Source organism: Vicia villosa, unplaced genomic scaffold (genome assembly GCF_029867415.1).
Source record: "Vicia villosa cultivar HV-30 ecotype Madison, WI unplaced genomic scaffold, Vvil1.0 ctg.000279F_1_1_3, whole genome shotgun sequence".
In the NCBI taxonomy this organism is placed as follows: Eukaryota; Viridiplantae; Streptophyta; class Magnoliopsida; order Fabales; family Fabaceae; genus Vicia; species Vicia villosa.
Window position 1 is genome coordinate 286,690 of NW_026705119.1, and position 72,089 is coordinate 358,778.

The 72,089-nt window shown below is 34.6% G+C and overlaps 3 protein-coding genes across 4 annotated transcripts; all 3 read right to left on the bottom strand.

Moving 5' to 3' along the window:
- Positions 1 to 13,485: 13,485 nt before the first annotated feature.
- Positions 13,486 to 14,782, bottom strand: LOC131626266 (uncharacterized). Its single transcript, XM_058897098.1, has 4 exons — positions 14,723 to 14,782; positions 14,357 to 14,629; positions 14,004 to 14,194; positions 13,486 to 13,870 (listed from the first exon to the last, which is right to left on the bottom strand). Exons 1-4 carry the CDS (start codon positions 14,780 to 14,782, stop codon positions 13,486 to 13,488), a joined length of 909 nt encoding a protein of 302 aa, XP_058753081.1.
- A 42-nt stretch (positions 14,783 to 14,824) lies between these two features.
- Positions 14,825 to 16,189, bottom strand: LOC131626267 (uncharacterized). Its single transcript, XM_058897099.1, has one exon. It carries the CDS (start codon positions 16,187 to 16,189, stop codon positions 14,825 to 14,827), a length of 1,365 nt encoding a protein of 454 aa, XP_058753082.1.
- Positions 16,190 to 20,144: 3,955 nt separating this feature from the next.
- On the bottom strand, positions 20,145 to 22,769 carry LOC131626273 (WEB family protein At2g38370-like). 2 transcript variants are annotated; one of them, XM_058897106.1, is made up of 2 exons: positions 22,521 to 22,769; positions 20,145 to 21,893 (listed from the first exon to the last, which is right to left on the bottom strand). In XM_058897106.1, the coding sequence occupies exons 1-2, from the start codon at positions 22,686 to 22,688 to the stop codon at positions 20,400 to 20,402; spliced, it is 1,662 nt and encodes a 553-aa protein (XP_058753089.1). In that variant the 5' UTR covers positions 22,689 to 22,769; the 3' UTR covers positions 20,145 to 20,399. The 2 variants fall into 2 exon arrangements, with proteins under 2 accessions (XP_058753089.1, XP_058753088.1); XM_058897105.1 differs by having other exon boundaries at positions 20,145 to 21,896.
- Between the last annotated feature and the right edge of the window lie 49,320 nt (positions 22,770 to 72,089).

Genomic DNA, 72,089 nt, shown 5'->3' on the forward strand with positions numbered 1-72,089 from the left:
ACTGCTTAGATACCCTCTAAGACTTTCTAGAGTATTCTGATCCACACGATCACTCTAGTTACAACCTGCTTAGATAACCTCTAAGACTTCCTAGAGTATTCTGATCCACACGATCACTCTAGTTCCTTACAACTTAATGTAATCAATTCTAAGAGTATTACAATTGCTTCTTAAAAGCTATAATCACAAACTGTGATATTTCTCTTAACGTTTAAGCTTAATCTCACTAATATATTACAACAGCAATGTAGTGAGCTTTGATGAAGATGAAGATTCTGAGCTTTGAATAGAATAGAGTTTCAGCAAGTTAATATGAGTTGTTTTGTTCAGAATCGTTAACCTTGCTTCTCATCAGAACTTCATATTTATAGGCGTTGGAGAAGATGACCGTTGAGTGCATTTAATGCTTTGCGTGTTCCGTACAACATCGCATTTAATGTTATACGCTTTTGTCAACTACCTCGAGCCTTGTTCACGCTGTGTCTACTGACGTTGCCTTTAATAGCTTTTAACGTTCCTTTTGTCAGTCAGCGTAGCTTGCCACTTGTACTTCCTTCTGATCTGATGTTTGTGAATACAACGTTTGAATATCATCAGAGTCAAACAGCTTGGTGCAAAGCATCTTCTGATCTTCTGACCTTGAAGTGCTTCTGTGCGTGATACCATCAGAACTTCAGTGCTTCTGATCTCATGTTCTTCTGATGCTTCCATAGACCCATGTTCTGATTCTGCTTCGACCATCTTCTGATGTCTTGCCAGACCATGTTCTGATGTTGCATGCTGAACCCTTTGAGACAAAGCTTCTGAGCGCTGAATTATGCATACTCTTTATATATTTCCTGAAAAGGAAATTGCATTGGATTAGAGTACCATATTATCTTAAGCAAAATTCATATTATTGTTATCATCAAAACTAAGATAATTGATCAGAACAAATCTTGTTCTAACAATCATGGATTCAGAATCCATGTATTCGGTATGCCCAGAAAAGGCTTGCGTATACTGTGTTTGGCAAGGGTGATAGCCACGGCGTTGCGACCATGAGGGAACTCTTTTTCCTCTATGCAATGTTGCATCACGATGTGCTTAATGCTCCCGCATTCGTGGCTGATTTTTTAGGCAAAGTGGGTCGTGCTTCGTCTGGTGGAATTTCTGTAGGTGGTCTTATCACCCAAATTGCGGTGCATTTTGGGTATAAAGAATTATTGGACACTGACACTCCTATTGCAGGTAAAACTAAGATTGATATGGAATCACTCATCCATCAATCCATGATTACTATTTCTAATGGTGGCTTTTAGTTGACAAGCAGAAGTCGATTCTTGTTTGAATTACCTGACCCGGCCAAAGCCAGCACTTCTAATCGTGCTAACTGGCTCTACACTAATGTCGCTCCGGAAGGAGACGACCAAGATGCTGATTTTGATGCAGGTAATCAAGGAGACGGCGAAGACCCGCCTCAGCATCAGTTCCCACAGGAGCCCTCTCATTTTAACACCTATGGTTCAGGATCCTCTTCTATGGCTCCGAATCAATGGGAATGGGTCCAATCTGAAATTGGGCATCTGCGAACTGAGCAAACCCGGCAAGGCGAAGAGCAGACCCGTCAAGGAATTATGATCACTGATATGCACGAGATGATGCAACGTTTGATGTTGCAGTTTCCACCCCCTCCTCGGTAGGTCCGGTATGTACCTCTCACGCTTGTACAAAAACATTGCGGACAATGTTTAGTTCAGGTGTGGGGGGGAGTTCTATTTATCGCTTTTAGTATTTTCTTTTTATTTCGTATTTCTTTTAATTTTGTCAGTACTTTATGATAGTTTGTGTGTTAGCTATGACATGTCAGTGCAGAGTGCTGAAATTGTTAGCAGGACAAGTGATGAGAATCTGAGATAGTGAACCTAATTTCACCTCGCAGTGATGAAAGGAACCCCCAAAAAGTTGGTACTGTTGAACTTAATGATCAGACACACTTTCAAACTTTGGACTAGACGATAGACTTGTAGACCTGACGAAGCGATAAAGTAGTACCATACGAGATGTGTTTTTGGACCCTGTGAGCTTGACCAGACATGGTGAGGATTATAAAAGGCCAAATACAAAATCATCATGAGAGTTTATCAGGTATGTCATCGTCACTTTTGGTTTGTGTAAGTATTTGTTGGAATTTCTAATGCACATGTTTACACACTGAGGCACTTGTTTGTTTTGCACCTGAGCCTTTCAAGCTAACCCTTTCACGTTATCCCTTGCTAACCCCGTTTGAGCCATACGACATTTTGTTTGTTTGATTACATGCATGAGTTCACCAATAAACCAAACACTTCCTTACCCTGCTTAGATAAGAGTTGTTACTTCTGATCTGTGAAACAATTTAAGTTTGGGGTCGATACACCGAAAACAAAGAGTAGGTAAGTGCAGGAAAAAAAAGAGAAAGACAAAAGAAGAAAAAAAAAGAGAAATGATAAGTACAGAAGCACTCACCTATAGGCGGATGTGATCGGAAAAAGAAAAAAAAAGAGATGCTAAAAAAAATACATGAGTAGTCATTCAAGAATCTTAAGAAATGGTGTCCGACGCTTGTGATTGTGAACAGTGAAATAACACAATGAGTGAGGTGTAACTCTGACTCTAAGCCAAAAGCCACTAGTTATCCCGTTTGTTTGTTCATCCCACCTTGTCCCTTAGCCCCGTTACAACTTTAAAAGACCTCAAAAAGTGTGTGTCGTGTGCGTATGAGATGAAGATAAATGTTATACAAACCTATGTGCTGACTTTGCATGCTTTGATCATTGAGTGCAAACACTTTAACCCGAGAGTTTTGGTGAGAGTGTGAATAAGCTTGCAGGTAAAGAGACACCTCAATGTGGAAGTATAGCTGAATCGCTAAAGTCGGGGAAAAAAGGAAATTATTGGAAGGCCAAGATGAAAGAAAGTTGCGAAAGATCTCAGCAGTACTGTGGTAAGATATCTGGGAATAATTTAGGGGATCCTTGTTTGTTTCACGAGCATCGCTTGAGGACAAGCAATGAAATAAGTTTGGGGTTGTGATCGGTCACGATTCTCACTATGTTTTTGTCACTTTCCAGATGATAATCCAGGTATTTTGCAATGCTTAATGTCATAGTATAGTCTTTTTAAGTTTGTTTAAGTATTTATGAGTGTGTTTGCAAGTTTTATCATTTTGCGAGTTTTCGAGTTTATTTTCCCATTTTATGCTTTGGTTTGGTTGTTTAATGATGCCTCAGATCTAGGAGATGGTTCACTCTACACAGTGCAAGAGGTGTCGGAAGGAAGGAGCAAGAAGAATGATGGAAATAAAGAATCAGTGATGCAACACGGGCGCCCGTGTTGAGCAACACGACCCGTGTTGCTAGGCAGGCAATCAAGAAAACAAAATGGAGAAACAGTGGTGCAACACGGGCACCCGTGTTACCCAACACGGCCCGTGTTGCTGCTACTGAGTGCTGCAGAATATTTAATGATCCAAAGGCCCAACACGGGTACCCGTGTTGCCTAACACGACCCGTGTTGGCTTGTTACGCTGATTTTCATGTTTTTATGATTTTTACTCAAAAAGTGATCCAGAAGGGCGTTTTGGTACTTTCCGACTTAACAAGAAGGGTTTGCAATATATAGTGAAGGATTGAGAAGAGAAGAGGCATCTTTTTGCACGAGGAAGAAATTGAATCTGACGAAGAGCAACACATGAGATTATTGGAGAACAGAGATCATTCATGAGCAAGAGCATTTGAAGATCACAAATTCCTCAATTATCTGTAATGTTTAACTTTGATACTTTTGAATTTCTTTGGAACAATATGAGTAGCTAAACCCCCCAATGCTAGGGGGTGTCCCTGATTTGGTTAGTAATGACTTTGATATTTTGATTTGATCGATTTCATGTTTATGTTATTCAATTCAGTTTTATACCGTTTTTAATGCCTTCTTTATCGGACAAATAAAGATTGTTGTATGATTAACAATTCGCCGGATCGCAATTGTTAAGGTTTGTATTAAATTGAACCATAGTAGATATCACCTAGGACTAGGGATACCCTATGGTTACTAAGAACTCTTGATAGAAAAAGCTTGGTTTTATCTAATTTCTCTAAGGACTTAGGATTTATAGATGAAAAACCAAAGGTTTGCCCAATAAGGATTTAGGGGCAAACACTCTAAAGATTTAGTAATTGAATATCATGAACTTGTTAAAGAGATCTCAAATAAGGATTCAGGGTTATTACAGAGCAAATCACACACCTTGCCTTGGCATTTACTCATATTAGTGAAAAAGGCTTAAATTTACCTTCTGCTATTTTTTATTTTACATTTAGGAACTATAACTCAATCAAAAACCCCAGTTGTCTTTTTATTTAATTGAATAATTATAAAACTTATATTCCAACGCAGTCCTCGAGATCGATACTTGGTTTTAACCTTTTATTACTACTTTGTAAAAATAGTACACTTGCTATTTTTCCGATCATAATGCCCTGAATTTAATTAACTATTTAATTAAACTGGTCAAGGATTTATTCGTTGGAATTAGTTGAAGTCGGGACTTATCGGTATTATTCTAAAGGCATAATTGGATTAATGTGTTGATTCGAGCAGTTAAGTTATGGTCGGATTAGTCGGAGAAATAAAATTGCGAGTTGGTATTATTTGAGTTATGGATCGATTGTAGTTGTGGAATATTATTGGAAATAATATTTGTTATGCTATGTGATTATTTATTTATGTGTGTTAGTTGGCTTAATTGAGTAATTAGAGGAATATTATGAATTGGGCCTAAGTGGAAGAAATATAACACAATGGATGGGTTATGGGTTAAGCCCATTAGTGAGATAGTAAAGGCTAGGGTTTTAGAGATTGAGTCTCATAACTTATTTTGGTGGAAAGAAGAGAAAGAAGAGAAAGAAGAAAAACAAGGGAAGGAAGAGGAAAGCTAGGGCATGAAGGAGAAGAACTCCATTGAAGAAGGTGGAGCTTTTGCTAAGGTAAGGATGGGGTTCTTACTCTCTAAGGGTTAGCATGATGATGGATATGATAGAGATTAGGCTTCATAATTGTATATCTATGAATGTGTGAAGAATTGAAGTCTTGATGTGTTTATGAATGTTATGGATGATGTATGATTTTTGGTGTAATTGATGAAATTGGTGTGTGTATTTGAATAGTTACATGATGCTGGTGTTAGACTTGAAAAATTATGACTTATAATGATTTTCTGGTGTGTAAAAGATGAAATTTTGGGGTTTGAAGGGAGAATCACGTAGCAGAAGAAAAATACAGATTTTTACACCTCTTCAGTGATGTAACCGGTTACATCGTTGAGGTAACCGGTTACATGTGTAAAGAAATGAGGAAAATGTAGTTTTTGAGCAATTTTGGATGATGTAACCAGTTACATGATTTAGGAACCGGTTACATCGAATAAAATTTGGGTATTTTCGCCACTGAAACCGATGTAACCGGTTACATGAATCATGTAACCCGTTACATCACTGTGTTGGCATATTTTTCCTAAACTTTGAAAATTCATAACTTTTGACTCGGGTATCTATTTGACGCGTCATTTGGACCGTTGGAAAGCTAAAATAAATTCTTATCTCATAAGAATGGATTGAGAACCATTAGAAGATTATTTAATAGGACTTATACTTTTTGTATGTGTTTGATATGTATGAATTGATAATGATGTTGTATGTTATATGCAATTATTCATACGTTTTGATATGTGTGAGCCGATAATGATGCCTTGTGATAAATTAACAATAAATATGACTTAATTAGGGATTTGAATATATCGTGCTATGATGTTACTCGATTCGTGTAATGTGATGTTATTGTTAATATGATGAGTTTGTTGTTGTTATTGCGGAATATGATGAATGTGTTGAGGTTGTCGTTAATAAGACAAATTATTGATGTTTGTTGTTAACATGATAAATTATTGGATGTTGTTATTAGTATGATAAAATTGTTGTCGTTGTTGCTAGTATGTGGAATCTGTTGTTGTTGTTGTTGTTGTAGACCCTATGGTCAATGTTGATAAGTTGTATCGTTTGGTATGGTGATTGTTGTTGTGAAGCGAAGTATTGTTGTATGATGATGCAACATAGCGACGTGATTGTGAAGTGATACATTCTTATTAATGATGATGATTTTGTTGTTGTTGAAGTTCGACATTATATTGATAATGTTCGATGGTGATTTAGACGATGTTGTGATGTTATTGTTTATCTGGTATTTATGGATGTGCATCATTGAGTCACATCCATTTCATAATGCATGCCTGAAACTTATGGCAAACACGACGTCCTGAAACTTATGGAAAACATGACGGCCTGAAAACTATGGAAAACACGACGGCCTTAATGGCAAATAGCGACGATGTGCCCAATGGCAAATTTTGAGACGATGGGAGTTTTACTCCAAATGGTACCATATGCATTTGCATAAGTTTGAGTCAAATTCGAGTCGCATTTAAATTGTACTTGAATTGTGTTTGTATTGTTGAGATGACGAGATGTTTGTTGTGATGTGATGATATTATAATTGTGAATTTGAATATGTTGTCCTAATTGATTAATGACATTGTTGCCGTTTTGAAAGTTGTATTACATTGATAAGCTATTTTTTGATGAAAATTGTTGTGAGATGTTATGTGATGAGAAGTGGTGAAATTATGTATGATCTATATCTCCTATATTATTTATCATGCATTCCTTTATATTGTAAGATATCTCACCCCTTTGCTGATATTTCCCCTACCATGGGAAATGGGCAGGTATTCAAGATTAGTTGTGGATGTTTTAAGTGACTTTATGAAGTCTTTATGTTGCTTTATGGCAAGTCGAGTTGGTGTCCATTGCTCTGATACGTAGCACTCGGGGGGAATAGTCGTTACTAGTTAATTGTTGTATTCCATGTTGACATTTGTTTTTAAGTTGAATTGAAAGATGTTTATAAGTTAAAGTTGTAAGTGGTGAATGAAGTTTTGTTTCCGAATGCTATGTATCTTTGTTAAATGCAATATAAGTATGTTAGTTTGGTTAAGTCGAAATGTGACATCCCATTATTTGATGATTTTTTTAAATGCACTCCGATTTTCGCTTATAATTGCGGGGTAGAATTGGGGTGTTACAGTAAGCCCTAGTGCATTTCTCTCTGTCTAGATTATCTATCCATCTGCCTGCATCCGGATTTGACAATACGATTTCACGTTGATAATGTTGGAACGTTGGTTGAGTTAATGCATACCCAGCATTAATAAGAGTCTTCCGAAGAACCTTATCCTTGATCTCCCACGTGAAATTTTGCGCAATATATCGAATACATTAGACATGCGTTGAAGATGGGCCGTGCCAACCGTTTGCTGGATTGTTGTACACACTCTCGATGGAAGCATGCCTATCTGAAAATCAAACAGAGTCCAGGTTGGAGAGCAACGTATATCCGGAGATTTTTGAGAAAGAAACTCCAACCCCCAGCAATTTCACCTTTCAGAAGAGCGAACGCAATTGGAAAAATATTATTGTTTCCATCTTATGCAATGGTCATCAACAAGGTTCCCTTGTATTTACCGTACAACCAGGTGCCATCAATTTGAAGAACTGGTTTGCAGTACGTAAATCCTATAATGCAAGGTCGGAAAGCCCATAAACGATTGTGGAATATCCCATTTCCTTGAACACACGTCCCGCCGGGAGAATAATGTCTCTAAAATAGAAACGGTTTCAGGAGCATAAGTCTGAAGCGCAGTCAACATCTATTATTCTCAACATCTATACTTATATGATGTCCATATTAATTTATTTATATGTGCATGGAGGGGCTATTCCAATGTCCACCAACCCAAACACAACAAGAACCTAAAAGGGGTAGGGGTCGACAACTACCCCAACGAAATTGGGTAGCGTCTAAGTGCGGAACTGACGCTCGTTACGATGACAATATGCATTAGAATATTTGTAATATTTTTTTTAAATAACTTGTAATCCATCTTTTATCATTAATATACATTTCCGTATTTCTAATTATTTATTTAATATTTAATTTTATATAAAAAACAAAATTTTAAAAAAAAATAATAAGGCTTAAATGCAGTTTTAGTCCCCCTATTTCAATATTTTAACGTTTTAGCCCCCTTTAAAAAAACTCAGCCTTTTGATCCCTCATTTAAACACTTTTTGAGTTTTTTTGAAGTCCTCCTCCACTTTTGGGGATGTGGCACATTTGAATGCTGAGTTGGCTCATGAAGTATTGTGCCACGTCATTTAAAAAATTTGGTTGAATTAAAAAATATTTTTTTAATTTGCAGAATATATAAAATCTTATAAAAAAACATTTCAGAATTTTAATTCAATCATCCCTTTCTATCCCATTTGTATTCCCTTTCATTTGTGAACCCTAATTTCCAAAATTCACATCTTCCATAATCACTCTCTTCTGCAATTGGCTAGTGAACCCTAATTTCCACAATCCATTTCTTCAGCAATTGCAAAATCTTCTTCATCCGAAAGTTGGAAGCATGTCACAATATTCCCAAGGAAGCTGAAGCTCGACAAACCAAAGATGCCACCAAGGAGAGTGTAAATGTGGCCTTGATGCACCGTTAATGACTTCATGGACGTATGCTAATCCAGGGAGGCGTTTTTATGGGTGTGGAATGTACAAGGTACTATTTTTCATTTCAAGCTCACATATTCTGGATGTTACCGTATTTTTTCATCCGTAAATGTGACCTCATCTTCTTTCATGTTTTTGTAGTTGTATGGAAAGAAAGGGTGCAATCACTTTGAATGGTATGATGAAGAGATGAGCTCAAGAGCAACGGATTTGATATGTTCATTAGAGCAAAGATTAAATGCAGAGAAGTGTAAAATGATCGAATCCAAGGTGAAAAAAGATGAATTGAAGATGAAGCTAAAGTACCTGAAAATGCAGTTGAAGTTTACAATTGTGATTTCTTTTGTGCTATTGTTAGGTCTAATTGCATCAGGTATAATGAATTAGGAATAGAGCTATAATAGAGTTTACAGTTGTGAGTTATGTCTAGTTGAATGGTATTATGTGTAGTGGAAGTGTATTATGTAACATTGATCTCCAATATTAATGAATTAAAATTTTGGTTTGATAATGAGTTTGTGATAACTGATATGTGTAATTGTTCAACTGAAATGTGTTAACTGATATTTGTGGCAAACATTTAATTCAAAATGACATATCTTGTTCATTACATAACCAAAATGACACATAACCTTGTTCATTACAGGATGACTTAACAAAAGGCTTAACAAAATAACATAACCTAAATGAGCTTGATACAAACTTGTCCAATATGACTCATGAAACATAATGACACGTTGTCATACCCCACAATTTGCCCAACATATTTATTCATATTCCAGTCCATCTGACCTTCAAATATTCAAAGATACACAAGAAGGAAGCATACAGTCTCTCTCCTAAAACAACAACCTCTATATTAGGGTTTCAGATTTAATCAAGGAATTTGAACTTCTGATACCTCAAGTGGATTCCATAATCTCTCATATGATTCAAAGTACCCTCATGCCAAGTTTCAAGCTCTGACTCACGAGATTGATCAATCAACTGCCCAAACGATCAACAGTCGACTGATTTGACCTAAAAGTCAATTGTAGTCAAAGTACAGTCAAAACTTCTGATTTTTGGTCAACATCCTCATTATGAAGTATCATTCATCATTTGATCAAGGATTGATCATGATTCATCAAGAAAAGATCAGAAATCAATACATTCAAAGGTTTCTAAATTAGGGTTTCATAGGAGAAAGTCAACTGAACTTTGACCAGCCATAACTCCCACATGGAACATCAGAAATTTTCCATCCAAAGCTCAATTTGAAGGAAATTTAATTCTCTACAACTTTGTCCCTCACATGCCAAGGCTAAAAATGCTTCATTTAAGAGATATGAGCCAATACATTACAGGTCCTCCAAAAAGGTCAACGAAAACACCTTTTGGGTCAAAGCTCACAACTTGAGCATGGAATATTTAATTGAGATGAAACCAAAAGCATCATTTATAAGACATTCTAAGCTTTCTAAAAAGTTCAAGTACACTTCCATACAATAAAAAATGAATGAGTTATGGTTCACCCAAGTTAGACGATTTTTGAGAATTACATGAAACCCTAAGTGACGAAATTTATATTTTTGAGTATTGGGCCCATGAATTGGTATTATCCACGTGATATTAAGCATACAATAGGACCATTAACCAATTATCCTTTATTTGTTTATTTTATTTCATTTTTATTTGAATTAAATCACTTAAATTAAAATAAAATCAAATATGATCATAACTAAATGATAAATAAGGGTGAGAATATTTTCTAAATTCTTGATCAATCCAAAATCACCTTGGGGGTTCATAAAATAATCTCATGATTTTGTGATAGTTTTATGTCCTTTAATTTTGGGAATATTTTACATAAATCCAAAATAAAATCAAATAAAATTACACAAAATTGTATGATTGATTTATTTTATCCTAAATAATTCACAAAAATCAAGGAAATATGGAAGGAAATATTGGATTGAGTTTGAGTCTAAAGTTAGAAAAATTTCATACAAACAAAATCAAATATTTTCCAAAAAATTTCTCTTGCCAAACACATGCCTTTTTGTCCAAGTTACTAACCCTAATCATCCCTCTATATATATGCATAACATCTGCAGACCAGGGGACGAAAATTTGGCAAGAGAGAATAGGGTTTTCAAGGTGGCAAAAGTCAAGAAAACTAGGGCATGACATAAAGCTCTCTCCAGCAAGTTTCAGTGAAAAGAAAGCACTGCATCATCGTCTTAAGTTTCCCAGGAGGTCATTCCAATTGTTCTTGAAGCTCGAAGCATACACAATCGTTCCCTCCAATTCTTACCGGTTTGTATATTTTTTTAAAACTCAAAATCTTTGATTCACGTAATTTAAACAAGTTTCATGCGTGCATACTAATTTATAATCATGCTTTTAGTTGTTTGGGACATTCGTTATTGAGTTTCAGCGCAGGAATGAGTAGATGCCATTGTTAGGGCATGAAACTCATGGTGCTTCGTATTCATATCTACGGACATTTTCAGGGCAAATAAACCTCACCACGAGATTTGCAGCCCCCAAAATAGGTGGACTGGGTGTTTTGTTTCTTGTATTTCATTCGGTTTCGCAGGTACAGGGTTGCAGCTCGCCGGAGAAGAAGGCCGGGGCTGTACAACTCCGGCGGCCAGTCTTTGAGGGCCCTTTGACTCACGACGTGGCAGTTATGGGTCTTCCCATTGGCTAGTCAAAGAATACCACACTCTCTCTCCAAAATCATTGGTCATGCGTACACCACCCTGGGCCCCATGTTGACATTCTGGTTAATTGATCCATTTAAGTATTTGATTCATATTTAATCTATTATGTGTGTTATATTGATAACTATCACGCGCAGTATAAGTGGCAAGGTAGAAGAGGGAGTGTTAATGATAACCTGAGTTCGATTCCCCACTCAAACATATTTTTTAATAAGGTGCAAAGCTTCTTGATCCAATGATGCTGCCACAGGAACGCACACGATGCGCTCTCACGTGTTCACCCTTGGATCAGCGCCAAGACATGATCAAACGCCCAGGAGACTGTAGCTCCACCAAAGTCCTTCAAGGCTTGTCCACACAGGATCCGAGCAGAGCTAAGTTTTCTCTAAATATTTTTTTATTTTATTTTTTAATTATATAATTACCTTTTATTCTTTTTTTTTATTTATTTTTCTTTTATTATTCATTTGTTTTACTATAAATTATTTATATAAATAATAGTTTTATAATATCTATTTAATCGAAAACTCGATTTTCTTTACAATCCTTTAATTTTAATTTTTACTTATACGCTTAATTAATTAAAATATTAGGTTTAACCTTATAATTATTATATTATATTCTAGCTCATATAGTTATCTTATCGAACTTTCGATTCCATTAGCCTTTTAGGGTTTGGTCAATCCCATTCATTTATTTTATTTGTCTTTTGGGGATAAAATAGGGTTTATACTCATAATTAACGAATCTTAAATGCACTAACGCTTCTCTTCTTCATGTCAATTCTTTTTAGGGTTAATCATCTTACGATTACGCGCCCTGGCAATCGAAAAGCTAAGTTCTAATCCCTTTTTTTTATTATTATTCAAATGTCATTTCACTTTAATTTTTAAATTAGAATTAGGGTTTATCTTCAAATGCCATTGAACTTCTCATACACTCATCCCATATTGTTTTTTTGTTTAATTCTCAGATGATCAGAGTCAATCAAAGATTCTAAGAAGATCAAGGCGAAGCATTCAAAAATGTGGAAATTAATTTTTGCCTTTTATTTTTCTGTTACCCTATAAGGGTTTTCTTTTGCCTTTTAATTCCCCCATCCCGCAGGTGTTTATTATAATAGCGTAGGATTTTTATTTTCCTGCCTTTAATTTCTGCAATTTTAAACTGCGTGGTTAGTAATCTTAGGGAGTGCAAGCCTTTAACAGAATTAGGATAACTAATTATAAGATAAATATCTGAATTAACCACTTGATTGTGCCGCACACACACCTCTAGGGTAATTCCTCTTGTTGCCTGTTGCCTTATTAATTGGTTGCCTTAATTTTGCTGCCTAAAAATAGTCAAGTCCCTCGGTTCCGAGGATACCTAAAGCAAATGTTACCTTCAAAGTTATTGACACTCCCTCGATGTTGCCTCGGTAAATGATTTGTCCCTATTGCTAAGGTATCCTCGCATGATGCCTAAAAAGATAAAATGACTATTATATCCTTCCCTTAGACTACCTGCCCTCTTTATGGCAAGGGACAGTCTTATGGCGAGCGATATCTCGATGACCCTTCAAACATCCAATTGAAAGACTTCCTGCCCTCTTATGGTATGGATAGACCCTTTTGCCCTGAAAAGCTAAAAGAACAAATTTTAAAACTTAGGGTAGTTGCTACTAATTGCTTGCTCTAAAATTCAAATCTTTTTCCCACTCTTTTCAAATCGAATTCAAAAAGACTACGCTTATTTACAAGCTAAAGTTCTTCTTCAAAATCTTTTCTTATTCAAAATCTTTTCAAACAATTCAAACATTTCAAAGTGAGCTAAGCAATTAAGAGCCCATGGAAAACCATGGATGCAAAGGGTGCCTTACACCTTCCCTTTGTATAACTTACCCCCCGAACTCAAATCTTTTCAAAAGGTCTTTTTCTGTTCTTTTATCCTTTCTATAAATTGGATAAAATAAAAGTCGGTGGCGACTCTTGCTATCCGCAACATTTCGATAAAAAGTCAGTTCACCGTATTACACACGTAAACCAAATTGACACATAATCTAGCATTCTGATTGCTGAGTTTGCTGAGTTTGTTGTGGTGCTTGTGATGATGTTCCATACTCTTCAGCAATTGTTTGACCAGCAGATGTTCTTGGTTATTTTGTCTTGCTACCACTTGTTGATGCAGTCTTCTTTGCCTTCTTCTGTTTCTGTTTTTCACCACCTGTTGGATCAGTTTTCTTTGCTTTCTTGTTTCCCCCTTTTGGAATTGCAATGTCAGCACCCCTCTTGCCCTTGCAACTTCTTTTGTTATGTCCCATACCTCCACACTTGTGACAAGTCACTGTAGTTAGTTTTCCAGGAAGAACATGTGGATTCCTAGGCTCATCACTGACCTTGTTTCGCATCTTTTTGGGACGACCAATTGCCCTCCTCATCACTGGTGGGTTGATTGAAAATTGGCCATCCACAGGCCATAGCTGAGGCCCATTTGTAGGGTACGACACTATGTGAGAGTAAGTGTTCTTGAAAGTGGACTTACTGCAGGCAGAAATTCAGACATAGTAAGTCAGTATGCAGACAAAAATTTGGTTAAGTATACATATGTAGACATAGTAGTGGCATTTTCTTGTATTAGTCAGAAACATATACTTCCATATTTCTTTTGGTTTGCCATATACAAGTAATGGCATGACTATAAGGGATTCCAGTCAAATCCCACTTCCTGCATGCACAAGTGTGTTCCTTTAGGTTAACAACATAAGTTTCATTTCCATTTGTCACACCATATATGGCTAAGTCATCATCACCAGACCATGTAGGAGTCCAATGTTCAGCATGTTTCTTATTCTTCTCAAGCACCAACTATATTCTTGGACAGATATCACTAGCGTAATTATTCATCAACTCTTTTTGAGTAGTAATTATCTTGGTTAGGTAATGTTTAATTCCTTCTAACAAATTGATTAGATGCTTATCTCTATATTCTAGGATAGCCCTATTGAAAGCCTCACACATGTTATTTACATGTAGGTCACATTTAGAATAAGTCCTAAAATGTGACATGCTCCAATGTTGTGCAGGGGTATCCTTCCTGTCATTCCAAGCTGCTAGATTCATGGTTTTCATCTTCAGCATAGCCCTCTCCCAAGATGTAATTGTTGTAGCCCTTGCTGCACTCCAAAGAACCTCTTTCAATTCTAGCCCAGGATACTTCTTCTTCCAGTTGCCATAAAGATGTTTGACACATAGACATTGCTCCACATGTTCACTGATCTTCTGAACAGCTGGAACCAGACCCTAACAGTTAACATGAAGGATATATCAATTCATAAATCAATTCATAAGTTCTATTACCAATTCATAAATCAATTCAGTAGATTAAGTATTTACCTTTTGCTGGTCTGAGATAAAAGCATAAGCCCTGTTACCAATCTTTCCCAAGTCCTCCATGAGAAGATTTAGGAAATACTCCCATGAGTCTTTAGTTTCAGCTTAAACAACAACATATGCAATAAGAAATATTTGGTTATTCCCATCCCTCCCAACAGCTGCTACCAATTGCCCTCCAAAGTCCCCTTTCAAGAAACAAGCATCCAATCCTATGAATGGTCTACAAAACTTTCCAAAACCATAGATGCAGGCCTCTAAGCAAACATAAATTCTCTCAAATACAGTACCTTCAGAAGAGTCAGAACACTGCAACACAACATTGCTACCAGGGTTTGATTTTAGCAAATCTTGTGCATAACTCCTTAAGTGGGAAAACTGATCCATACCAGCTCCTTGGATTAAATCAATTGCCCTTATTTTGGCTCTATATGCCTGATCATGGGACAACTTCACACCCCATCTCTCAACACTTTCAGCAATCAACCCAGCAGGTTTCATGTCAGGGTTATGCCTAAGAATCTGTGTAAATTTTTTGGCCAACCATTCTGTTTTTGCCTGCCAATTGTTTGGAGTCCTGTAGCATGTATGTTCATCAATTAGGCTCGCAACTTGCCAAAATTGGTTCCCAACCCTCTTGTTAATCCTCATGTAAAACTTACACCTTTCCATGCAAAGAATTACCATTCTTTTTGCATCATTCTTTTTTATGAATATATTCTTATTCTTCTCCATTCCATACTCCCTAACTGCTTCCCCTACTATACTTTTGATGTTAAAAACCATTCCTAATTGAAAGTTGACTCCCTCACCACTTCTATAAGTTGGATATTTCTCATGTTCAACATCATCTCCCCTTTCTGGAGGTGTGTGTAGTTGATCAGAATCACAGACTTCTTCTTGAGCACATGGCTTGTTAGGAGTTTGGCATATTATGGTCAAATCCAAGTCAATGGACTCTTCATCACATTCATACTCACTACTTTCATTATCACTTTCAGCCCCTACAAAGTCAGGATCTTCATATTCATTATCAGCATCATTTCCTTGATGCATCTCTTCAGCATCAACATCATTTCCTTGTTGCATCTCTTCAGCATCAACATCATTTCCTTGTTGTACCTCTTCATCATTCCCAACATTTGATTGTTGTACTTCTTCAGCATTCACAAAATCTACACTAACAACATCATCATCTTCCCCATGAAAATCTTGTCCAAGTTCAGCTTCATCAACCAATTCAGGTTCCTCAACTGAATGCTCTACATATACATCAACCAAATCAAAACCCTTAACATCCTCAACAAACTTAACTACATCAGCATCACAATTAAGGGGTCTTAAACACCTAGAAAAACTATACTTGGGGTGCCAGTAATGAAGACATTTAATGCTAGCATATCCCTCATTCAAAATTAGTTTTTCCAATGACATATAAGAGAGGTAGTCTACATCCCAGTTCCATGCCATTTCAGATGTTTCTCCACCAACGTACCACTCAACTGGGTTCTCTACAAACTCTCCCCTATGATGAATAACCTGACTTTTTGAGGCTTAGATGGTCTGTACGCGAAATTAAAGAACATAATCAGATTAAACAACTAGCATGAAGGGACCACTATCAGATATAAAATGAGCACATGGAGCCATTGTCATGTTAAAGAACTTACAAAGTGGGACCACAACTAGAATCTTACCACACACTGGGACCACATAAGGGAACACAAACAAAAAGGAAAAAAACAACATTTCACGAATAACCCTAAACGTATAACATGAAAAAAGAACTAACGTCATGCAAAATCTCACATCTTCCTTTAATTTCGATGACAACGGTATATCCATCTTGCAAAGATTCACTGAATTTCTTCGTTCACCACGCTTGCTAGCAAAGTTCCAATTAGGGTTCACGATTAAAGGGGATGACTGATTTTATATAGGTTTAAAACTAGTAAGAGACCCGTGCTCCCGCACGGGTAATTGAATTATGATATTGTGTTAATAACTAAAAAAAATTAGAATCTTCAAATAATAATTATAAAATAAAAAAATATAATATTTGTTAATATGATAATGTCTTAATGTCATAAAGTTTAGTTAGCGTCAAGTATAAATATAAAATTTTAGATATAAATGTAAATTGAGTCCATTTACTTTTTTAAAACTAAATATTAACCATATAGATTTAACTATATTAAATAATCATACACAAAGAATAAAAAATATAATTGTGAGATGGAGAAAAATTAATATTTAAAAATAAGGATTTTGTCTCTTAAATTAAAATAATGATTGATTAAACTAAAATAAATATTGTCTTGTTAGTGACCCGTGAGTTAAATATATTTTTAATGTATTTAAATTAAAAAAAAAAACATTATACTATCATACAACATATTTTTTGTTGATAGTGACCCGTAAAATATAGCCTAATAACATGTAAATTTATTTAGTATTATATAAAATATATTTAGAAATACATGTAAATTTAAAATAAGTTATTTAATTATAAAATGTAAAATTTTAAATTGTATTAAATGAAAGTTTAACATTTGAATATAAGAATTTTGTCTATTAAATAAATGTAATTATTAATTAAAACAATATTAATCATCGAGAGTAATTTTTACGCATACTTTCTTGTTTGGATCTAACTGGTTATGTCCCGTGCATCCGCATACGACCATTTATATAACTTTATATTATTTAGGTAAATTTTGATAATTTAAATATTAGATAATCAATAAATATAAAATGTAAATATAATATTAAAAATATATAAAAATTAAATGAAAAAATATATAAAAAAATTAAATGAATCACCATGGTATATTGAAAATCTATTAGAATTAATTTTAATAAAAATGATGAGCCGTGGACAACTTGTCTCAAAACATAATAAGAATACAATAATACTTTATGATACAATGAATATACTGTCAATGAATACTTTATAATATATTGCCAATGAGTATATTTTATAATATATTGCCAATGAATATTTTATACAGTCAACTTTATACAACTTGTGTTGGAATTAAATACAATGAATATTTTTAATGTTAAAAAAAACTTAAATCAACAGCGAGTAGCATTAGTATTCAATAGTTCTCTCTCTCACACACACATTAGTGCTCTGCAAAATCTTTGACTGAACTGATTTTAATATCCAAGATTGCAACTGAACTGGATATGTTAAAATATTTGTTCATGTTGTGCTTTGTTTCATCTGCATAGATGAAGATGTTGTGAGAATAAAATTTCAATAACATCATGACTCATCATGTTAATATATCAATGTGTTCTCTCTCTAAATAAACAAATAATCACACATTGTTGATTCAATGTTCACTTACAGTAGTGTTAATTGCAATTTCCTAACCTTACATATGTCAAAAATATGAAATCCAAACGGTTCATTCATCACCTGCAATGACTCACAATATAAATCAACTTCTAATCAATAATTCATCAATCTTGATATGGGTCCATAAAACCACATATCTTGATGGTTTAGCAAATAAATCACATCAAGGTGCTTAGCACAAGAACTAATTTAACCAATATATATTTTCACCACCATAAAACCAAATGCATTCATATTATACAGCCACTGTAATCTCAAAAAAGGTATGGCAACACAACTAATAGCATAAAGGCTAAACATTAATGAGTGCATACTTTAAAAAAGAAAGAGCGAGAGAAATGTATGAGAATCTGTCCTTGATCACCAGAAGTAGGAAGGAAAATTATAGTAACATGATCAACTTCACCAGTAGGCAGAGGAACTACAGGGTTATTGCTAATAAATGGCATGCCATCATCACTCCCTTTAAATGTTACTAATGGAACTGTTATTTGTGAACTTGCTTCTGGTGTTGTAGTTGGATCTGGTGAAAGAAACTTAGTGAGGGCGAAAAATCCAAGGTAATGAAGAGGGTGATTGTATATCTCCACCAGAAGGTGTTGGAGTAGTTGTAGAAAAAGCTTCTGGTGTTACAGATTTAAAGAACTAACACTTGTCAACCAGTTCAACAACTGACAGTTGGTGAGAATCCTCTACAACATTTTAACAAACACATGGTGTACATAAATTAAATTAAAAAAACATCGGAAAATATAAATGTTGAAGATTCATAAATGTTGAAGTAAAAGCCCTAAAAAATTGAAGAAAATAGAAACAACATTAAATATGGGTAACAAAGTCATCTATATAACATCCAGTAGAAAATAGAGCAAGAAAAGATGGTAATGGTTATGACAGTGAGAGAAGGAGAAGCAGTGGTCGAAGATGAGGTTGCTTGAAACAAAAATGCAACAGGTTCATTAGAAAGGTTGCGAGATGAGGAGTACGAAAATGGTTTTGGTTTTTCCGTTGGAGGTGGTAGTAGTCGTAGATACGGCGGAGAAAGAGGCGGCGGCGGATGTAGGGTTTGAGGAGAAAGAGAGAGAAGATGAAGATAGTTGATGAAAAGAAGTAAAATGAGGAAGAGAGAGGAACATGTTTCAAAATGAAAACAACGGAGGGAAAAAAAGGTGAAGGGAGATGCTAAGATAAGTTTTTTAATTTGGACCAATTAGAGTTTGACAATTGGTGCATAAATTTCAAAAAGTTGAAAAAGTGAAGGCTTAATTTGTTAGTTACTAAAAAGTCCTTTTTGTAGTGTAATATTTTTGAGTGGGAAGGGCAAAAAAGACAGTTTGGCCAATTTCTTAGTATTAGCTTTAAGTTGATTATTCAAATAAAATTCTGAAATGTTTTTTTAAAAGATTTTATATATTATGCAAATTAAAAAAAAACGTTTTTTAATTCAACAAAATGTTTTAAATGAAGTGGCACAAGACTTCATCCCCAAAAGTGGAGGGGGACTTAAAAAAAACCCAAAAAGTGTTTAAATGAGGGATCAAAAAACTGAGTTTTTTTAAAGAGTGACTAAAACGTTAAAAATATTGAAATAGGGGGACTAAAACTGCATTTAAACCAAATAATAAAAAATACAAATGGGCATTGGCGCCACCCCACATGACAGTCCATTTTGGGCTTGCACATTGGCGCCATGGGGGGTGGCGCAATTGTATAATTTTTTAGTCATAGGCGCCATGGGGGTGACTCCTATGTGTAGGACACCCTCCAAACCTGATTACCTCAGTAATTTTTTTCAAAATATGATTTTTTAATTTTTTTTTTAAACATGGTTATTTTAATTTTTTTCACAAAAGAGAGGCACTTTACTTTTTGGCTTCTAAAAAATGAAACATCATATTTTCTTATAAATTGCAAACAGTTTAATTAACTATGCCAAAAAGTTCATTGAAATAAGTTATGTCCTCACAAAAACTTACAACGGTATCTTATGTGATATAACTAAAAAATTGTAAACAAACTCTTCAAAACATATTTAAAAACAATTAAGAAAATGAACATTATAACACTACTTACAATAACTAGTTATATAGTAATATACAAGCAGGGACTACAACTTAATTACCATGAATAAAAATGTACTGTAAAATGCAGGAAATAACATAACTGAACCTGAACATAACTTATATTCTAAATTTATTACATTAAAAATAAAAGTGACACATTTCGGTTCTGCTAAAAGAGCGAAACAAAAATCGGTAGGTAAGGGAATGTGATGAGGATTGAGTACTGATGGCAGATGCTATTTGAGTCTATTCACCTCAAATTCCGCATTGGTTTCTTCTTCTTATGCTGTTTCGGCAAAAGAAGTGAGAATCTTGCAAACCCGAATTTCTTTCTCTTAGCAGAAAACTGCTTCTGATCATTTTCTTTATCGACTTGCTCATCAATCAATGCACCATCAACATCATTGTGTTTGCCAAGCATCTGACCTAATGACACCTTCTGTTTCACCGAGGCTTTTTCGCCGTGCCCTTCACACTCTTCTGGTCTAAACAGCTTCCTGCTTAGTATTTGTCCTATTGATAGAGTTGGCTTTAAAACAGGCTTGACTTCATCGTTTACCAAATTCAACCCGTTTACATCTAGTAATGTGAAATCTCTCCTTTGATTTGATGGACCAGGGTTTTTGAACTTGGTAGAGTTATTATTCGTCGAAGAACGCCTTTTGTGACTGTCTGATCGCCACTTTCTTAAAGCCTCTTCAACTTCTAGCTTCCCTCTATCTGCAGCCGTTACTCTTTCTAGGGCTTCTTCAAGGGCCTTCTTGCCGGTTATAGCTTCTTTTGTTGCTTCGTTTACCCTTTTCAAAATTTCCATGCGCGATGAACTTGCTTCGTCAACTTCAAGCTTAGCATTTGCTATTCTCTTCTTAGATTGTTCCTCGGCGTCTCGAGCTTTTCGGGTCAGAGTAATATACTCATCCATTGAAAGCGTAATTTCCTCGCGCTTTGGCGTACACTCTCTTGGTGAACCCCTGTGGTTAGAGTTAGACAATGCATTAATTTCGGCAAGGGCAGAAGCTTCAGCAGCTCTTGAAGCTTTCTTCATTTTCTTTGCCGCAACCAACCTGCTTTTGGCAGTTCTTATCATAGCTCTTGTCAGCTCAATCTCAGACATTGTTTTCAAAACTTCTGATTGTGCAGATTCTCTCCCTTTTCTGAAATTCTCGGCCTCGGAACGCAATTTTTGGAGCTCTGTTGTGACATCTAAAGGATTACCAGAAGCATCACCTTTTGCAACTTGTACTCTTAATTTGGTTTGGTTTAGCTCATCTTCGAGAGAAGATATTTTTGAATGATTCGAAGTTAACCTCTCACGGGTTTTCTCAAGTGACATCCTTTCTTTCTCTAATTTCTTATTAAGAGAATCAACAGTAGCTCGTACATCCGCAAAATCATGAGTGGTTTTCGTTAGATTCAACTTAGCCTGCTTCAATTCCATTAGTATTAAGCCCGGAGAAGATACATGAGAAGGCTTCAAGCATTCCTTCATAGGACAAACAACCTCAGATGGACTCGATTGATTCTCCTTAACATCCAATTTTTTATCACGCGCGCTGATCTCAAGATTCAATTTTGCTTCAGATTCTTCCTTCTGCAGCTTCGATTTCAAATCTTCAGCAAGCCTTCTGGTCCTATCCAATTCTTTCAATACATCAAAAGTTTCCCTTTCTTTCAGACTCAGTTCTTTCTCCAACACTCTCGCCTGCTCCTCCAGTTTCTCCGTATCAAACTCTTCTATGCAATGCTGCTAACAAAAGAGAAGACGAGAACTTAATATACAGCTCGACGACAATATTTTCGAAAAAAGTTAATTCACACGACAATGTAGCTTCTTGATAGAAAATGATAGACCAATTTTATTCCTACGCGTGCATCCATATTCCATATTTGACACATATACACATATGATACTTCAAATACATATCACAGAAGTATCCTTCAAAATGTACTATGACAATTTGTTTATATAAAATTGAGTTAACTTATCAAATATTACTATCAAGCACGGACACCTGAAACACAACTCCAACATTGACATGTTTGACACTGATAATAATTCGAAAAAATGAATAAATTTAACTTAATCACAAATGTCTGTATCAGTTTCAGACACAGACACTAACACATACATGCATTTTTTTAGAGGTGTCGGTGCCAGTGAAAATATTAGGGTTTGACAACTTAATTGCATTTCATAAGATTCAAAAAATCCTAGCACTAAAAAACAGAAACAAAATAATCATAATTCATAAGCTAAAAGAACAAACAAAATTACCCTATAAACACATAAATGGTAGTAACTGAATCCATTAATTGCAACAATTAATCACATTATTAATCACAGAAACAATGTACATGGAAACAAAAATACCTTAGAAGAATGAGAAAGGTGAAAGGATTTCCAGGAACCAACACCTCCGAAGCGATGAACAGCTTCCTTAACCGATTCAAATGGAACTGAAGTGTCAATCAAACCAGCATTCTTCGATGAACTCGGTTTATCTTGATACGTCGTCGTTTTGATGAACTTGGGTTCCATGTTGATTACTGGCACTGTTGAAAAAACCAGAAACAAAAGAAAAACGACAAGGATTGTTGTGTCGTGTTCCAGTGTTTGGGAACAAAGTACATAGAGAGGGGAAATTTATACGGTGGGGATTCAAATTAACGTTTTAAATTATATTTCCCAAACTACCCATGGTGATAAGACTTTGTTTGTTACTACTTACTATGTGCTATTTGAGAAAACCATCATTGACTAGAAATAAAATAAAATGATTTCATATGGAAAACTATTTTTTGGTAAATTATCAAATTATTATGGTCAAATTACCTAAATTTTATAGTGTATATGGTAGGGTATTTATATTTATTCCTATAATAATTTAAATAAAATGTAATAATATTAAATATGATACTTTAAATAAAATTCTGTAATCTATAATAATATTTACTTAATAAGGTATTTTTATAAATAATTGATTATAATAATATTACTTAATAAGGTGTTGACCAACTCAAATTGAAGAGAGAATTAGGGGAGAAGTATGCAATTTCTCTATTGGATGAGGAGAGAAACATAATAGAGTGATAAAAATCACTTGAAACCCATTTGTTATAGAGAAATGATAAGTTTACACTAAATTTGATATTTATTATTTTTATGAAAATTGAAATCTGTGCCAAAATAAAGTGGGGCTTAAAAGCTATTGTGTACATTTATACGGTGTTATAATTGTAGTGTAAAGATATCACTCCTCTTTGTAGTGTAAAAAAATCCACCATTATAGAATCATGAACATAGTTAAATTCATGAAAGTTCTTATTAGTAAGACTAAGACTAACCAACTTGTGTGCACGAGCATTTCTTCTTTTATAAATGTGAGAGATTTAGAAATCCATTGACTTAGTCATCATGATACAGTCCAACCATCTTGCTTTAATCTTCTAAGGAATCAAGTTGTGAATGGAGAGGCTTACACTATAAGCAAGGAATCTGACTTGAGTCAAGAGTGATTCTGATTATTCTTAACAATTATTTCCACAACAAATATTGCCTACTATTAACTTAACAAACATTGTCTGCTATTAACTTTGATTGAAGACCATTCTCATCACCTATGTAGATGTTTCCATTATAAGATTTTCTAAAGATGTCTCCACATAAGATATGAAAGGGAGTCCTATGACTATGTCATCAAAGTTTTCTTTTATCCAATTAAGAGGTGGAGGAACGACAACGCGTTAGTTAAAGATGAACTAGTAGAATGCAAATGTATAGAATTATTTTTTTAGGATAGTTAATTCTAGCATAGATGAACTAGTAGTTTTACACTATATGTTAGTTGAGTTAGATGAATGTAAGCCGTTGGTTCAAGATTAAATATTTGTCAGCATCATTTCCTTGTATTTTCTTGCAATTTATTAATATATATAAGTTGTTGATACTTGTTGTTGAAGTATGCTTTGAAACCTTAAGTGATAAAGATAAAGGAAGCATATGTTCGATTTTATTGAGATTTCAAAAGCTACAAATCGGCCTTGAGGCGGAGCCAATGTTGAAGTTGGAGCTCGGGTTCGATTGTCTTGGTTCACGTGTATTGGGCATCGTTCGTTTTTGGTTTGTAGATTCATTTGTCGATGGATTAAGTTTTTTGGCTTGTTACGGATCGATTGGGTTTCAACAATTATAAATATGTATCCCTTGCATTCTTGTTATCACGACATTTAGAACTTTATAGTTGAAGACAGAGAGGAGAGTTGGAGAATCCTAATGGTGATGTTAAAGAGACAAGAGTACATTCTTAAGAGCGTGTTCTTGGAATTCGGAAAACCTTTTTGAGATGTCTAAGATGAATTGAGAAACACTTATAAACACATAGAGCTTGTGTGATTTATATATAAAAAATCAGAGAAATTAAGACACACATGAGTAGAATATAGGGTTTGTTCTTGGTAACTTAAATGAATATTTTCTTTTAACTCATTTGTAATATTTTGTAACAACTTTTGGAAGTATAGTGAATTGAAGAGTTGCTCTCTTTCAAAATAGATCGTTTGATCGAACTGAGTAAGCAAGTTATTGTGTTTCTTATCTTTATTGTATCTTTTTCTACCAAGTTAAACTGATGTCTTATTGCATAAAGTTATTTTTGTTGAAAACCATTTATTTTGATTATCATTGTTCTTTGTTCTCATACGTTAAATTTTTTAGTGTGATTAAACATTTCAATTTTGCAACACTTATAAATCAACAACTTTAAAAATATTATTTAAATTATTTTAAATTAAATACTTCTATATCATATCATGAATTAAATTTATTAATAAAAAAGTGAACAATAAACTAATATATACTTAAATTTATCACGTGAATGCGAGGCGAACCCTAAATGCCCATGGTAATAACATATTGTTTGTTACTATGTGCTATCTAAAAAAACTATCATTGACTAGTAATAAAATAAAATGATTTAATATAGAAAACCATTGTTACTAAATTTTTAAATTGATATGGTCAAATTACCAAAACTTAATAATGGATATGATATGAGTATTTTTCTTTATTCCCAAATTAATTGAACTAAAATATAATGTGTGTGTGTGTGTGTGAGAGAGAGAGAGAGAGAGAGAGAGAGAGAGAGAGAGATAGAGAGAGAGAGAGAGAGAGAGAGAGAGAGAGAGAGAGAGAGATAGAGAGAGAGAACCTATGCTCAATCCTTTCAAACATTTCTTCAAAAACAGCAACCAGGCCCTGTTTTAGCATACAGTTGTCAGTACATAAATAACATATGAAATGACATTTATCAGATAAACAACTAACAAAAATATGTAACAAACCTTTTGTTGGTCAGAAATGAACACATATCTTTTGTTTTGTCCAACATCTTCCATTAATAGCTGCATAAACCACCTTCAACTGTCTTTTGTCTCAGTTTCCACAACACCAAATGCCAAAGGGAAATATTGGTCATTGGGATCCCTTTCAACAGTAATTAACAGTTGACCACCATATTTAGTTTTCAAGTGGCATCCATCAACTCCAAAAAATGGTCTGCAACCCTTGATGAATCCCTGTTTACAACCATCAAAGGAAAGGTAAAAAGAGCCAAACCTTGGTTGAATTGATGGGTTGGGTCTCTCAACATTAATTTTCAAGGTATTCCCAGGATTTACCCTATGCAACTCAGCTGCATATCTCCATAGATTAGCATATTGTTTGTCTGCATCTCCTTCTACTATCCTCTTTGCTATAAGCTTTGCCTTCCATGCCTTAGCCACATTTATGACCACTGAATAGTTTTGTCTCATATATTGGATAATGTCACAAATCCTAACTGATTCAAATTTTTGCATCTTCTTCATAACTGCCTTTGCCACCCACCTATTGTTTGTAGATCTGCTATCCAAAACCCTAGCACATGTGTGGCTGCCATGTATAGTCTTTATAGCACACATGTGCTTATGTTCCACTTTAGAGCAGAGAATCAAAAACCCACATTTAGCCCTGCATTCTACCCTTACTCTGTAGCTCTCATTCTTCACAAAAGTAATTTCTCTTCCATTTAATATTGACCACTCATGTATGGCATCTCTAAAATCATCTAGGGAATTGAATTCCATACCCCACTCAAATTTAAAATTCTTATTCAATGCCTCTCTCCTAAAATTTTCAAACATGGGCCCCTCTTCATCAAAAACATTTGGATCTGAGTATAGCTCATCACTTACATATTCATCATCCTCCACTTTATTTTGGAACCATCATCTTGAGCTGCATTCTTGTTGGAACTATCATCTACATGTTTCTTCTTTTTGAACCCATCATCTTCCCATTTCTTCTTATTAGAACATTTCAAGAATCCAGCAAGACCAACATTATCATTAACTGGTTTCACATAAATTACTTTAAACCCATCTGCAAGAGTTGTGGCTCGTTCATCCTCACTATCATTGAGCCCTTCAATTCCTTCATCATCATAAACAACAGGAGCCACAACCTCATTCACACACTTAGCACACCTGACTAATACTTCTAAATCAGTGATATGATGCTCCAAAAACAATTCCCCTGATGTTTGGGTTGCACATGCATATGCATCCAAATCATAACAATCATCGTCCCTCCTAATCTGGAAATGATTTTCATCTATTTCAATAATCTTTGTCCATATTATGTACGTCCCTTCAATATATCCCCACCCATTCAACAAGTTATGAATAACGACCATTGACCACTTCTCAATATATTGCCCATAGACTAAAGTAGAAACATCATCTCTATATATCATAACCCCATCATACATTCTTGCAAATTCTCCCCTCCATGGTTAAAAACAACATTGAACAGCTGCAAGTTCTGAAATTATAAAAAACGCACTTTTACACTATTGTTTTTATTGGGATAAAAAACGCAAACTTTATTGTGTTTTGGAGATACATACCTCTTGCGTTTTTTATGCCTCTGCGTCTTCTTCGTAATGTAGCTCTTCTTTCTTCCATTCGCTTCTTGGGGATTCCCCAATCCCTTCAATTGTCTTCTTCTTCTCCACTTTCTTCTTCATCGACACAATCTTCTTCTTCGGTGCCGTCTTCTTTTTTGTCTTCACCGGACTCTTCTTCTTCTCCACCACTTTCTTCTTCCTCGAGTTCATCTTCTTCGTCATTTTGGGTAACTTTTCTGCAAAATGATTGAACCCCGGGTTTTTAAGGGGGTAGAATTAGAAAATGAAGGGCTGAGACAAAAACCCTAGGCACAGTCAGAATCTAATACACAGTCATCAACGTATCATGTGCCTAGTGTGAAGATTCCATGACCCAGTCAGCATGAGGGGGGACACAATTTGGAATCTGGGTTTCTCAAGGGGGGAATCAAATTTTTTTTATAAGGGTGAAATATCAAATCTCGCTTATTTGGCAGGTGGTATCATATATTAAACCCTTAAATTTATTAATAAAAAATTGAACATTAAACTAATATATAATTTAATTTATCAATTAAATTATAAGACTATACTACTTAAAAAAGAAAAAAAAGACAAGAACGAGAGGCTAGACCCGAACCCTAAATGCCCATGGTAATAACATATTGTTTGTTACTATGTGCTATCTAAAAAAAATATCATTGACTAGTAATAAAATAAAGGGTTAATACCTATTTTACCCCCTGCCATATGGGGCGTAGTTGAAAAATCCCCCTGCCAAAAAAAAAGTTTCAAAAAGTGCCTCATAAAATTTCAAAAGTTTGTATTTGAACCTTTATCACGCCACATCATTAAAAAATCTGATGTGGCAACTTTTTTTTAATTTATTTTTATTATTTTAATTACGTGGATTGCACAGGTGACATTATTATTATTTTTTATTTAATTTAATGCCAAGTGGCATTTTTATTATTATTATATTGTTTAGTTCTTCAAATATCAAAGTTTAAAAAATGGTCCCATGGGGTGTTGAACCCATGCACCATAGAATACATGTAAAACACCTTACCACTAGGCTACGCTTCACATTTTGTTTTATAATTGACTTAGCTAGTCTTAACGTTCCATAAGTGTTGTTTGTTTAATTACTATTTTCATTATTATTTAATATTAATACTATTAGTTAATAATTAATAGTTAATATTTTATGTTATTAACTAATATTACTAAATTATAAAATAATAATTAATATTTATTTTATTATTAAAGTTAATTAAATTATAAAATAAATTAAATTAATATAAAATAATATTAATTAATAACATTAATAGTAAATTAAATTAAATAAAAATATTAATATAAATTGTTTAATTTAAATTAATTAACGTAAATATAACGTTAATAGTAAAATAATATTAAATAAACTAAATAAAAATAAATTAAATTAAATTAAACATAAACATTAAATTAAATTAAACTAATATTAATTAAAAAATATAAACTAAATTAAATTAATATAAACAAATATTAATTAATAACGTTAACAGTAAAATAAATTAAATTAAATTAGATATAAACATTTATATAAAATCTTTAAATTAAATTTATTAAGTTAAATATAACGTTAAAAGTAAAATAACATTAATTAAATTAAATTACATATAAACCTTAATATAAACATTAAATTTAATTAAACTAATATTAATTAGAATATATAAACTAAATTAAATTAATATAAACAAATATTAATTAATAACGTTAACAGTAAAATATAAATTAAAATAGTATTAATTATAAAATATAAATTAAATTAAACTAAATTAAATTAATATAAACTAATATTAGTTAAAATTAATTTATTTAGTTTATATTTTATAATTTAATTAAGTTAAACAGTAAAATAAATATTAATTATTATTTAATAACGTTAAAATTACCTAATAAATATTAACTAATAACTAATAGTTATTAACTAATAATATTAATATTAAGTAATAATGTAAACACTAACATTAATCTTAATAACGTAGCAGCAGCTAATATATAATGTCTAAGGGAATTATAGATTAGAAAACGTACTTCAGCCTAGTGGTAAAGTGTTTTGCATGTATGGTATGGTGCATGGGTTCAACACCCCATGGGACCATTTTTTAAACTTTGATATTTGAAGAACTAAACAATATAATAATAATAAAAATGCCACATGGCATTAAATTAAATAAAAAATAATAATAATGCCACCTGTGCAATCCACGTAATTAAAATAATAAAAATAAATTAAAAAAAAAGTTGCCACATCAGATTTTTTAATGATGTGGCGTGATAAAGGTTCAAATACAAACTTTTAAAATTTTATGAGGCACTTTTTGAAACTTTTTTTTTGGCAGGGGGGTTTTCAACTACGCCCCATATGGCAGGGGGTAAAATAGGTATTAACCCTAAAATAAAATGATTTAATATAGAAAACCATTGTTACTAAATTTTTAAATTGATATGGTCAAATTACCAAAACTTAATAGTGGATATGGTATGGGTATTTTTTTTATTCCCATATTAATTGAAATAAAATATAATGTGTGTGTGTGTGTGTGAGAGAGAGAGAGAGAGAGAGAGAGAGAGAGAGAGAGAGAGAGAGAGAGAGAGAGAGAGAGAGAGAGAGAGAGAGAGAGAGAGAGAGAGAGAGAGAGAGAGAGAGAGAGAGAGAGAGAGAGAGAGAGAGAGAATTCTATTTTATAGCCTGAGGGCTAGCCTTTTCTAGAAAGCCTTTTACTTCAGTTGAATATAGGCTCAAAGTGAAAACCTATTAATTATTGAAAGACATGCTTACAAAAGGTAACACATTGTTGAACCATAATTATGAAGGAAAAAAGATATTTTGTCCAATGTGTTTGGATTATATCAAAATGCATGCATGTAGTAATGATTGCATATTATAAAGGAAAAAGTATGATAAAGTGAATTAGTTCTCGATGAATAAGGAAATGTGCTACAAGTTGAAGGATAATGTTGATGATGATGGTGATTATGATGATTAGGGTTGTTTTTGGTCCGGGCCGTTCTGGGGATGCCAACTCCCAAGGAGTGGACCGAAACCCTAATTGGGTAAACCGAGATTGGACCAAAACAATAATGGAATTTTTTGGGCCCGAAACTAGTATGGTGCATTCGGGTAAACTAAGACCGGACCAAATTTAAATTACTTGTCTTATGATAACCGAGACCGGTCTGATGATTTTTGGTCGGGTAACCGGACCACCCGAAATATAAGCAAAAAAATAAACTTCGGAATTTCCAACATGTTTAATTCACTGTCAGAGTTTTCAAATTGTTTGAAAAACTGAATAACAGAATAATATTGTGCATAATTTTGATACTAAATTCGTATCATTTTACATTGTATCATTGGATATTATATTACAAAACCAGCTTAAAAAACTTGGCAAAACATAAGTTATGAAACTTATGTTTTCAAAAAAGTACAAAATATCATTACATTATATTAATGATGCCTCAGAACAATCTAATCATTTTCATTGCAAATATAGTTCTTCAAGTTGCAGTTGTAGAAGAAGCGACACCCGGATCTTCACCAAAATGATATGTCAAAGGTTCATCTTGTGGTTCCTCAAGCTACAAATGGAAATATATTAGTGAGATAGAATATTAAGAAATATACATATTAAATTAAAAAAGACACGACAAATTTACTTACAACACTAGCTGTGCAAACCTTCTTAATCTCATACTTCTCCTTCATCCAATCACCTCCACAAAGTACCATTTCAACTGTCTCAGTTTTCATATATGATCGTTTTGGATCAATTACCCTTTTTCCAGCACTAAAAGTTGTTTCTGAAGCAACAGTAGTAACTGGAACAGTTAGGATAGCCTTTGCCAATTTACTAAGAATAGGATACTTGGCTTCATTCCCCATCCACCATGTTAAAACATCAAATTTAGCTTTAGGGGGAGCTTTCAAGGGAGGCTCCTCAAGATATAATTCAAGATCAGATTTTGAATTATTATTATTACCCACAAGTTTCTAAAAACCTCTCAAAATCCCTCCTTCCCAACCCAGATACAACAGGGGCAATCTCATCATTGGTTCCATAGGTATCTTGATACAATTGGAAAAGGGGACATAAGTTGGTTGACAACTATTGTTCAATGGAAATTGCTTGAGTAGGATTTGAATACAAGAAAGGATATACCCATTTGATGAAGATCATCTTATACCTATTGGATCAAGTAGAGTATAAGGTTACGATATTGGCCTTAGAATAATTCACAAAGCAACATAGTTGGCCTTAAAAATAATTTTCATCATAGACACATAAGAATTCACAAGGAGGTAACATAATAAGCCTCAGACACAATTAAATTCACAAGCACGTAACAAAATAGGCCTCAGCTACTATAATCAAATGAAGCAGATCAGACAAAATTCATCATAGGCACTATTAAATAACAATTAACAAGACAACTTAATTGAATTAATAGGGACTATTAAATCACGACTCACAATGCAAACTAGGCAACAAAAATCATCATAGGTTAAATTGAATCACAAGGCAACATATCAAACAGATCATACACAGTTGGCCTCGGGTATAAAACATTCATATCATACAAAATTCATCATAGGGACTAAAGAGTAACATGAGATCAAACAAAAATCACCATAGGCTAAATTGAATCACAAGGAAACATATCAAGTGGGTCATACAGAGTTGGCCTCAGATATAAGACATTCATATCAAACAAAAATCATCATAGGCTAAATTGAATCACAAGGAAACTTATCAAGAAGATCATATAAAGTTGGCCTCAGATATAAAACATTCATATCAAACAGAAATCATCATAGGCTAAATTGAATCACAATGAAACTTATCAAGCAGATCATACATATTTGGCCTCAGATATAAGACATTCATATCAAACAAAAATCTTCATTGGCTAAATTGAATCACAAAGCAACATATCAAGCAGATCATATAGAGTTGGCTCAAATATAAAGCATTCATATCAAATAGAAATCATCATAGGCTAAATTAAATCACAAGGCAACATATCAAGCTACCTAATGTACAATGCAATGACAACTTAATTAACGTACATACCTTGGATCAAGAACTGCACCAATAGAAATCAATGTATTAGACTCTGACCAATACTTGTCATATTTCAACTTCATTTCATTAGAAAGTGCCTACAACTGAGGATTATTTGAGATGATTGAAGGTTTATCAAGTAGAACCTTCACCCTGTAAAGCTCAGCCAAAAATAGATTAGAAGTAGGGTAAGAGGTGCCATTTATAATTGATGTAACATCAGCAAAAACCTCCAAAAACTTGCAAATATCATGAACATCTTCCCAATCATTTTCCTCAAGCAAAAAGCTGAGAAATGCACCATTTTCCTCAGCATATCTAGGCCACACTTCTCTATAATGGTATGTATTGGAAAACATCAACCAAGTTGAGTTCCACCTTGTCTTGGTATCCAACACTTGCATTTTGCCTTCAAGTTGCAACTCATCAACAAACTTTTTGAATGCTTTGCATATAGTTTGAGAATTCATCAAGTATTTGACATCATTCCTAATCTTATCAACATTCACCTTAATCATCTCCCTACATAAAACCTCCCTAGAATATGGTGGTGGCACATTCTTAAAAGATAAAACTCTTTTGTGAAGTTGCCATTTTGAATCAATGAAATGACCAGTCACAGTAATATAACCTATCCTCTGTTCACCAGACCACCACAAGTCAGTGGTAAGAATGACCATGTTAATCAAAGCCACAAACCTTTTCATCTTAACTCTACCAGCCTCATAAAATGTCTCACAATCAAACTTAACTTGTTTCCTTGTAATCTTTTTATGCCATGGATAAATCTCTCTTAGAAACTTATTAAATATACACCTTCCATAACAGAAAAAGGAAATTCATGACCTAGAATCATATGTCCAGGTTTCCAAACTAGGAGTACTATCACCTATGTTTAACCTAGATTTTGCTACCTCTTTGTCATTATTACCTATCAACCTTAAATTTCTCTAAATACAGGCTTCTAAATGTTTATTACCATTAGAGGTACTTTTCCACTTCGTATCATATGTGTACAACTTACCACACCATATGCACTTGCACTTCTTAATGCCATCAGGTCTTTCAATAAGCACCATTTCAGTATGAACAACAATTTTTTTGGGACGAGGGGCTTTACCAAAAGCATTTCTCTGACTCTGAGAACTCTGATCTTGGTTAACTTGAGGGGTTGACCCTTCAGTATTTGTAGTATTTTGAGTAGTGTTATTTTGAGTAGTAGTATTTTCAGTGGAAGTATTTTGAGTAGTGTTATCAGTTGGAACTGGAAGCTCCAAATAAATCATCTCACAAATCTCTAAGTTATCTCCATCTGTTTTCTGCTCTTCCCCAATGTAATCAAACAACATATTAATATCAATCAGATCATCCATGGCTGGAGTCAATGAGGAATCTTGAACATACATGGAACAAAATACAATCAATAAAACAATAATGTAATAGGAAATTAAAACAAAACTCAGCAACATAAGCCATACTTTATTAAGAACAAGACACAAATAATTCTTAAAAACCCTAGCCAAACCTTTATTATGACCAAAACTCAACAACAGAAAACCCTAACCCTTTATTATTATTAATCAAACATGAAACACAAAACCCATGTCAAAATTGTAATATGCATTTACAAACTCCCAAACAATCAAAATATTTAGGTTAGAAAGAAACAAAACATTTTAGTTCAAAAAAATTAGGTCAAAACTGAAACATGGTAAGAAACAATTCATCAAATCAAACATGCAAGCATGGTAAAGATAAAGAATAGTATAAGAAAAATAACAAACATAAAAGGTTGAATACATTACAAGTTTATGGAAGCCTTGAACGATTAACTATAGCTCTCTCTGAAATAGGTATACTTAACACTCACGAAGAAAAGAAAAACACATAAAATTCGTAACACTATACTAAAGTATTTGGCGTGAGCGTGATCAGAAAGAGAGAGGGGAAGAGGAGGTCGTCGGAGGAAGGAATGAGAGACATGATAGCGTAACTAAAGGAGTGGGAAAAGTGAGGAAATGAAAAAAAAATGGTTACTCATGGGATAATTGGTCCGGATCTTCATTCGAGAATTAGATTAAAATCCAGGCCTTATTTTAGTCGGCCCAATGGGCGAGGTCTACTAGTCCGGTTCTTGGGTGGATCTCGGTTTCTGAAGCCCAAAAACAACCCTAATGATGATGATGATGATGGTGGTGGTGGTGTAAGTAGAGAGAGTCCTCCTGTCAAGGTATTGTGGTACCTACTGATAATTCTAAGATTCAAGAGAGTGTTTGCTAATGTAATGTCACAAATAATATTATATGGCATGCAAGTCAAAGAAAATATGATGGAAAAAAATTTCATGTAGCAAATTCTTTGTAATGGAAGAAAAATGATTTTTTTTTCTAGATTTTTCCCATGAGTCAAGAAACCTTAGGCTTGGACTTCTCATTAAAGGAATAAACCCGCTTGGTAATTTAACTACTAAACGTACTTCATGGCATGTTCTTCTCATAATTTACAACATATCTTTGTAGTTGTGCATGAAACACAAATATATAATATTTTCATGTCAAGAAAAACAAGAAACGACATAGATGTTTATATAAGTATATTGATTAAATATTTAAGTGTTTTGTAGGAAGAAAACATTAATGTTGATGATGCGTATTTAGGGGAAAGTTTTAGTATGAGTGTTATGTTGTATTGCATAATCAACGACTTTCATGCATACGATAGTTTGTTTGGTAAAACATTAAGGGACATAAAGTGTGTCCTATATGTGAAGCTGATACAGATCGATGTGCTTGTAGGTATGAAGTCTACAACAAACTATTAATTTTGTTTTTATGTTGACAACACTCTTAAGAGAAGTTTTAACAAGACTTGTTGTTCAAGGCTCATTAGTTCATATAATATCATCTAATATGTTAATAAAGTGATTGTGCTTAATATGTGGATCAAGTGATAGTGTTTGACATTTTGTAGATCAAGTGATGGTGCTTGATATGTTAATCAAGTTATATTTCTTCATTTATGGATCAAGTGATGGTGCTTGACATGTTTATCAAGTGATAGTGCTTGATATGTTGATCAAGTGATGGTGCTTGAAATGTTGATCAAGTGATGGTGCTTAACATGTTTTTCACGTGATGGTTCTTGAAGATCAAAGTGTCAAATATGATCAAATGGTGGTGCCTTATATGAAGATGAAACCTAAGGTATATCGGTAAATATGTGTTAACCTAGATGAATCCTAAGGATCTTCTAAACCACTAATCAATAGGATGTGCTTAAATATCAAGTTGTGTTGATCAAATATTGAAAATAAAAATGTAAATTTATGGTTGGGAATATTAAGATGTGGTGATAAATTTTGCTTGGTGAATAAGTTATCTATGGCTATCTTTGGATACAACACCTTATGTCAAGCGGTGTTCGGTGAAGTCAGCAAACATCTCTGGTCAAGTTGTTATATTGATGATGGATTTTTGTTATGAAGAGTTATCTCAAGCCTAATCTAAAGAATAATCAAGGTTAGAGTTAAGTTATAAACTCAAAGATAATGTGGCAAGAAAACAATAGCTTTAAAGTTGTGAAAGAGAGAAGGTGTGAAAGATCATCTTGTCTAGATCGAGTGGACTACGCTTGTAAAGCTATAAGACTACCTCTAAACTTTATTAAGTAAAATCACACACACTCTTTAAACCATTTGAAAAGTCTCTCTTATTCTATGAAAATTACCTTAAAATGTTTTAAAAGCTTAGCCGATTAATTAGGGAACTACCCAGTCAATTATAAGCGTGTTTTACAAAGGGATAGTCAATTATGCCTACATGATAGCCGATTATATCACTTTGTAATGACTAATAATGATTGGAGCAGTATCTTAATGATTGACAATGGATATAAATCAAAATGTTCCATTTTGGGGTGCCATAATCATTTTTGTACTTTAAATAATCGATTATCAACATTGAAAAGTCTATAGATTGTTTTCATATATGCTTCATCTTTTGTCTATAAAAAGGTGGCTTTGTTGTACCCCAATTTTTGAATATTGAGATCCCATCATATTCCAAATAATAGGATCATCATCATCATTATTATCATCATGCATATATCATTTGCTAACCAAAAATACAAAAAATTGTTGTTTGTTGCTTGTGTCCTAAGACTAGAGACTAATCAAAGAAGAGACTAAGCAAACTATGGTTTTGAGGCCCACAAGGAAGTTCAACATTATCCTATGATTCAAATTGTTCTCCCATAAATATCAAAGCCCAAGGATGGCCCAATTCAAGATCAACAACTTTCAAGTTCACTTGAGGCCTAAATTAAGGTTTTGACCTAATTTAATTGGAGGATTGACTTTTAATCAGGACATGGCTCCAAGACTCAAACCATGATTCAAGGGCATGCAAATCAACATTATAATCAATTCACATCATTCATTTGAAGAGAAGAACTTGATTCATGTGGAATCCACAAAACTGTATTTCATCTGAAAAAGTCAATTGTGTGGGTCAACCTTTGACTTTTGAGAAAATTAGTCAACCATGAACTGTTAAGGACTCAAATCATCAACATATGATTAATGAAGACATTTAACCAAGAGAAATCAATAAAGTTCATCAAGAATAAAAAAGTCAACAAAAGTCAAAATTAGGGTTTTTAAGTGATTTTGACCTCAATTTGGGAGCTTCAAATTTCACCTACAAACTTAAAAATCTCCCAACATAAAAGTTGTAGATTTTTATCGAATAAACAACTTTGACATTAATCTCATTTCATCAAAAAGTGATTATTTTGTGAGATATGGAATTAAGAAGTTTATGTTAAAAAAACTTAGAATTTATTTGTGTTTTCACTTGAATTTTTTCCAACTTTGTGGCCATTTTTCTCCATGATCCCAAAAGAGTTTGAGAAAACTTTTAATAAGTGGATAGAAGTATGTAGCAAGGGCTTTCCAAAGAGACAATTGGCATGAAGTTTCATCACTTGAGCTATGAGATATGATTTTGTCAATATGGCTTCATGGCACTTGAAATGGAAGGTATGAACATGAAGAACAAAGATGAATCTTGATCCAAATATGAAAAGTATTCAAAGTACAGCCACTCTAACTTGTTTAAAACACCATAATCAAAATATTACACTCTCTTTTGAGCTATGATCCAAGTGTTTAAGACATTAACCATTGAATCATTCCATTAATGGCAGAAAGATCACACTTCCACTTTGAAAAAGAGGCTTTAATCCCAACCAATCTTCCCTTGAGCCTCCCCCATGTCTCCTTTGCAGAAAAATCAAGTTAAACTCAACAAGAAAACATCTAATGATCAGAACAAAGTCACACAAGCATGCTTGAGCCTTGTACCATTCCATTGAAACCACAAATTTCACGTAACTTCATAAAGAAGCAAAATAGTACAAGTATCACATGGGATCTCTAATTAATCTTATTCCTTCACCAACAAACCCTAATTTTGGCCTATAAATAGAGGGACTTGCTTCCATGATCAAACACACAAGAAATCTCCAAGTCACCATATGATCCAAAACTTCATTTTTTGTGTCTTTGCATTTTGAGAGCCATTTTGAATTGCAATGGTTCTGAGTGCAAACCAACCTTTTAAACACCTTATAAACATCATTTAGAAGTTGTTCATCACTCCCATACACCTCCAAAACACTTCAAACTCAGAATCATCATTTTCACCTCCATTAACACACCTTTGAAGCCTTAACCTTCAAGCTCTCTCCAAATTCACACATTGGCCAAACTATCACTTTGAATACCTTCTATATACCATATACAAGCTATGTAAACCATTTATTTGCAACTGTAACACTTTGAACCCCAAGTTCCATTTTCACTTTCTTGTTTTGTAGGTAACTTCGAGTAGGAGGATCCAGAAGGTTTCCAGTTCAAGTGAGCACCCATAAATCTTCCACAAGGTCCCAGGAAGCTAATAGGATCAAGAACACACTTCTGGAAGTGCCCCATTGCCAGGTTTGAGTTTCATTTTAGAGGTAAAATTCAAACTTTGAACTCCCTTATTTAAGCATCAATCTTTGCAAAACTTGATATTATTCCACTCAGAATAATGTAAGGATCAATAGCCCTAAGGTTTTAGGGCTTGATTTTGTGACTTGAGAATTTAATTTTAAAAATGGATTTTAGGGTTCATACGTTTTTCCAGAAATTAACATGTTTGAGGATGAATAAATGTTTGTTAATTACATGGTTGAACTCGTGTTTAAAAGTTAATCAGAATGATGTTTTATTTTGTGAAAATTGATTCAGTTTTGAGAGAGATTGAATTTGGCTCCATTGTTGTTCATGTTGTTGTTTCACGAGGAAGAAGAAGGTGGCCTTGGCGCCATTCTTCAATTTAAAATGCAAGTTTAAAATATAATGTGTTGGAAGCGTGTATATATCTTAATGCATTAGTAGCTCACTTGGTCACAACCTGCCCTTAGTCCCCTCTTGTCCCAGTGCGTGGGTTCGAACCCCACTTTTTGCTAAAAATCTCATTTTTTTTTGTTTATCCCATTTATGCACTTGTCTTAATATTTTACATGTGAATGTGTTCATTGACTGGGCCAAGCGCATGGCCCAGTGGTTATTGTTTTGTGAAATGAACTAGGGTGCGTGGGTTCAAACCCTAGTAGCAATAAAACCTTCTTTTTAACACTTGTTTATTTTAGTTTTTATTTAAACTTTGAAAAATCATTTTAAATAGCAAAATCAATCTTTTTAACTCCATTTTTTTGTGTTGTTTATTTAACTTGCCTATTTTATTATCATGATTAAAAAACCCAAAAATATTTATTATTTTACCATTTAAAATTAATCAAAAACATGTTTTTTTGAGTGTTTAAAAATACAAAAAAAAAATCATTTCCTTTTAAATGTTTTCTTCAAATTAATTGTGAATATTTTTGTGAATATTTTTCTAGGGTTAGGTCAATGTCCCCTTGATTATCATGAACCCTTAAACCAATTCTCTTTTAGAATTTGGTATTTAAATCATTAAAAATCAATTAGGTTTAGGTGTGATTTCAAAACCATAATTTCAAACCCTAATTCAAAAACATCTTGATCTTTGTTCATCCATGTTAAATGTGACTTGTTTATCTTGATCATTATCTTTTGTACATGTACATAAACTTGTTGATTTCCATCCTTGTTTTTTTTGTACTTGTATCCATTATATTATCTTTGTATATATTTTGTTTATCTAATCCATATGCATGAGATGAAGGATAGAAAAACACTTAGAAAGGGGGGGGGTTGAATAAGTGTAGTTTTAAAAACTCAAACGATAAAAACAATTTGCACAGTTATTTTTATCCTGGTTCGTTGTTAACTAAACTACTCCAGTCCACCCCCACGGAGTGATTTACCTCACCTGAGGATTTAATCCACTAATCGCAACAGATTACAATGGTTTTCCACTTAGCCCACGACTAAGTCTTCTAGAATATCCTGATCACAACCTGATCACTCTAGGAACAAATGCTTAGACACAAGCTAAGACTTTCTTAGAGTATCCTGACCACCACGTGATCACTCTAATTACAACTGCTTAGACACAAGCTAAGACTTCCTAGAGTATCCTGATCAACACTTGATCACTCTAGTTACTTACAAATTAATGTAATCAAATAAGAGTATTACAATGCTTCTGAAAAGCTATAATCACAACAGTGATATTTCTCTTAACGTTTAAGCTTAATCTCACTAATATATTACAACAGCAATGTAGTGAGCTTTGATGAAGATGAAGTTTCTGAGCTTTTGATTTGAACAGCGTTTCAGCAAGTTTTTCAGAATAAGTTTGTTCAGAATTGGTTAACCTTGCTTCTCATCAGAACTTCATATTTATAGGCACTTGAGAAGATGGCCGTTGGGAGCATTTAATGCTTTGCGTGTTCCGTACAGCACTGCATTTAATGTTTCACGCTTTTGTCAACTACCTCGAGCCTTGTTCACGCTGTGTCTACTAACATTGCCTTTAATAGCTTCCAACGTTCCTTTTGTCAGTCAGCGTAGCCTGCCACCTGTACTTTCTTCTGATCTGATGTTTGTGAATAAAACGTTTGAATATCATCAGAGTCAAACAGCTTGGTGCATAGCATCTTCTTGTCTTCTGACCTTGAAGTGCTTCTGAGCGTGATACCATGAGAACTTCAGTGCTTCTGCTTCTGATATCAAGTTCTTCTGATGCTTCCATAGACCCATGTTCTGATTCTGCCTTGACCATCTTCTGATGTCTTGCCAGACCATGTTCTGATGTTGCATGCTGAACCTTCTGAGACAAAGCTTCTGAGCGCTGATTTGTGCATACTCTTTATATATTTCCTGAAAGGGAAATTGCAATGTATTAGAGTACCACATTATCTCACACAAAATTCATATCCTTGTTATCATCAAAACTAAGAATATTGATCAGAACAAATCTTGTTCTAACAATCTCCCCCTTTTTGATGATGACAAAAACATATATAAATGATATGAATTTGCGATCAGAAAGAGCAGACGGCTAAAGACAATTACACAGCTATAGCATAAGCATGTGAATATGTCTCCCCCTGAGATTAACAATCTTCCCCTGAGATGAATAATCTCCCCCTGAAATTAATACTAGAAGAATTTTAATAATAAAAGACTTCCCTGATTATTTCGGTAGAGACGTTCACATGTGCTTGATCTTTAGAACATTCATGACTTCTGATTTCTGCTTCCATAGGACAGCTTCAGAACATTGAATTTCTTTAGATCCTCAGAACATTCACAGCTTCTGATTCCTGCTTCCATCGGACAGCTTCAGAACTTGAATTTCTTTGATCTTCAGAACATTCACAGCTTCTGATTTCTGCTTCCATTTGGACAGCTTCAGAGCTTGAATTTCTTCTTTCATCACTTCATGCTAGAATGTATCAGAACATTGTTGAATGTACCAGAGCTTCATCAGAGCATCTCTACATCCTAAAATGTTACAGAACAAAACTAAACGACAAAAGTCAGCATGAATGAATCAGAACATAAAATATGTTTCAGAACACATAATATGTATCAGAGCCATATAAGCCATATAGAATGTATCAGAATATCTGAACATTCTTGCTTCTGCTTCTGCTTCTGATTCTGAAGCTTCATAGCACTCAGCTTGCTTCAAGAATCCAAGAGCTTGATTCTCTAAAGAGTTGCTTCATCATCTTGTTGCTTCTTATGTTGATCTTTAAAGAGAATCTTCAATTCCTGCAACAACACAATTTAAAGTATAGAACTTTGCAAGTTCTGTTAGTAATGTGGGGCCTTTTTACCCGGTAACTGATAACTGATAATATTTAATCAGATCATTTATCATATGTTTTCTCCCCCCTTTTTGTCATAACATCAAAAAAGAATATAAAAGATTCAGATGTAGAAAACGACAAAGGAAAGAAACAGAAATAAACTTTTCATTGATTAAACAAACAGGATTACAAAAGATGTATGCAGAATAACAGATGCAACAAGGAAGGAAAACTACAAAGACTTAAGGACTACAACCCTAGCTTATACATAATCTTAGCTAACATATCATGAATCCCTGCGGTCTTCTCAGTTTGTTCAGCCATGAAAGCTTGAAACTCTACATGCCTGTCCAGACTAGAACCTCCACTGTAGGAGAGATGCATGAATTCAAGGAGGAAGTGAGAGACAGTTCACAGGAAGAGAGCTAATGTCTCAAACGGGGCTTTCCCTTAACATGGAAGTCAAGAACATGATCCTTAACATCATCCAATATCTCAAGAAAGTCTTCTTCCTTTGGATAAATGTTGATAACAGCATCACAGAAGAGATCTGACTCGAGGCTTCTTGGAATCTTGAGAGATCCGTCTTGGAATCAATGTCAGTGATCCCCGAGATTTGTTTCTCAACCTGGAACCAGACAACCCTTCCAACCGTTCTATTCATATAGATCGACCACCCTTGAGCCTTCGCCTTTGCATCTTGGTTGAAACCATAAGCATCCAAATCATCAGCGTCCACATGAGATTTGCACAAAACTTCCATTACTGATGGAGGGCTGAAGCAAGTTTTCAGTGGAGAAACCTCTTGAGAGAAACTTGAAGACGGATTCATGGTGAATGCTAGGTTGAAGATGAATAAACTAAGGTTTATGCAAAAAATATTCAGAGAAAAGTGAGAGAAGGAGAGAGAGCGCAAAGATTGATTGAAGAATGCAAAGAAATGGAGAAATAAATAGAGGGAATGTGGGGAAGGAAACGTTCTAGGGAAGGGAAACGTTTGACGGGTATAAAAACGAAAAGGACAATAAAAGAAATGATGAATGGCATTTAATGTTACATGACGTGAGGAGAGATAATAATGACAAAAGAAGTGATTAGCACAGTTACCTAAGTAGGCGTCCCCTCAACTGCACGCACGTTTGTCCAGAAATAGGGAACACGTGTTTACCATCTGGATAGCCAGTTACAGCTGTTTTACTTTTAAAGAGATTCTGAGTCAACTTAGACAATGAAACGTTAGTAATAACTGAATCACTACTTCTAATTGATTACAATCAGAACTTCTTATAAAAGACTAATCCAATCTTATTTCAGAAGATACTCATACATAAGATCTTCTCATCTTCTCATTCTGGGCATAAATCCATACTGATATTCTTCAGAATGAACTTAAACCTATCTTCAGCAAGGGGTTTTGTAAAGATATCAGCCCATTGATGGTCTGTATCCACAAAGTTTAAAGATATAACACCCTTCTGAACATAGTCCCTTATGAAATGATGTTTAATCTCAATATGTTTAGCTTTTGAATGTAAGATAGGATTCTTAGATAAACATATAGCAGAAGTATTATCACAGAAGATAGGAATGTTACTCTCATATATCTGATAATCTTCTAGCTGACTTCTCATCCAGAGCATTTGTGTGCTACAACCTGCAGCAGCAACATATTCTGCTTCTGTTGTTGAGAGGGCAATTGTAGCTTGCTTCTTGCTGTACCATGAGATCAGATGACTTCCAAGAAATTGACAACTTCCAGAAGTGCTCTTCCTTTCAATTCTATCTCCAGCATAGTCAACATCACAGAATCCTACTAAGTTGTAATCTTTGGATCTTCTGTAAACTAAACCAACATTAGTAGTACCTTTCAGATACCTCAGAATTCTCTTAACCGCAGTTAAATGAGATTCTCTCGGATCTGATTGGAATCTAGCACACAAACAAACACTAAAGAGAATGTTAGGTCTAGAAGCAGTTAGGTATAGAAGAGATCCAATCATACCTCTGTACAACTTCTGATCTACCTTCTTACTTACCTCATCCTTACCTAGGACACATGTTGGATGCATAAGAGTTTTGGCTTCTTTGCTTTCAGAAAGATTAAACTTCTTCAGAAGTTCTTTCACATACTTTTGTTTGATGAACATAGGTTCCATCAGAAGTTTGGTTGATTTGAATCCCAAGGAAATACTTGAGTTCTCCCATCATGCTCATTTCAAATTCAGCCTGCATAGACTCAGCAAACTCCTTTCCAAGTGTAGCTTTAGATGTTCCAAAGATAATATCATCAACATATATTTGACAAATTAAAATATCCTTTTTAAATGTTTTACAAAAGAGAGTAGTGTCCACTTTTCCTCTAGTGAAACCATTTTCCAGAAGGAAAGAACTCAAACGTTCATACCAAGCTCTAGGAGCTTGTTTCAATCCGTATAATGATTTCTTTAATTTAAAAACATGATTTGGAGACATGGAGTCTTCAAAACCAGGAGGTTGATGGACATAAACTTCTTCATCTATATAACCATTTAAGAAGGCACTCTTGACATCCATCTGATAAAGAGTGATGTTATGTTGAGTGGCAAAAGAAATTAATAGACGAATAGATTCTAACCTGGCCACTTGTGCAAAGGTTTCTGTGTAGTCAATCCCTTCTTGCTGACTATAACCTTGAGCAACCAGTCTGGCTTTGTTTCTTACCACTTCTCCCTTCTCGCTTAGCTTGTTTCTGAACACCCACTTAGTGCCGATGATGTTAAATCCTTTTGGTCTAGGAACCAAGTCCCATACGTCATTCCTTGTAAACTGATTTAGTTCTTCTTGCATGGCAATTATCCAGTCTGGATCTTCTAGATCTTGATCAACAGAAGTTGGCTCGATCAAAGAAACAAGACCTAATTGACATTCTGCATTATTCTTAAGGAATGCCCTTGTTCTGATGGGATCATCTTTCTTCCCAAGGATCACATCTTCTGAATGAGCTGAAGCAAGTCTAGGTGATCTTCTGACTGTTGACTCTTCAGAAATCCTGAGATTCTCTAAAGATGCAGCAACTTGATCTTCTGATCCATTGCTTCTGAGACTTCCAGCTTCTGCAGCATTGCTTCTTGGTTCTACTGCTTATGATATATCAATATCACAATCTGCAAAATTCTCAAACTGCTTTGGTTTTTCAAGACCAATCTTATCATCAAACCTGATATTGATTGATTCTTCTACAATCAATGTTTCAGTATTGTATACTCTGTAGCCTTTAGAGCGTTCAGAATATCCAAGAAGAAAACACTTTTGTGCTTTGGAATCAAACTTACCAAGATGATCTTTAGTGTTCAGAATAAAACATACACATCCAAAAGGATGAAAATATGAAATGTTGGGCTTTCTGTTCTTCCACAATTCATAAGGAGTCTTATTTAGAATAGGTCTGATAGAGATTCTATTCTGAATATAACACGCAGTGTTTATTGCTTCTGCCCAGAAATGCTTAGCCATATTGGTTTCATTGATCATGGTTCTGGCCATTTCTTGTAGAGTCCTATTCTTTCGTTCTACAACTCCATTTTGCTGTGGAGTTCTAGGGCAAGAGAAATCATGGGCAATACCATTTTCTTTGAAGAACTCCTCAAAGAATTTGTTCTCAAATTCACCACCATGATCACTTCTGACCTTTATGATTTTACACTCTTTCTCAGATTGGATCTGAGTGCAGAATTCAAAGAACACTGAATGAGACTCATCCTTGTGTTTCAAGAACTTTACCCATGTCCAGCGGCTATAATCATCAACGATGACTAATCCATATTTCTTCCCTCTGACAGATGCTGTTTTGACTGGGCCAAACAGATCAATGTGCAAGAGTTCTAACGGCCTTGAGGAAGAAACAACATTCTTAGACTTGAATGCAGGTCTGGAGAACTTGCCCTTCTGACATGCTTCACAAAGAGCATCTGATTTGTATTTCAGATTTGGGAGTCCTCTGACTAAATTTAGTTTGTTAATCTGAGAAATCTTTCTCAAACTAGCATGACCTAATCTTCTGTGCCAGACCCATTGCTCCTCAGAAACAGACATAAGACAAGTCATCTTCTGCTTCTCAAGATCAGAAAGATCAATCTTATAAATGTTGTTCTTTCTCTTGCCTGTAAATAGGATTGAGCCATCCTTCTGACTTACAGCCTTGCAAGACTTTTGATTGAAGATTATATCATAACCATTGTCACTTAATTGACTTATGGACAATAAGTTATGCGTTAATCCTTCTACAAGAAGTACATTAGTTATGGAAGGAGAGTTACCAAGACTTATGGTTCCAGAGCCAATTATTTTGCCCTTCTGATCTCCTCCAAACTTGACTTCTCCACCTGGTTTAAGCATCAGGTCTTTGAATGTAGACCTTCTTCCCGTCATGTGTCGCAAGCACCCAGAGTCCAGGTACCATGACATTTTGCTTTTTGTCCTCTTTGCCGCCAAGGATATCTGCAACAGAAATTATCTTCTCCTTAGGTACCCACAATTTCTTGGGTCCTTTCTTGTTAGTTCTCCTCAAGTTCTGATTGAACTTGGGTTTAGCAAAATATTTAACAGGAGGAACAGCATGATATTCTTTAGGTTTGTCAGCATGATATTTCTTAGGATGTGTCACAAGCTTCTTGGTGTGAACAGTGTTAAACTTCTGTGCATGTGAAGTGAGCCTAATATCATGTGCATGGCCATATTTGAACTGATCATACAATGGCTTGTATGTGATCTTCAGATCATCAATAGGTTCAAATTTATGTGAGGTATCACCCTCATAGCCAAAACCAAACCTTCTGTTTCCAGAAACACCATATATCATAGAAGCAAGATGACTTCTGCCAATACTTCTAGATAAGAACTTTCTGAAGTTCGAGTCATATTCTTTCAGAATATGATTCATGCTAGGAATGGATTTTTCTGTTTCGGAAGGAGATCCACTATCTTTGGATATATTTAAAACTTTTTCCTTCAGTTCAGAATTTTCCACTTCCAGCTTCTTAGTTTCAAATTCAAACTGCTTCTTCAGCTTTTTGTATTTGATACTAAGATGAGCCTTGAGTTCCAGAAGTTCTGTTAAACTGGAAACTAACTCTTCTCTAGATAGTTCAGAAAATACCTCTTCAGAATCTGATTCTGATGTAGATTCTGATCCATCATCTTCTGTAGCCATCAACGCAAAGTTAGCCTGCTCTCCTTCAGAGTCTGATTCTGATTCTGATTCAGAATCATCCCATGTTGCCATAAGACCTTTCTTCTTATGAAACTTTTTCTTGGGATTCTCCTTCTGAAGTTTTGGACACTCGTTCTTGCAATGTCCAGGCTCATTGCACTCATAGCAGACAGCCTTCTTCTTGTCAGATCTTCTGTCACCAGAAGATTCTCCTCGTTCAAATCTCTTTGAGCTTCTGAAGCCTCTGAACTTCCTTTGCTTGCTCTTCCAGAGTTGGTTTACCCTTCTGGAGATCATGGACAGTTCATCTTCTTCTTCAGATTCTGATTCTTCAGGATCTTCTTCTCTAGCCTGAAAAGCGTTAGTGCATTTTTTAACATTAGATTTTAATGCAATAGACTTACCTTTCTTTTGAGGCTCGTTTGCGTCCAGCTCTATTTCATGGCTTCTCAAGGCACTGATAAGCTCTTCCAAAGAAACTTCATTCAGATTCTTGGCAATCTTGAATGCAGTCACCATTGGACCCCATCTTCTGGGTAAGCTTCTGATAATCTTCTTTACATGATCAGCCTTGGTGTAGCCTTTATCTAGAACTCTCAATCCAGCAGTTAGAGTTTGAAATCTTGAGAACATCTTCTCAATATCTTCATCATCCTCCATCTTGAAGGCTTCATATTTCTGGATTAGAGCAAGAGCTTTAGTCTCCTTGACTTGAGCATTTCCCTCATGGGTCATTTTCAATGACTCATATATATCATGGGCAGTTTCCCTGTTAGATATCTTCTCATACTCAGCATGAGAGATAGCATTCAGCAAAACAGTCCTACATTTATGATGATTCTTGAAAAGCTTCTTTTGATCATCATCCATTTCTTGCCTTGTAAGCCTTACGCCACTGGCTTTCACTGGATGTTTGTAACCATCCATCAGAAGATCCCATAGTTCACCATCTAGACCAAGAAAGTAACTTTCCAGTTTATCTTTCCAGTATTCAAAATTTTCACCATCAAATACTGGTGGTCTAGTATAACCATTGTTACCGTTGTATTGCTCAGCAGAGCCAGATGTAGATGCAGTTGGATTTGTTTGAACTTCACCAGCCATCTTTTACTGAAGCATTTTGCTCTTCCTGAATCTTTTCTAAACACGGTTAAGTGCTTGCACCTTAGAACCGGCGCTCTGATGCCAATTGAAGGATAAAAAACACTTAGAAAGGGGGGGTTTGAATAAGTGTAGTTTTAAAAACTCAAACGATAAAAACAATTTGCACAGTTATTTTTATCCTGGTTCGTTGTTAACTAAACTACTCCAGTCCACCCCCACGGAGTGATTTACCTCACCTGAGGATTTAATCCACTAATCGCAACAGATTACAATGGTTTTCCACTTAGCCCACGACTAAGTCTTCTAGAGTATCCTGATCACAACCTGATCACTCTAGGAACAAATGCTTAGACACAAGCTAAGACTTTCTTAGAGTATCCTGACCACCACGTGATCACTCTAATTACAACTGCTTAGACACAAGCTAAGACTTCCTAGAGTATCCTGATCAACACTTGATCACTCTAGTTACTTACAAATTAATGTAATCAAATAAGAGTATTACAATGCTTCTGAAAAGCTATAATCACAACAGTGATATTTCTCTTAACGTTTAAGCTTAATCTCACTAATATATTACAACAGCAATGTAGTGAGCTTTGATGAAGATGAAGTTTCTGAGCTTTTGATTTGAACAGCGTTTCAGCAAGTTTTTCAGAATAAGTTTGTTCAGAATTGGTTAACCTTGCTTCTCATCAGAACTTCATATTTATAGGCACTTGAGAAGATGACCGTTGGGAGCATTTAATGCTTTGCGTGTTCCGTACAGCACTGCATTTAATGTTTCACGCTTTTGTCAACTACCTCGAGCCTTGTTCACGCTGTGTCTACTGACGTTGCCTTTAATAGCTTCCAACGTTCCTTTTGTCAGTCAGCGTAGCCTGCCACCTGTACTTTCTTCTGATCTGATGTTTGTGAATAAAACGTTTGAATATCATCAGAGTCAAACAGCTTGGTGCATAGCATCTTCTTGTCTTCTGACCTTGAAGTGCTTCTGAGCGTGATACCATGAGAACTTCAGTGCTTCTGCTTCTGATCTCAAGTTCTTCTGATGCTTCCATAGACCCATGTTCTGATTCTGCCTTGACCATCTTCTGATGTCTTGCCAGACCATGTTCTGATGTTGCATGCTGAACCTTCTGAGACAAAGCTTCTGAGCGCTGATTTGTGCATACTCTTTATATATTTCCTAAAAGGGAAATTGCAATGTATTAGAGTACCACATTATCTCACACAAAATTCATATCCTTGTTATCATCAAAACTAAGAATATTGATCAGAACAAATCTTGTTCTAACATGAGATTCATATCCATCATTCATCATTCATTCATACATGAAATTAATCCAAAGGTATAAATATCCTTGCTCATTATCATTGATGATTATCATACTTACTTGTTTGTCTTTTATGACACATGTTATCTCTCTCTCTCTCTCTCTCTCCCTCTCTCTCTCACACACACACATGTAAGAACAAGCATACACTCACAAATGAGTTTTTGATTCATGGCAAACATCACAAGCAACCAAATACAAAAGCATAAATGAATGGCTCAAGACAATGGAAGATTATGAAGCTCAAATCACTCAGAAAATGGTATTGCATCTGTTAGGTCGACCAAGCAAAGCCCTAGGTCGACTCAAAACCAGAGCAAACTCAGCAAATCTGACAAGGTCACTGTTAGGTCGACCTACCCACACTCCCAGGTCGACCTAAACTGAAGGGATTTACACATGTCACTGTTAGGTCGACCTACCCACACTCCTAGGTCGACCTAAACTGAAGAAAAGTCACAAAAATGCATTTCAACTGACTTTAGGTCGACCTAAACCTTCAACAGGTCGACCTAACTGGAAACAACTGACTTTAGGTCGACCTAAACCTTCAACAGGTCAACCTAACTGACTTTAGGTCGACCTAAACCTTCAGCAGGTCAACCTAACAGATTTTAGGCCAACCTAACAGGTCAACCTAACTGGGACAATTTCAACTCTGCTTCTGTTAGGTCGACCTAAGCACTAAAGTAGGTCAACCTATTTGCTGAAAACTTCCCAAATTATGTGTTTTCTCTGCTCCAACATACCAGCAACTATATATATATATATATCATTCCATGTTAATTATTCATCAACACCAACAACTGAAAGATACACAAAGGCTTCTCATCTTCGTTCTTCATCATCTCCAACGCAATTACACATAATCATTCTTGTGTTGAGGGTTAGTGATCGAGTTCGATAACGTCCATGGAACGGAATTGAAGATTCCTAGTGGGTGAAGATTTGTGGGGTTTTTGGTGAATAAAATCTGAGGGTTTTGTCCTCCAAGATAGGTGAATTTTGGGGGTTTTTATCAAGAGGCTTCATCAAGGATCCAGCTGAGTGTGAAGATTGAAGAACAAGTGTTCAAGCAATTCAAGACACTGCAGAAAGGGATCAAAGTGAAGCTCTTGGAAGACCTTGATCTGGCTCAAGATTAAGGGGGAAGAAGATTCAAAGGATCGACAAATTTGGTTTATTGTTTATCGCTTTGTTATCTTTTTTGTATAAACTGCTTTCAACATTAATGGAAGATTTCCCAATTTCAGTTTGGAATTGGGGGCAGACGTAGTCGTAGCGAGGACGATCGACGAACTGCCTGAACAAATATCGTGTTCTTGTCGCTTTTATCTTTTCATTTACGTTCTGTTCATATTTGGTTATAATTGCAAATTGATCAACGATTCGAGTGTTAAAATTGTGAATTAAGAACTTGTATAAACATCACAATACATCACACATTGAATCACTATCAATTTGATCATTATCACCAAGTGTTTGTGGTTTTGCTTCTTTCCCTATTACTGCATTGCAAACATCGTTCATCATACAAGAAGATAATCGATTTTCATTAGAGCGACGTATTGATTCTATAGGGTATTCTCTTATCGTTTATCTCAAACTGTTTAGTGGTTTTAACACATATACAATCGTTTCAATAGTGGTCCGGAATAGACGCGAGTCGATTCAGAATCGCTTTCGCTTAAAGTTCAATTAACTCCGAAAAACTCTATGAGATCTATTCACCCCCCCTCTAGATCCTTAGGCCAGCGTCTAACAAGTGGCATCAAGAGCTCTGGTTTATTCCGTGCTACGTGAAACACTTATTGGAAAGATGGCTTCCGGACCTAAAGGGGCTCACAATAGAGCTCCAATTTTCAACGGTGAAAACTATGGCTATTGGAAGGATTGTATGTGTGTCCACATCAATGCAATTGATAGGAACATCTGGACAGCCATTGTCAATGGTCCCTTTCAGATCACCATGACAAATGCAGCTGGTGCAGTTGTTCCAAAACCAGAAAATACTTGGGATGCTGAAGATGAAAAGAGATATGGATACAATTATAAAGCGAGAAACATTCTAATCTCAGCTCTAGGAGTTGATGAATACTATCGCATTTCCCATTGTAGATCCGCTAAAGCTATGTGGGACACATTGCAAGTTGCCCATGAGGGAACGGGTGATGTCAAACTATCTAGAATCAATACGTTAACTCAAGAGTTCGAACTCTTTCACATGGAAGATGGTGAATCCATCGAAAACATGCAAAAGAGATTCGTTCATTTGAAAAATCGTTTAAACTCTCTTGATAGACCTGTTTCCAATGCAGTTGCTACTAACAAAATCTTGAGATGCTTGAATAGGGAATGGCAACTCAAGGCTACGGCAATAAAGGAAGCAAATGATCTAAACACCTTAGACATCACCACTCTCTTTGGTAAACTAGAAGAACATGAACAACACCTTAAATGTCTTGACATGCATGAGAAAAGAACAAAGAAAGATAAGAACATGGAGAAAGAGGTAGAGAAGAAGTTAATTGCTCTAAAGGCTTCAAGCTCCAAGACCTCAAAGCAAGAGCAAGAGGATAGTGATACGAGTGATGATGAAGACTCCGATGATGAGGAAATGAGACTGTTCTTGCAAAGATACAACAAGTACATAAAGAAAAATGGAGCAAAACACTCCGGTAAAAACTTGATTAATCATAGGAAGCAATTCGACAAGTCCAAACAAGACGATGATAATAAAAGAAAATCCAAAGGTCCTTGTTTCAATTGCGGCAAAGATGGTCATTATAAACCGGATTGTCCATATCTCAATAAGGAGAAAGACAAGAATCAAAGAAAAAGTCACAACAAGTCTAGAAGAGCTTATATAGCATGGGAAAGTGATTCCTCAAGTGAAAACTCATCAAGCGATGAAGAAGAATCAGCAAACTTATGTCTTACGGCTCATCAACACAAGAAAAAGAAACGTGTAAGTCATCTTAAACCTGAACTTGTAGATAAGGTATCTCATGCTCAATTAAAATTAGCTTTTGAAGAACTACATAGAGATGCAATTGAAGCTTTTAAACTTTTGGCCTCAAATAAGAATTTTTTTTCATATCTTGAATCAAAAGTTGAGAAGACTGAAAAGGACATGGAAGCTTTAAAACAATCTATGCTAGATATTCAAAAGGACAAAGTTGAGATAGATCCTACATCATGGTTTGGTTGTGAGACATGTCATATTTGGCAAAAAGAAGTAAGAGATCTAAAGGCCAAGTTAGATAAGGCTCTACAACCAAAAGTGACTTTTGCGGTTGATCCAAATAAGTTCAAAAGATCGTATACTCCTTTATATAGTAAATACACTTTTGTACCAAAAGTATCAACCAGCAAAACAACATACTCTCATCATATTACTTGTCACTATTGTTGCAAAGAGGGACATACCATTGAAAAATGCAAATTTAGGAGGATTTTAGTTCCTAAAGGAGTATTTCAATGGTTGCCTAAGTGCAACAATTTATGTACTCACCACCTAGGACCCAATGAAGATTGGGGACCTTCCACTCTAAATTAATTTTGCAGGAAAAGTGTCTTGACATTGCCGAAAAGTTGTGGTTCCTTGATAGCGGATGTTCAAGACACATGACGGGAGACATATCACTCTTTGTTGAGTTCCACGCAAAGAAAAAGGGGTATGTCACCTATGGAGACAACAACCGGGGAGCTATACTTGGTAAAGGAAGTGTAGGTAACCCATCTACCACAACAATAACTGATGTGTTACTAGTAGAAGGTCTTAAACATAATCTCCTAAGTATTAGTCAATTGTGCGACAAAGACTTCAAAGTAACTTTTACAAATTCTGGCTGCACAATAGAACATATTAAGAAAAGAGAGATCATGTTTAATGGCACATGAGTAAACCACATTTATATGCTAAAACTTGGACGAAGGCATTTTTTTTTGGTTACTCTCAATCTAGTAAGGCATATAGGCATATAGGTTCTCTCAATTCGATTACTACTTATTGTTGAAGAGTCAGTTCATGTGTCCTTTGATGAATCTTATGCAAAATGTGTCGAGAAAGGTATATCTTTTAATAGTGCAGGCCCATCTACCGAAGACATTTGTCAAAGATAAGGAAGACGAAAGTGAAAGTGTTGCAAAGGAAGATGCTAAGAAAGAGAAAGATGAGTCTCATGATAGTGTTGAAAAAGAAAGCATCTCAAACAATGAAGAACTTCCTAAGGCCTGGACAAATGTAAAAGATCATCCAATCGACAACATAATAGGGGACATCTCAAAGGGCGTGACAACATGCTCCAAGATAAGTAACTTTTGTCATCATTTTGCTTTTGTTTCACAAGTTGAACCGAAAAACGTGAAGGACGCATTACTTGATGAGCATTGGCTAATGGCCATGCAAGAAGAATTAAACCAATTTAAACGGAATGATGTTTGGGACTTTGTCTCTCATCCGGGAGATCATCAAGTAATCGGTACTAGATGGGTTTTCGTAACAAACTTGATGAAAACAGAGTTATCACTAGAAACAAAGCTAGATTAGTTGCTCAAGGTTACAATCAATAGGAAGGTATTGATTATGAAGAGACATACGCTCCTGTAGCACGTCTCGAAGCTATTCTCCTCTTACTTGCCTATGCTTGTTCAAAAGACTTCAAACTATTCCAAATGGATGTTAAAAGTGCCTTTCTAAATGGCTATATAAATGAAGAAGTCTATGTTGCTCAGCCACCCGGCTTTGAGAATTACATGCATCCAACTCATGTTTATAAGCTGAAACGTGCTCTATACGGTCTTAAACAAGCCCCTCGGGCTTGGTACGATCGTTTGAGCAAATTTCTTCTTAGCCAAGGGTACTCTAGGGGTAAAGTTGATACTACTCTCTTTATTAAAAGAAAAGATAAAGATGTACTCTTAGTCCAAGTTTATGTAGATGATATTATATTTGGGTCGACTAATGCAAAACTTGTCAAAGAATTTTCTAAGCTTATGCAGAGTGAATTTGAGATGAGTCTCATGGAGATGCTCAAAAGATTTGGAATGAGTGAAGCGAAGGAGATTGACACACCTATGGCAACAAATACTAACCTAGACAAAGATGAGAAAGATATCAATCTTGTCCAAAGGAATCTCACTTAAAAGCTGTCAAAAGAATTCTGCGATATCTACGTGGAACTCCTACATATGGCCTATGGTATCCGAAGGGAAATGAGTGTTATTTGGTAGGATTCTCCGACTCAGATTTTGCTGGCTGCAAATCCGATAGAAAGAGCACCAGTGGAACATGTCATTTATTCTCAAATTCATTGATAAGTTGGCATAGCAAGAAACAAGTATCGGTTGCATTATCTACTGCTGAGGCAGAATATGTAGCTGCCGGAAGCTGTTGTGCGCAGATATTATGGCTCAAGCAACAACTTCTTGACTTTTGTATCAAGCTTGATCGTATACCTATCATGTGCGACAACACAAGTGCCATAAACTTGAAGAGCAAGAAGCAACTAGCTGACATCTTCACCAAACCTCTTGCAACGGAGCAATTCTTCAACATTCATAGGGAATTAGGGATATTAGATATCTCTAATTTTGAGCTAAATGCGTTTGTTTTCTTAATTTTATTCCTTTACTTTATATATATATTGATTATGCTCAAGCTAACATCTCTCTCAGTATGAAGGTAGTTCATCATCAAATCAAGCATCATTCCACATTGACTAGAGGAATATACTTCGTTCTACGAAATGATGACGAGATACCTACAATTGAGAAAGTGGTAACATGTTTGTTGTTCACATCCAAAAATATCATTGATGCTATAATATGCTATCAATTAACATGTTTATAGTGACTTCCTATATGCTTCTCCACCTATCTCATTTACATGTATATGTTGTTCATCATTACTCATAACATATCATGTTTGGACATAAAAATAGTAGAATAAGCATACATCTAACATGTTTGGGCAAACGTTAGCGAGCATTGCATTAGTTCATTTCATTGCATTGCATCTCATTTCTGTCATGTTATTATGTCTTTTATTACTTGAACTTAAGCTTGGTTTGTACCTTTAAATATGTTTGGATATTATGCTCTATTTTTTTACTATTGTGTTATGTAAGATATTGTTTTGTTTAGATTATTTTGTTATTCTCTTCTACTATTCTCCTGGTTTCTTTCTTTTGATGTTGTCAAAGGGGGAGATGAGTTGAGAGTACGGGGGAGCTTAGTACGGGGGAGCTTAGTACGGGGGAGCTTACGCATACAAGACCGGGGGAGCTTTCGTCATTTAATCAAATGTTTTCCATCATCAAAAAGGGGGAGTTTGTAAGAACAAGCATACACTCACAAATGAGTTTTTGATTCATGGCAAACATCACAAGCAACCAAATACAAAAGCATAAATGAATGACTCAAGACAATGGAAGATTATGAAGCTCAAATCACTCAAAAAATGGTATTGCATCTGTTAGGTCGACCAAGCAAAGCCCTAGGTCGACTCAAAACCAGAGCAAACTCAGCAAAACTGACAAGGTCACTGTTAGGTCGACCTACCCACACTCCCAGGTCGACCTAAACTGAAGGGATTTACACATGTCACTGTTAGGTCGACCTACCCACACTCCTAGGTCGACCTAAACTGAAGAAAAGTCACAAAAATGCATTTCAACTGACTTTAGGTCGACCTAAACCTTCAACAGGTCGACCTAACTGGAAACAACTGACTTTTGGTCGACCTAAACCTTCAACAGGTCAACCTAACTGACTTTAGGTCGACCTAAACCTTCAGCAGGTCAACCTAACAGATTTTAGGCCAACCTAACAGGTCAACCTAACTGGGACAATTTCAACTCTGCTTCTGTTAGGTCGACCTAAGCACTAAAGTAGGTCAACCTATTTGCTGAAAACTTCCCAAATTATGTGTTTTCTCTGCTCCAACATACCAGCAACTATATATATATCATTCCATGTTAATTATTCATCAACACCAACAACTGAAAGATACACAAAGGCTTCTCATCTTCGTTCTTCATCATCTCCAACACAATTACACATAATCATTCTTGTGTTGAGGGTTAGTGATCGAGTTCGATAACGTCCATGGAACGGAATTAAAGATTCCTAGTGGGTGAAGATTTGTGGGGTTTTTGGTGAATAAAATCTGAGGGTTTTGTCCTCCAAGATAGGTGAATTTTGGGGGTTTTTATCAAGAGGCTTCATCAAGGATCCAGCTGAGTGTGAAGATTGAAGAACAAGTGTTCAAGCAATTCAAGACACTGCAGAAAGGGATCAAAGTGAAGCTCTTGGAAGACCTTGATCTGGCTCAAGATTAAGGGGGAAGAAGATTCAAAGGATCGACAAATTTGGTTTATTGTTTATCGCTTTGTTATCTTCTTTGTATAAACTGCTTTCAACATTAATGGAAGATTTCCCAATTTCAGTTTGGAATTGGGGGCAGACGTAGTCGTAGCGAGGACGATCGACAAACTGCCTGAACAAATATCGTGTTCTTGTCGCTTTTATCTTTTCATTTACGTTCTGTTCATATTTGGTTATAATTGCAAATTGATCAACGATTCGAGTGTTAAAATTGTGAATTAAGAACTTGTATAAACATCACAATTCATCACACATTGAATCACTATCAATTTGATCATTATCACCAAGTGTTTGTGGTTTTGCTTCTTTCACTATTACTGCATTGCAAACATCGTTCATCATACAAGAAGATAATCGATTTTCATTAGAGCGACGTATTGATTCTATAGGGTATTCTCTTATCGTTTATCTCAAACTGTTTAGTGGTTTTAACACATATACAATCGTTTCAATAGTGGTCCGGAATAGACGCGAGTCGATTCAGAACCGCTTTCGCTTAAAGTTCAATTAACTCCGAAAAACTCTGTGAGATCTATTCACCCCCCCTCTAGATCCTTAGGCCAGCGTCTAACAACACACACTTGAGGTATCCATTGATTGATTGCTTAAGTTGTTTTGTTGAAAAATCCAAAGGAATGAGAATGATATTGACTAAAATTGTCAAGGTAATGAAACTCTTTTCCAAATATCTTTTATTTTGTGTTAAAGTATTGTTAAAGCTTTTCACTTTTTAAAAATGGTTTTGTATTGTTAAAGGTTAACCTTTTCAAACTTAAAAATGGTTTTATATTGTTAAAGCTTAACCTTTTTTAAACTCAACCCTTGGTTTTGTATTGTTAAAGCTCAACCAATCCTTTGTTTTGGATCCTTGTTACTTAGAGAAGAATTATTTCCGGTGAAACTACTCTTAGTCTATTGACCTTGTATTATTAAAGCTTGGTCCATTTTTATTAAAGTTATTAAGTATTGTTAAAGCTTAACATTTTTAAAAACCCGTTGAGTGTTGTTAAAGCTGAAAACCCAAAAAGATTTTGACCACTTTGGCCCCCTTTTATTTTCCTTTTTAAGAGGAATTGCAAAAGCTCTGACTTCCCTTTTCTTAAAAGGGGTATGTAGGAATAAGATATGATGCCTTATCGAGCTCACTTTCAAAAGCTTCTTTTCCCATCCCCACACTCTATTTAAACAAAAAATCACATATGCTTTTTAAAATAAATGTACACAAAAACAATAATATTTTCAAAGAGGTTCCTATGGGATACCATAGATATGAGTGGTGCTTAAAACCTTCCCTTTGTATAAAAAACCTTCCGTACCCAAATCTCTGATAAGTTTATTAGTTTTGATTTTAAAAACTTCTATGGATTTTATTCGCTCTTTCTCCCATTCCTTTTGGAAACATTAAAGCGCGGTGGCGACTCTATTTTAAAACAAATGAGCTAAGTCTTTCCCATGGCTTTAGTCTCACCAATTTCACCTCTACAGGCTCATTTCTCATTTATAACATACCAAAAAACGTATTTGAGTTAGCTTTCTCTCACTCTCCTCTTTCTATTTTTATTTCTCACATTTGACTTAGTGCTTTTGAGAGTGAAATCCTGATATCTATGAGGGTGTTAAGTCTAGTGTAAGGGGAAATTTTTAATTTCTCGTCGAAAGAAATTTATTTTTGGTCGTGATATAGTCCAAGTGAAACTTTATCTTTTGGTTGTTAAGGTAAAGCAGTTAAAACCTTTTATTCGTTAGGAAGATGTTTGTAGTTTAAACTCTCAATCAGTTTGTGAGATTAGCCTACTATTAAAAACTCTTAATTGATTGAGGAGGTCTTCGTATTTAAAACTTTGTTTTGGTTAGGAAGTTAGCCGTTGAAAAACTTCAATCCACGTAAAAGGATGTTTTAGGGAAAATCCTGTTAAAAGCATGCATCGTCATATTGGAAACTCTCAAGAAGGAATTATTAGGGGTAAGAGTAGGTCACTTCTTTAAGACTCAACCTCTATAATTTTGGCTTCTTTCTCTCTTATCTTAACTCGTTTATTTCAAGTCATTTATTTTCGTTGCAATTCCATTTTTCTAATTTCCTATACTTTTACTTTGTTGGTTTTAAGAAATGTTTTTAAACTCCATTTTTGTAAAAGATTTTGTTTTGAAAATGGATTTTTAAACCCACACAATTCACCCTCTTCTTGTTTAAAGACTATCATCTTTGGAGATAGAAGATGATGACTACAAACACTTGTACTTTTAGCAAGAGTCTTTTCATGAATACACCTCCCCATTTAATGGTCTAGGTTTAACTTATGAAAAGCATTGTTTAAAAATTTCATTAGTGCTAATGATTTTGAAATGTGGGATGTTTTAAACAATTGTTTGTTTGTTCCTACCTCCTCCTTTAATGATGAGGTAGTAAATAAACTCGACATTGATAGGTCCGAAGATGATATGAGAAAAGTAAAGCTTGGTATTAAAGTCAAACATTTTGTGATAAATGCTTTAAGTCCTAAGGTTTTTTGTTATGTTTTTATTTGTGAGTTATCCAGTAAAGTGTGAGATACTCTTGAAATGATAGATGGAGTTTATCCACGTGTCAAATAAGATAAAGTGAACATACACATCCATGAAGTTAAAACATCAAATGAATATGAAGGTTATCTTCATATATGGTGTTCAACCATTGGAAACCTTGGAGGATTTGTAAGAACTTTCATATCTAACAAATACCTAAGAGTTAAGAATTGGAATAAGAAACTTGATCCAATCCTTAAATTGAGAGATGGTAGTGTTTATGATTTTCTGGAAAAAATTATAGGAAATAAGAAATCCTTGAAAATATCGACGAGTTTATTCAATTTTTGAAAGATGGAGAATGAATCTAGAATAATAATCATCAACTTCATTAAGAGGTTCTTTTGAAGAAGAAGAACAAGAAGAATCAACCCCTGTGATATCCTTCAAATGAATAATTTTAATAGATTAGCGGTCATCTGAATAATCATCAACCAATGAATGTAGGGAGGAAGCTACATCCAGGAGAAATAGTGAAGAGACTTCATCAAGTGGAATATTTAAAGTAGTTTCATCCAACTAAAGAAGAGATGATGAATAAATAATGAAAATGATTTATCAAACATAATCTTTGGAGTTTCATCAATGGAATAAGATGATGACTCATGCAAGAACTACTTCAACAACATCCCATACAAAACTTCTGAATATTCATATGAGGAATATCCTAAGGAATTATTAAAGACGTTAGAGCATGATGAACATGTTTGCTTGAAAGTCTCTGACGAGGAAAATGACACAAAGGTATCTTCTCTAACTCATAATTAATGGTTTGGGATTAATGTTAAGCTCTTTAAGGAAAATGATAAGTTAGAGTAGAACATTACTGACTTTAAGGATTATGTCGAATTCTTGAAAAATATCAATAAAATTCTTTGTGAAGAAATTACTAGCATAAGAAGCAAATCCTTAAAATCAACTAAATATGCTTCTTGCGACTCATTGAAAAACGATGTTACTAATTTTCATGAAACCCTAAGTAAATTTACAAAGGGGAAAGAAAATCTATATTTGATTCTATTAAGTCAAATGCATTTCTTTAATAAAAGTGGGGTAGGTTTTAACTCAGATAGATTATTTGTATAGATAACTAAAAGTGGGAAGAAATTGAACTGGCCTATTTATAAATGTTCTTTCTATAATAAGCTTGACCATTTAGAGCCTTTTTAATATGAAAAACTAGGATAGTCTAAAGGGAATAACTCTAGACCTCTTAGAGCCACTAACACACCAGGTTAACTAGAAATGTTCTTTAAGTTTCTTTCATTTGTTTAAATTAGTGTCGTGTTATGGTAAAAAAAAAACGACTATTGTGTAGTATTTTTATCATACTTAGAGTTGTAGATGTTAGAAGGGAGTAAATTAGTTGCAAACAAAATTTAGGATTCATATCTATAATTTTCATGAAGACGCCAAACTCAATATGTAATGTAAAATGGTAAATGCAACTTAGTAAATAGAGAGAATATTTATCCATAAGGAAATGCTGCAAGACCAAGAGGCTATCTCCCGACATTTATTAGGGAAAATATTTATTCTATATATATATATATATATATATATATATATATATATATATATATATATATATATATATATATATATATATATATATATATATATATATATATATATATATATATATATATATATGATTGAAAAGATCCATCCAATGTAAGTGCATCCTTTGTCATTGTCGTCCGATGAGATAATTTCGTTCCACTCTCCTTTTAAGTTGTGATCTATTGTATGTTGATTTTGTTTCAAATATATGATACATGTTGATGTTTGATGATGATATATGATTGCCCACTTCCAAAAATCTCATTGATTCTGTAATATGTTATCAATTAATATGCTTATAGTGACTTCATATGACATTTCTCTCAATGTGAAATAATGTGTCAAATATTCATCTAATTTGATTTTACTTGATGTATTTGATAAATAGACATTTTATTTATGTTTTCATTCATGAAAAATGTTCATTTTGCATTTACATCATTTTATGTGAATGTTTGTTAATGTTTATTTCCTTTGCAACCGCCTCTGAATTTTATTAGTGTGTTTAAATTCATATTTGATGCTTCTAACATTTACTTTGTGCTTGTAGTCTTTTTGATGTTTTCACTCTAACTGGGTGAAGAATTTTGGAGGGTTTCATTGAATAAAATTATTGGGGTTTTGTCCTCCAAGGTCGGATTGATTTGGGAGGTTTTTTACAAGAAGCTTTTGATTCGATTCAGCCGAGTAAAAGCCTTGAAGAACGGTGGATTTGGTCAAGGGAGTAACGATAGAAGGAGAATCAATCAAAGTTATTGGGTAATAACAATTCGCGATTGCAATTCAGCCGAGGAAAAACCTTGAAGGACAGGATCTGATTAAGGGAGTAACGGTAACCAGAGGATTGATTCGGCATTGTTGGGCGACTTGATCTTGCTTACGATCAAGGAGAAAGAAGATAAAGAATCAACATCAAAATAGAGTTTGTTTGTTTATTGCTTTAACTTCTCTTGTAAACACATTTGCAAAGAAATAAAACTATCTCAATTCCCATTTAGAATTGGGGGCAGACGTAACCGTAGCAAGGACGGCCGGTGAATTTCCTAAACAAATCTTTGTGTTCCTCTCTCCTTATTTCTCTTTACTTGATATTGATATTTGTATACAATTTCTAAATTGCTAATAATTTTAAGTGTTTAATTGTGATACAAAAGTGTTTTTGTGTAGAGAATTACAATTGTAAATTGAAATTGTATTTCACAATCTACAACACTTAGATAAAATTGGCTTGCTATCAATTGCATACCAACTTTTTGTGAAATTGCTTGTGCATAATAATATTTGCACAACAAGTGTTCGACAAATTGAGTAAGTCAATTTTTTAATTTTCTTATCATTGGAAGTAGGTTGCTTAAGTGTTAATTGTTCAAACAACTAAATTCAAATTGATTCAAACTTTATCTCATCTAAAGTGTCATTTTCTATTTATCAAACGGTTTAATCGCATATCCGATTCTACCAATAACGGTTTGGAGTAAACGGAAGTCGATCCCGGAGCGCTTCTGTTCGCCATCTTTGAAAATAAATTTAAAAACAAAATAAATTTTTAATGAAATCTATTCACTCCCTCTAGATTGTAATCTATTATCTAATAATTTTATCAATCTCTTGTAGCGAAAGACTAACCTTATTGTATCGTTTGACACGCTGAACCTCAATGGATTGTGGCGCGGGAACTTTGTTAATCCGCTAGTTGTTACTAATACTTCTTCTTTATTGCCTTTTATCATCTCTCTATGTCTGAGTTTGAGCTTGTAGAGGGTATTGAAGAGTAATTCAATATTCAGGAGTTGTGATGTGGGCTGATCTTCTGATGGTTACTCAGAAGATGTCGTTGACCAGAAGATGCTGTCTGGGTCCCATTAGCTTAGCTGTTTAGTAGTAAGGGTACTTTAGTATTTTGTAGTACTGTTTGTACCTTAGACTTGTTCACTAAGTTTACTGTTTTAGGGCTTATGTGGCAAGATTCCTTTTTATAAATAGCCTTGTAGTAGCTATCATTTATTAACAACGCAAGTAGAATACAACATTTATTCTCTCATCTCTTTTGCGCCGTTATTCTATTATTCTCTTTGTCACCATCTTTATTCATTGTGCACCAACAATTGGTATCTAGAGCTCCGGTTCCAAACACAGGGAAACACGAGTGAACGTGAGTTTGTGTGACTGTGTGATTGATTTTGTTTCAGGGAAACAAAGTTGTGTTGAATCACATTTTTCTTGATTGTTTGTGGGTTGGGAAACACTGTGTGAGTGTAAGTGAAATCTGTTTTTTGTCTGCACAAGTTTAAAGATGAGTGGAAGCAACTTGAATACCAAACTTCCAGTTCTTGATGGTAAAAACTGGAATAGATGGATGATTCAAATGCGTGTATTATTTGGTGCTCAAGATGTTCTAGATCTTGTCACTGGAGGATATATTCCGGTTGCAGCGGATGCAACGGAAGAACAAAGAGAAGCGCAGAGAGAGACGAAGAAGAGAGACCAAAAGGCGTTGTTCTTCATCCATCAGTGTGTGGATGTGAATGTGTTTGAGAAGATTGTTGATTCTATGACGTCAAAGGAGGCGTGGGATATACTGGTCAGATGTTACGGTGGTGACGTATCAGTGAAGAAGGTGAAGCTTCAATCCCTGAGAAAGCAATATGAGAATCTCAACATGAAGAACAATGAGAAAGTCTCTGAGTATATCTCTAGAGTGATTGTGATCACTAATGAGATGAAGGCTTGTGGAGAAACTCTTTCTGAACAAGTAATCATAGAGAAGATATTGAGGTCACTTACTCCTCAATTTGATTATATTGTTGTATCCATTGAACATTCTAAAGATCTGGAAACCATGAGAATAGAAGAGTTGCAAAGCAGTTTAGAAGCACAAGAGTTGCGTCTGACTGAGAGAACTTCTGAGAGAGAAGTTGAGCAAGCTCTGAAGGCTTCTTTTGTCAAGAAGGACCAGAAGCATAGACGTGGTGATAGATTCCAGAAGGAAGCCTCAACTTCTGATGAGAAGAGATATCAGAAGGTAAAAGATAAGAAGAAAGTTCAATGTTACTGTTGCAAACAGTTTGGCCATTTTGCTAGAGACTGTTTGGCAAACAAAGGAAGGAGATCAGAAGAAGCAAATATAGCCAGAGGAGGATCAGATGATGAACCTGTGCTATTGATGGCTTCAGAGTCGGACAAAAAATGTTCGTCAGAATGGTGGTATATGGACACTGGGTGTTCAAATCACTTGACTGGAAACAAACAATGGCTGATAGACTTTGACTCTGAAAGGAGGACAAAGATCAGATGTGCTGATGATAAGTACCTATATGCAGAAGGTATGGGAAATGTCAAAGTCAAAGTGAAGAATGGAAAGACTGTTCTGATCAAGGATGTTTGGTATGTTCCTGGAATCAGAAGCAATCTGATGAGTGTGGGTCAGCTCATTGAGAAAGGTTTCTCAGTTGTTATGAAGAACAACCTCTTGAAGTTGTATGATTCCAATCAGAAGTTGATTATGCAATCTGAACAGGGAAGCAACAGAACATTCAAGGTGAATGTAGAAACAGCTGAAACAGAGTGTCTGAGTGCTGAAGGCTCAGAAGGTGATAGTAAGCTGTGGCACAAGAGGTTGGGGCACTTGAACTATAGAAGTCTGGGGCATCTAAGTTCTAAGAAGCTCGTACGTGGCATTCCTAAGATTGTAAAGCCTGAGAAGTCATGTGAGGTATGCATGAAAGGCAAGCAACCCAGATTGCCATTTGTATCAGAAGTTGCTCCAAGAGCAAAGCATGCTCTGGGAGTAGTGCACTCTGATGTGTGTGGACCATTTCCAGAACCTTCACTTGGAGGAAATAGGTATTTTGTGTCTTTTGTGGATGAGTTCACAAGAATGATGCGGGTAACTCTCATTAAGTTTAAGAATGAGGTGTTTACAGAATTCCAGAAGTTCAAGGTGAAGGCTGAGAAGCAGAGTGGTCAGAAGATAAAGATTCTCAGAACGGATGGTGGAGGCGAGTATAACTCTATAGAATTCCAGAAGTTCTGTGATGATAATGGAATTGAGCATGAAGTTACTGCTCCTTATACTCCTCAACACAATGGTCTTGCTGAACGTAGAAACCGTACTTTGCTCGATATGACGAGAAGTATGCTTAAAGAGAAGAAGCTTCCTCATAATCTATGGGGAGAAGCTGTTGCTACTGCAGCATATATGCTCAACAGGTGTCCAACGAAGAGGCTGAAGGAAATTGTTCCTTTAGAGAAGTGGACTAAAGAGAAGCAAAGTGTTAGTCATCTGAAGGTTTTTGGTTCTGTGTGTTACAAACACGTTCCAGAAGCTAGAAGGAAGAAGCTGGATGATAGAAGCAAAGTGATGTTATTGGTGGGGTACCACAGTACAGGTGCATACAAGCTCTATTGTCCAGAGACTAACAAAGTTGAAGTCAGCAGAGACGTCATTGTGAAGGAATCAGAAGTTTGGGATTGGAGAGAGTCTCAACCAACTTCTGATGTAGAGATAAGTTTTGAAGAAAAGTTAGAATCAGAAGATGAATCTTCTGAAGATGAGTCAGAAGATGAAGTATCTTCTGAAGATGAGTCAGAAGATGAAGTATCTTCTGAAGATGAGTTAGAAGGAGAATCTGATTCTGATCCAGATTCTGATGATGATCCAGATTCTGGTGGTAGTCATAATTCTGGAAGGGAAAACTCTGAAGACATAGGGTCTGGAGGACAAGCTTCTGGAAATGATCATGAAGGTGGTGACTCAGGAGTAGTTGACTCTGAAGTAGCTCAGCGACCACAAAGAGTCAGAACTATACCAAGAAGGTTTGCAGATTTTGACATGTTGCAAGACACAGAAGTTGACTCAGAAGGAGAGGTCATTCAGTGCGCCATGTTAGTAGATTCTGAACCAGTGAGTATAGAAGAAGCGCTCAAGAAGAAGGTCTGGTTGAATGCCATGAAAGAAGAACTTGAGGCTATAGAAAGAAACAAAACTTGGAAGCTGACAGAACTTCCAAAGAAGAAGAAAGCCATCAGCGTCAGATGGGTTTTCAAAGTAAAGCTGAAGCCAGATGGATCAGTTGGTAAACACAAAGCAAGGCTAGTGGCTAGAGGTTTTCTTCAGAAACCTGGACTAGATTACTTTGAGGTGTTTGCTCCTGTAGCTAGACATGAAACAATCAGATTGGTGATTGCGTTAGCTACGAACAGAGGTTGGTCCTTGATGCATCTGGATGTAAAGTCTGCATTTCTGAATGGTCCATTACAAGAGGAGGTATACGTGTCACAACCCCCTGGCTTTGTGAAAAAGAATAAGGAAGGGATGGTGTACAAATTACACAAAGCTCTGTATGGATTGAAGCAAGCGCCCAGAGCTTGGAATTTGAAGATTGATTCATTTTTCAAGAAGCAAGGGTTTCAGAAGTGCGAGATGGAATATGGAGTTTATGTGCAACATTCTGGAAGCAATATGATTCTGTTGTGTCTGTATGTTGATGACATATTGCTTACGGGGAGTTGTCCAGAAGATCTGATGAAGTTCAAGAAGGTGCTGATGAATGAGTTTGAGATTACAGACCTTGGGAAAATGTCATATTTTCTAGGGATGGAAATTCTGTACTCAGAAGATGGTATCATTCTGCATCAGTTGAAGTATGAGTTAGAACTTCTGAAGAAATTCAAGTTGGAGAATTGCAAAGCTGCTGTTACACCGTCAGAAGTGAATCAGAAGTTGGACTCTGATTCTGATGGTGAAGATGTTGATGCTACAGTATTCAAACAGCTGGTTGGTTCTCTAAGGTATTTATGTAATACCAGGCCTGATATATGCTATGCAGTTGGATTGGTTAGTAGGTTCATGAGTAAACCTAAGTGGTCCCATTACCAAGCTGCTGTCAGAGTCTTGAGATATGTCAAGGGAACTCTGAAATATGGCATATTGTTTCCTTCTGGGAGAAAGGAAGAATCAGAGTTATTGAGTTATTCTGATTCTGATTGGTGTGGAGACAGAGTTGATAGAAGGAGTACTTCTGGATATTTGTTCATGTTTCTGGGAGGCCCTATCTCTTGGAGTTCCAAGAAGCAACCTGTTGTTGCTCTATCAACCTGTGAAGCTGAGTACATCGCAGGCGCTGTAGCTGCATGTCAGGCTGTGTGGCTTCTGAATCTATTAGAAGACCTGAAGATTAGGGTGAAGAAGCCTCTGAAGCTGATGATTGATAACAAGTCTGCAATCAATCTTGCCAAGAATCCGGTGTTACACGGAAGAAGCAAGCATATTGAGACTAAGTATCATTTCTTGAGAAGCCAAGTCCAGAATGGAACATTAGAAGTTGTGCACTGTAGCACCCAGAAGCAGATGGCTGATGTTCTGACGAAGGCAATCAAGACGGATCAATTTCTGCTCTTGAGGGATGGAATTGGCGTTGTCAGCTTTGAGTGAAGAATATGAATTAAGGGATGGTATTGAAGAGTAATTCAATATTCAGGAGTTGTGATGTGGGCTGATCTTCTGATGGTTACTCAGAAGATGTCGTTGACCAGAAGATGCTGTCTGGGTCCCATTAGCTTAGCTGTTTAGTAGTAAGGGTACTTTAGTATTTTGTAGTACTGTTTGTACCTTAGACTTGTTCACTAAGTTTACTGTTTTAGGGCTTATGTGGCAAGATTCCTTTTTATAAATAGCCTTGTAGTAGCTATCATTTATTAACAACGCAAGTAGAATACAACATTTATTCTCTCATCTCTTTTGCGCCGTTATTCTATTATTCTCTTTGTCACCATCTTTATTCATTGTGCACCAACAGAGGGTAGCTTAATGGGTCCCGGAAGCCGCCATGATTTCCCTCATATCTGTTGTGTACCCAATAGTGATAGCTATAGAGCTTTGAGGTGTCATATTTTAATTCATACAATTTTCTTGAGTTAGGATTATTATAAGATTCAACTATATTTAAGGGTTATGAATTATTTCTTCTCGTTTTCAAGTGAATTCATTTCGCATAATGTACTAATTTTATTTTCACGGGGCGTCTAAAGCATCCATAAGGGGTACCTAAATCATTTTATTAGTATCAGAAGTATTATACAACTATTTCTAATATAGAAGATTACAACAATCAAATAAGATAAAATGACAATAAATTTAATTCACACATCACACAAGCATGCACCATACAATAACTTCATGCCTCTCAAAAATATGTGTAAGAGTGTGTTTGGATGAAGCATTTTAATGAGGTAATGTAATGTTTTGAGGGAATTTAAAATGATTTACACAAAATTTATTGTTTGGATACAAAAATGAAGAATTGTTGAAATGATGGAAATTTATAGAGTATTTTATATAAGTTAAATTTAATCATTTTGAAATGACACCAAAAACCAAATAATTTGAAATTCCTCTCCTATTCCATAGAATGTGTTTGTTACTATTATTTTTTTAAAATTTGCAAATTGGTTCCCATATTTTCCAAAATTACAAAATTGACCCCAAAAATTTTCAAAAAATTGCAAATTGGTCCTTAATAATTTTTAGAATTTACAATTTGGTCCTTCAAGTTTTTAAAAACTGCAAATTGATCCCTACTTTTCAATTTTTTAATTTGGTCCAAAAATTTTAAATTTTATAAAAAATGACCCCAAAAATTTAACAATGAATTATCTTAATACTTCATTCAAACAAATAATTTTAAAATGAATGGATTTTAATTGAATCATTTGAATTGCTTTGAATTTTAAATTCCTTTAGAGTGTGTTTGGATGAGGTAGTTAGAAATTTTAAGGGAATTTAAAATTCAAAGCAATTCAAATGATTCAATTGAAATCCATTCATTTTAAATTATTTTGTTTGGATGAAGTATTAAGGTAATTCATTGTTAGATTTTTTGGGTATTTTTTTATAAAATATATATTTTTTGGACCAAATTAAAAAATTGAAAAGTAGGGACCAAATTGCAATTTTTAAAAATGTGAAGGACCAAATTGTAAATTTTAAAAATTATTAAGGACCAATTTGCAATTTTTTAAAAATTTTTGGGGTCAATTTTATAATTTTGGAAAATATGAGGACCAATTTGTAAAATTTGAAGAAATAATAATAACAAATACATTCTATAGAACATGAGAGGAATTTCAAATTCTTTGGTTTTTGATGTCATTTCAAAATGATTAAATTTAACTTAGATGAAATACTCCATAAATTTCCATTATTTTAACAATTCTTCATTTTTGTATCCAAACAATGAATTTTGGTCAAATCATTTTAAATTCCCTCAAAACATTACTTTCCCTCATTAAAATGATCCATCCAAACACACTCTTAAAATTTTCAATTACCTCGTCCAAACACACTCTAAGAGTGTGTTTTGATGGAGCATTTTAATGAGAAAAAATAATTTTTTGAAGAAATTGAAAATGATTTGACCAAAATCCATTGTTCGGATGAAAAATATGGAGAATTGTTAAAATGATGTAAATTTATGAAGTATTTTATTCAAGTTAAATTTAAAGAATTTCAAATGACACCAAAAAGTAAAGAATTTGAAATTACTCCATAACTTGAGTGTAAATTGTTTATTATTAATTTTTCTAAATTTACAACATGGTCCTTATATTTTATAAAAATTATAAATTTATCCCAAAAAATTTCATAAAATTACAAATAAGTCCCTAATAGTTTTCCAAATTTACAAAATGGTCCCTTAAAATTTTCAAAAATTACAAATTAGTCCCTATTTTTCATATTTCAAATTTGGCCCAAAAGTTTTAAAATTGATGAAAATGACCAAAAAATTTAACAATGAATTATTTTAATACTTCATCCAAACAAAAGAATTTAAAATGGAATGAATTTCAATTGAATCATTTGAATTGCTTAAAATTTTAAATTCCTTAAAAATTCTTAATTGCTTCATCCAAACACACTCTAAGGGTTATCACTCGGATTCCTTATTGGAACACCTAGATTTTTCATTTAAAGCATTATTTTAAAATTCAAAAAAAAAGGATATGCAATCTATAGTATGTATTCTATCAAGTCATACTGAAAATTTTAAACAACTTATATAATACGGCAAAATGATATATTTTTATTAGATGAAAATGTAAAACTATTTTACACGTTCAGTGCATATCCATTAAATTCTTTTCTAAAAAATTTGAGACTATGATTTTATTACTATTATTATTATTATTATTATTATTATTATTATTATTATTATTATTATTATTATTATTATTATTATTATTTAAGTGGCAAAGCTAATGCTCTATAAAAGTGTAAAATTTATAAAAGTGTCAAACCAATTCCTAAGCGAAAAACTCTTGTATTTCTAATTCAATGTAACAAAATAATAATTAAATTTAAAATATAATATGATCAATTTATCAATACATAATTTTTTTCTTTTTTCTTTTTTCTTTATTCTCAACCATTTCATAATTTTTTAATCTAAATTTGATACTACCGACATCTATCATCCTCCAATTTATTAGGGCTATTACACTATAAGATTCATGATGATGATGGTTCATCCCTCCACACTTAATGTTAGTTGCTTGTACATAAAGCTAATTAGTTAGTTTACAAGTTAATTAGTTAGTCGTTAGTTAGTTTTTCTATATGTTAATTCACCTTAAACTAATACTAATCTTTCACTATAAAAATAATTAGTAACTTTCTTATATGTATAGTTTGGGTTGATGTCTTGATGAAGGTATAACTAACTCATAACTAAGTTAACTAAATTGCTAAAAATAGAAAACTTAAGGAAATAAAGGAGTTGAAACGAAGGTTTCATATAAATTCTTATACAAGTTATACAACTTTAAACTTCAACTTTATAGCTTTGTGATTATGAGTTAAGACATTCACAAAATAAACTATTAGATATTTCTAAGAATGGTATCATGTCCAAACACAAAGTGCCACGAACTTACCTTAAGTAACACTCACAGTTACAGACAATGACTACAATCCACTCAAATTTAATTTTATGTCACAAATGATAGAGATGGACCACACAAATGTCCATAGTTAGGTGATCTTTTTTTCCAATTCATTTATACTTAAGTTGCATCCATCAATTAACTTAACCTACTTTATTAATTAACAATGGCCTAGCTAATATTATTCAATTCATGAACACATTAATAGCGTAAATTCGTGGAAGGTGCATGTGAAGGGCCCGTAACACAAGAAAATTCTTGATTTTATTTGTTTATTACAATAGAATAAGAATTGAAGAGTATGCCTTATTAATGTAGCAGGAGTACCCCATGTTAGCTACCCTAGGAAGTGAGTATTTTCAAGTTTGACTCTTTTGAAGTCCTTAAATTTAGCATGTTATTTGGGTAGATCATGCTGCTAGATCAAGCAACTCATGTGGGAAAATGTATAAGTTTACATAAATTAGACTAATTTAAGAAGGGTACTACTTCTCGTATATAGAAATGTATGGGTGGTAGAACGGGTTCGGTCTGCTAGGTAATGTCTGTTTTGTTCGGACTATTGTCCGGCAGGCTAAACTTTTAGGCCCTCATTAGGTGTGATTATCCTGTTCTATTCCGTTTTTTATGCGGACTTTTGCAAGCACGGACATTAACATAAATTTTATATTTTTAGGTTTAAAAAGTGTAATGTCTGCGGGCTTACCTTGTCCCGCCTTCACTTTTTTGCGGGACGGGTCAAGGTTTTAGACCCGCACCCTCAACTATGACGCCCCGCCCCATTTTTTTGCGGACTTTTGTAGGGCGGACATGCCCGTTTGCCACCCCTATTGAAATGTATCTAGATTCAATTTGTCTTAACTAAGCGTCTCATATCTATGAAAGTGAGACGGACCAGGCAATACAAACGTCTTAGAGTAAAATGTTATTCGAGTTGTATGATTTCCAATTAGACACAATATATACTATTCTTAGACATTAACCTCTCAAAGACGGACGTTACAGTGAGTGGACACGTCTTAGAGTCACATGTTATTTGAGTTGTACGACTTCCGAAAACCATTAGTTAGACATTTATCTCTCAAGAGAGTTGTCTCTACAAAGGTTCTAAGCTAAGCCCTTTAAATTTTAGACCCTCTAACTAACTTTCATGTACGCATTATGTAAAATTTCAAACATCAAATTTCAAACACCTCTCCCCCCGTCAAGAGCAACAAACAACACTTGTCGTTAATACATTCATCATCACATGGATCTTCTAGACCCTCCTAATCAAAATTAGAAATACTATTTAACCAATTTGAATTCGATTTTATTTCGACTAATATAACTCTAAGTCCATAATTGACTTGATCGTCAGAACATTTACAGATACACATTTTACTGTCCAAGAATAACAGACAACAATTATTATTTTTAAGAAGTTCTAACTCATACCCCCTCGATCCGTTCTGATCAAAACCTAAGACCTATGTTAACTTATTCATTGAAATTAGAGGTTATATTTGTTTTGATATTTTTCTCTCA

Coding starts and splice junctions, on each gene's coding strand:
- LOC131626266 (XM_058897098.1), bottom strand. CDS start 14,782: ATGGAGGACTTGGGAAAGATTGGTAACAGGGCTTATGCTTTTATCTCA. Junction 14,195..14,356: donor ATTCTAAATGTGACCTACAT/GTAAATAACATG, acceptor CCAAGAATATAG/TTGGTGCTTGAGAAGAATAA. Junction 13,871..14,003: donor CATGCCATTACTTGTATATG/GCAAACCAAAAG, acceptor TTCTGCCTGCAG/TAAGTCCACTTTCAAGAACA.
- LOC131626267 (XM_058897099.1), bottom strand. CDS start 16,189: ATGGCATGGAACTGGGATGTAGACTACCTCTCTTATATGTCATTGGAA.
- LOC131626273 (XM_058897105.1), bottom strand. CDS start 22,688: ATGGAACCCAAGTTCATCAAAACGACGACGTATCAAGATAAACCGAGT. Junction 21,897..22,520: donor ACCTTTCTCATTCTTCTAAG/GTATTTTTGTTT, acceptor CTCTTTTGTTAG/CAGCATTGCATAGAAGAGTT.